Genomic DNA, 72,089 nt, shown 5'->3' with positions numbered 1-72,089 from the left:
GAGATAAAAAAAATAATAAATAATAATAATATAGAAAAAAGAAAAAAAAATAAAAGAAGAAGAAGAAGAGATAAGAAGAAAAGGTAAGAAGAAAAGATAAGAAGAAAAGAAAAAGAAGAAGAAGAAGAAGAAGAAGAAGAAGATAAGATTATGAGAAAAGATAAGAAGGAAAAGAAAAAAAAAAGATAAGCATTATCTTTTACATTAATGAAAGTCATGATGACACATGACTTAACTTGCTTATATATATATATATATATATATATATATATATATATATATATATATATATATATATATATATATATATATATATAGATGAAGGGGAAGTTACGGTGGTGAGAAAGTGAGAAAGTGAGAAAGTGAGAAAGAGAGAAAGAAAGAAAGAAGAGAGAGAAAGAAAGAAGAAAGGAGAGAGAGAAAGAGAAAGAGAAATAAGAGAGATAAAGAGAAAACAGGGAAAGAAAGTTTAGAGTAAAGATTCAAAGAGATAGTCTTCTACAACTATTATTAGTGTGTTCTTCAATCAATAAGGTAAGGGGGAGTGAGGTTAAGCTCTTATATATTAATCTTGATAAGCTCATGGGTTTTATATTAATCTTTTATTTATTTTGACTCATATATTATTCTTTTTACTTTCATTTAACTTATTTTCATTTATTATCCTCTTATACTTATTTTATTTAATCTCCAATTATATACTGATCCTGTTTATTTATTTATTTTATTTAATCTCCAAATATGTATTGATCCTGTTTATTTATTTTATTTAATCTTTAGTTACGCACTGATCCTATTTATTTATTTTATTTTATTTTTATCTCCAGTTACGCACTGGTCCTATTTATTTATTTTATTTTTTATTTATCTCCAGTTACGCATTGGTCCTGTTTATTTATTTTATTTTATTTTATTTATCTCCAGTTACGCACTGGTCCTATTTATTTATTTTATTTTATTTATCTCCAGTTACGCACTGGTCCTATTTATTTATTTTATTTTATTTACCTCCAGTTATGCACTGATCCTATTTATTTATTTTATTTAATTTATCTCCAGTTACGCACTGGTCCTATTTATTTATTTTATTTTATTTATCTCCAGTTACGCACTGGTCCTGTTTATTTATTTTATTTTATTTTATTTATCTCCAGTTACGCACTGGTCCTGTTTATTTAGTTTATTTTATTTATCTCCAGTTACGCACTGGTCCTATTTATTTATTTTATTTAATTTAATTTATCTCCAGTTATGCACTGGTCCTGTTTATTTATTTTATTTAATCTCCAATTACGTACTGCTCCTGTTTAATTTATATTTTTGTTTATTTATAACGTTCTTACCCTTATCTAATTATTTATTTAAAGTTCTTACTTTGATTCTTATTTTATCATTATTTTTACAATTAAAAATAAATAAATGTGAAGTGAAAGTATATATTATTTATTTAGTGAGCTTGGATATAAGAAAATTGTATGTACATTTTATCGTTATTTTATATTCTTTGTATAGTTTATACGATGACATGAATTGATAGTCATCACATTTAATGACCTTTGAAAATATCCAAGAGTATGTCGGTTAAGTAAGAGTTAAGTCTGGTTTCAATAAGTTGAGATTAAACCAGTGTCAAAGTGTTTGTATTTGGGAAGTCACAGTTTGGTACACTGCGGGATGAAAGGCAGGGACCATGGTAGGGTCTAAGGAAGTTTTACCAAGTAGGTGAATATCTGGATAGTTCAGAATAGCACCCTGGACTAGGATATTCATAGGCCAAACTTGGGACTATCCGATACCTGCTCGGCATCGCCAAGGTTAGGTAGTGAGTATATATCTCTTTTGTGAGCCGATGAATGGCTAATATTCTCGAGAAAGAAATAATTATGATTGTACCAATGTTTTATGAGAAATACTCAACTACCTAATCACTTCCCAAAGCAACTTTTGATGTTCAGATTGGATCATCAGAAGTGGAATATGGATCCATATGTCTGGTAAAACAAGATCAAGTTTTGTGGTTGTAGGTCCAAATCTAGGCCCCCGGTGTCTACATTGTTTGTTGAGTTTATTAAGATTGATATTTAAGGCTTATAAAGACCTCACTCCTTTCATATTTTTCTTTCATATGTACCTGTTGCATGAGCAGAAGAGGAACCTACTCAGTGAAAGTTGTTCGGGATGTTATTAGTGGATCTTCTAAAGATTGACTCATGGATAATTTCTATTAATATCTTTAGGAGATGTTAAAAATATAGAAAATCTTCTATTCTGATGTAGGACTCTTAATATTTAACAAATATATATTTTTGTAATATTTCATGAACAATTACATAGATGCAAACTACATATGTGAATATGAAGTTATGTTATTATTAATGTTCTCTCAAGGATAATCGTATGGAAAAAAAAATTGATTCCATATCTTTTTATCAAATAATAATTATTTAGTATAGTAGTCGGGGCGTCACATTGAGTGGTATCAGAGCAGTTCCTTCAGTCAAGACCTTGGGTATGGTGTCTTCCATGTTTTTAGTCTCTACTAGTAAGTAGAGGTGCAAGTTGTTTGTTTATACATTTTTCTTGTAAAAGAGAAATGCAAGATAAGTAGACTAATAAAAGTAAGTAATAACAACAATTAATACTTGTAGTAAGGATAAGTTTTAACAATAGTTAAAAAAAAAATCTAAAGAACACTAAGGAAATTGTTCATTCTTTCAGGAAAAGATGGATAACGGACCAAACATTACCAATGAGTTGTTGGAAAGAATGACAATTGTCCTGGAAAATATGAGCCAAAAACAAAATGTTGAACCCATGGAAAATCAAGGATTAGAAACTTTTTGCAGGAATAATCCACAAAAATTTAAAGGGGGATTTAATCCTGAAGGTGCTCAATCATGGATAGCAGAAATTGAGAAAATTTTCATCGCAATGACGTGTGCAGATGCAAATAGAGTCACATTTGCTACATTTATGCTCGTTGAAGAAGCTGAAAACTGGTGGAGATTTACAAAACAACAATTGGAGGATGAAGGAAGACAAATTACTTGGGAAGCCTTCAAAAAAAAGTTTCTGGAAAAATATTTTCCAGAGGATCTTCGGAGGAGGAAAGAAGTTGAATTCCTTAATCTTCGTCAAGGAATCATGTCTGTAGGAGAATATGCAACAAAGTTTGACGAGTTGTCAAAGTTTTGTCCTTACTTTCATGATAGAGTTGATGAACGTTCCCGTTGTTCCAAGTTTGAAAGTGGACTAAGACCTGATATTAAACAAGCAGTTGGTTATTTAGAGATTTCTTCTTTTCCCACTCTTGTAAATCGTTGTAGGATTTATGAGGATGATACTAAGGCAAGACAAATTCAGTGGAGACAATGAGGGCCTTTGAGGCACAAAAGAAATGATTTTAATAATAAGAAACCTTACCAACGTCCATCTCATGCTTCATGGAATTCTTCAGGACAAAGACATTCCTCTGCTGCCAATAATTCAGCCGCAACCCACCCTATCAAATGTTTCCACTGTGGAGGACCTCATCTGTCAAGAAACTGCGCCACAAGGACTATAACTTGCTTCAATTGTGGGAAATTGGGTCATTATCGTAATGAATGCAAAGAGTTAATTAAGGAGCAAGGAAGTGGGGGAAGCAGCAACAGAGGAAATAATCAACTTGGAAGACCAAAGAAAACCGGAAGAGTCTTCACAATGAATGGTACTGAAGCTGTTCAATCTGAAGATCTAATCCAAGGTAAATGCATCATAAATGGTCACCTCGTTAATGTACTATATGACTCAGGTGCTACTCATTCTTTCATATCACATGAATGTGTCAAACATTTAAAGTTACATGTCTCTTTATTGCCATATGACTTAACTGTATCTACTCCTACCAATGTTCCAGTCACCACTTCACTTACATGCACAAATTGTCATATTTTTATAGGGAATAGAAAATTTTCTGTAAATCTTATATGTCTACCCTTGTCTCATTTGGATATTGTTCTTGGAATGGACTGGTTATCTTCCAACCATGTTCTCCTAAACTGTCACGATAAGACTTTAATTTTTGAATCACACATAGGTGAAGTTTTTGACTCAAAAGAATTAAAAGAGAGTACTACCAACCACAATGAAATCCCAAAAGGATCTCAAGTATACATGATCTTAACTTCTTTAAAAGTCAAGGAAATTCCAGACATTAATAAGTTTCCTGTTGTTTGTGAGTATCTTGATGTTTTCCCTGAGGATGTTCCTGGGTTACCTCCACAAAGAGAAATAGAATTCACTATAGACTTGGTACCAGGATCAAGACCTGTGTCTATAGCCCCTTATAGGATGTCACCTCTAGAGTTAGCAGAGTTGAAAAAACAAATAGAAGAATTGTTGGATAAACAATTCATCAGACCTAGTGTTTCTCTCTGGGGTGCACCCGTATTGTTAGTCAAGAAAAAGGATGGAACAATGAGGTTGTGTGTGGATTATCGTCAGCTTAACAAAATCACCATTAAGAACAAATACCCCCTACCAAGGATTGATGATTTGATGGATCAATTGAGAGGAGCTGTGGTATATTCCAAAATTGACTTAAAATCTGGCTATCACCAGATTCGAGTCAAGGCGGAAGATATTCAAAAGACAGCTTTTAGGACAAGATACGGTCATTATGAGTACTTGGTAATGCCTTTTGGTGTGACCAATGCTCCTGCCATTTTTATGGATTATATGAACCGTATTTTTCATGAATTTTTGGATAAATTTGTGGTTGTTTTCATTGACAACATTTTAATTTATTCCAAAAATCATGAAGAACATGAGAGGCATTTGAGGATTGTGTTACAAATTCTAAGAGAGAGACAATTGTATGGAAAATGGTCAAAGTGTGAATTCTGGTTGAGAGAAGTTCAATTTTTGGGTCATGTGATATCACAAAATGGCATTGCAGTTGACCCCTCAAAGGTTCAAGCGGTATTGCTTTGGGAACAACCAAAGAATATCACAGAAATATGTAGTTTCTTAGGATTAGCAGGCTATTATAGAAAATTCATTGAAGGATTTTCTAAATTAGCATTGCCTTTGACTAAGTTAACACGTAAGGGACAACCTTTCGAATGGAATGAAGCATGTGAGTTTAGTTTTCAAGAGTTGAAGAAAAAATTAACATCTGCACCTGTTTTAATCCTTCCTGACCCTACAAAAAATTTTGAGGTATATTGTGATGCATGCGGACAAGGATTAGGATGTGTGCTGATGCAAGAAAGAAAAGTTGCAGCTTATGCTTCACGACAACTCAAGCAACATGAGCTTAATTATCCTATACATGATTTAGAATTAGCTGCAGTGGTGTTTGCGTTGAAAATATGGAGACATTACTTGTATGGAGCAAGGTTTGAAGTTTTTAGTGACCATAAAAGTTTGAAATACCTTTTTGATCAAAAAGAGTTAAACATGAGACAACATAGATGGATGGAATTTCTGAAGGATTACGACTTTGAGTTGCAATATCACCCTGGGAAAGCAAATGTTGTTGCGGATGCTTTGAGTCGAAAGTCTATACATGCATCTATGATGATGGTGAAAGAATTGGATTTGATAGAATCATTCAGAGACTTGAACTTAGTTGTAAAGCTTAAACCCAATAGCATATGCTTAGGAATGTTAAAAATATCAAGTGAATTCTTAGAAGAAATAAAAAGAGCTCAAGAAATAGATAAATTTTTACAAGAAAAGTTGATAGCAAAAGTTGAAGGAAAGGAATCAGAATTTCACAAGGATTCAAATGGAATCATCAAGTTTAGAGATAGAATTTGCATACCTACAAAAGAAGAGTTGAGAAAGTTGATAATGGAGGAAGCTCATAAGAGTAGCTTAAGTATTCATCCGGGTGCTACAAAGATGTATCAAGACTTGAAGAAAATGTTTTGGTGGTCTGGGATGAAGAAAGAAGTGGTGGAGTTTGTTGCACGTTGTCTAGTGTGTCAGAAAACAAAAGTTGAACATAGAAAGCCTTATGGGGAACTACAGTCCTTAGATGTCCCAGAATGGAAATGGGAAAGCATATCCATGGATTTTGTGACAGGTTTACCAAAGACTGTGTCTGGTCATGATGCAATTTGGGTCATTGTGGATAGGTTAACAAAATCTGCTCACTTTTTACCTATTAACATTAGATTTTCCTTAGAAAAGTTAGCTCATTTGTACATAAAAGAAATTATCAAGCTGCATGGAGTACCTTCTAGTATAATTTCTGATAGAGACCCTCGTTTCACATCTAGATTTTGGGATAGCTTACAAAAAGCCTTGGGAACAAAAGTTAGGCTTAGTTCAGCTTATCACCCTCAAACTGATGGACAATCAGAAAGGACTATCCAATCTTTAGAGGACTTGTTGAGAGCCTGTGTTTTAGAACAAACTGAAAGTTGGGAGAAATTTCTACCACTTATAGAGTTCACTTATAACAACAGTTTCCACTCGAGCATAGGAATGGCTCCATATGAGGCTCTATATGGGAGAAGATGTAGAACCCCGTTGTGTTGGCATGAGAATGGAAATTCCTTAGTTTTGGGTCCATAGGTAATTCAACAAGCAACTGATAAAATTAAAATGATCAGGGAAAAGATGAAAACTTCTCAAGATAGGCAGAAAAGTTACTATGACAAACGAAGGAAACCCATTGAGTTTGAAGAAGGAGATCATGTTTTCTTGAAAGTTACACCTGTAACTGGAGTTGGTAGAGCTCTCAAATCTAGAAAACTTACACCCAAATTCATAGGTCCTTATCAAATCCTTAAAAGAATTGGTTCTGTCGCATACCAAATTGCTTTACCTCCAAACCTTTCAAAACTTCATAATGTTTTTCATGTGTCTCAACTTCGTAAATATATTCATGACCATTTTCATGTGATAGAACCTGATGTAGTACAAATACGAGAAAACCTTACTTATGATGTGCTTCCTGTAAGGATTAGAGATCGAAGGATTAAACAACTTCGGGGAAAGGACATACCTTTGGTAAAGGTATTGTGGAATCAACAAGATGAAGGTGATGCAACTTGGGAATTAGAAAGTAATATGAGAGAGATGTATCCCCATCTTTTTACAACCACGTGAATTTCGAGGACGAAATTCCTAAAAGGAGGGGAGAAATGTAACATCTCTTTTTTTTAATAAACTGTATTATTTATTTTAAATAAAACAATTAAAAAATCTTATATTTTTACTAATGTTTCATATTTTATCTAAATGCAGTTTAAACATTAAAAATATATTTTATCATGATGTAAATTTTACTTATTGAAAATAACAATAAGAATAAAACAAAACAAATATAATATATATATATATATATATATATATATATATTAGGTAAAAATATTTTAATTAAATAGGTGTGTGTAAAAAAAAATATATGAAGAATTTTCTAAAAGAGATAAAAAAAAATAAATAATAATAATATAGAAAAAAGAAAAAAAAATAAAAGAAGAAGAAGAAGAGATAAGAAGAAAAGGTAAGAAGAAGAGATAAGAAGAAAAGGTAAGAAGAAAAGATAAGAAGAAAAGAAAAAAAAAAGAAGAAGAAGAAGAAGATAAGATTATGAGAAAAGATAAGAAGGAAAAGAAAAAAAAAAGATAAGCATTATCTTTTACATTAATGAAAGTCATGATGACACATGACTTAACTTGCTTATATATATACATATATATATATATATATATATATATATATATATATATATATATATATATATATATATATATATATATATATATATATAGATGAAGGGGAAGTTACGGTGGTGAGAAAGTGAGAAAGAGAGAAAGAGAGAAAGAAAGAAAGAAAGAAAGAAGAGAGAGAAAGAAAGAAGAAAGGAGAGAGAGAAAGAGAAAGAGAAATAAGAGAGATAAAGAGAAAACAGGGAAATAAAGTTTAGAGCAAAGATTCAAAGAGATCCTAGTTTTCTACAACTATTATTAGTGTGTTCTTCAATCAATAAGGTAAAGGGAGAGTGAGGTTAAACTCTTATATATTAATCTTGATAAGCTCATGGGTTTTATATTAATCTTTTACTTATTTTGACTCATATATTATTCTTTTTACTTTCATTTAACTTATTTTCATTTATTATCCTCTTATATTTATTTTATTTAATCTCCAATTATATACTGATACTGCTTATTTATTTATTTTATTTAATCTCCAAATATGTATTGATCCTGTTTATTTATTTTATTTAATCTTTAGTTACGCACTGATCCTATTTATTTATTTTATTTTATTTTTATCTCCAGTTACGCACTGGTCCTATTTATTTATTTTATTTTTTATTTATCTCCAGTTACGCACTGGTCCTGTTTATTTATTTTATTTTATTTATCTCCAGTTACGCACTGGTCCTATTTATTTATTTTATTTTATTTATCTCCAGTTACGCACTGGTCCTATTTATTTATTTTATTTTATTTACCTCCAGTTATGCACTGATCCTATTTATTTATTTTATTTAATTTATCTCCAGTTACGCACTGGTCCTATTTATTTATTTTATTTTATTTATCTCCAGTTACGCACTGGTCTTGTTTATTTATTTTATTTTATTTTATTTATCTCCAGTTACGCACTGGTCCTGTTTATTTAGTTTATTTTATTTATCTCTAGTTACGCACTGGTCCTATTTATTTATTTTATTTAATTTAATTTATCTCCAGTTATGCACTGGTTCTATTTATTTATTTTATTTAATCTCCAATTACGTACTGCTCCTGTTTAATTTATATTTTTGTTTATTTATAACGTTCTTACCCTTATCTAATTATTTATTTAAAGTTCTTGCTTTGATTCTTATTTTATCATTATTTTTACAATCAAAAACAAATAAATGTGAAGTGAAAGTATATATTATTTATTTAGTGAGCTTGGATATAAGAAAATTGTATGTACATTTTATCGTTATTTTATATTCTTTGTATAGTTTATACGATGACATGAATTGATAGTCATCACATTTAATGACCTTTGAAAATATCCAAGAGTATGTCGGTTAAGTAAGAGTTAAGTCTGGTTTCAATAAGTTGAGATTAAACCAGTGTCAAAGTGTTTGTATTTGGGAAGTCACAGTTTGGTACACTACGGGATGAAAGGCAGGGACCATGGTGGGGTCTAAGTAAGTTTTACCAAGTAGGTGAATATCTGGATAGTTCAGAATAGCGCCCTGGACTAGGATATTCATAGGCCAAACTTGGGACTATCCAATACCTGCTCGGCATCGCCAAGGTTAGGTAGTGAGTATATATTTCTTTTGTGAGCCGATGAATGGCTAATATTCTCGAGAAAGAAATAATTATGATTGTACCAATGTTTTATGAGAAATACTCAACTACCTAATCACTTCCCAAAGCAACTTTTGATGTTCAGATTGGATCATCAGAAGTGGAATATGGATCCATATGTCTGGTAAAACAAGATCAAGTTTTGTGGTTGTAGGTCCAAATCTAGGCCCCCGGTGTCTACATTGTTTGTTGAGTTTATTAAGATTGATATTTAAGGCTTATAAAGACCTCACTCCTTTCATATTTTTCTTTCATATGTACTTGTTGCATGAGCAGAAGAGGAACCTGCTCAGTGAGAGTTGTTCGGGATGTTATTGGTGGATCTTCTAAAGATTGACTCATGGATAATTTCTATTAATATCTTTAGGAGATGTTAAAAATATAGAAAATCTTCTATTCTGATGTAGGACTCTTAATATTTAACAAATATATATTTTTGTAATATTTCATGAACAATTACATAGATGCAAACTACATATATGAATATGAAGTTATGTTATTATTAATGTTCTCTCAAGGATAATCGTATGAAAAAAAATTGATTCCATATCTTTTTATCAAATAATAATTATTTAGTATAGTAGTCGGGGCGTCACAACTACTGCAGCCAACATTTTAATTTATTGAAAAACCATTCAACAGATTAGAAAACACAACAAAGACAAAATACATCAAATTAATTCTACACGGTCTACAATATGAATTACAAACATCAAATACACTTTCTTAATGATGTATCAATGTGGAGAGCACATGTTCCAGCCTTGATCAACATGAATACCATCAAATCTCCTTATCTTTATCAATGTAGGCTTCATTTCAATGGTAATGGCTTCTAAGTAATTCAAAAAGCTTCATCAAATGTTCATCAAATCTTCAAGAGACATACCACCTTAGCTTCATATGTCAACACCTTGGTCAAATTCAATGCCTCTGGTGACCACTTTTTCATGGCCGCGAAGGAGAAGGTTTCAATCCACCGAACTAAAGATGCTTGGAATGCTCAAAGCACGTTCTCTACACTGCTCATACTAGAGTTTGTGCTTCTTCAAATTCTTTCTTTATTTTCTCCAATTATCATTAAACATCAAGTTTGCTTCATTGTTTATTTTTATTTTCTCTGTTTCTTCTTTAGGTGCTCCTAAAAGAAGAAGAAATGTTCTTCCAGATAAGTCTTTTATTGAAATTTTTTCTGGAAATTTATACTAAAAATGTATGATACCACAAGAAAAGTTAGATCGACTAATTTCATTTTCTATCAAGTTACCTTATGATGATGCTACGAATAAATTAGTCATATCGGCACACATTGTGTACTCTAAGTTCATTGTCCCCCATCGTTTACAAAGATTTAAAATTACCCATTTTCGGTTGTTGTGTTATTTTGTGCTTAATATTGTTAGGAGGAGATTTGTTTGTTCCATAAAAAACTCCATCAACTGAAACAACTTCTCTACCTATTCTTCTGTTGTCAAGATAAAAAATTATTATTGAAAGAATCCTCTTAACTACACCACCAAATTCTTAACGTGTTGACATGTGTCAGAATAGGCATTCTATTTTTACTTTAATCACCATTCTGTGGTTTTAGAGGATTTTAGTATTTTATCAACCCATGAAGGCATAAACCAGCCTTTGCTTAAGGGTTTAGCACTCTGTACTAGGGGTGATTGAATAAGCAAATACAATGCATTACACTTTATTAGTTACTTTGGTATATGAAATGATGCAGCAGGTCTTGCAACTTCTGAACACTACTAAAAAAACTCATATTTCCTGCTAATTTTGTTTTGAAGTTTTTTTCGTAGGAAATACCTACAAATTTTGTTGTGAAAAAAAATGCAAGAAATTGCTACCAATTTTCTTGCAAAATATTTTGTATAAAACACTTTTCACAGCAAATTTTGTAGGAAATACTTGCAAATTTTATAATTTTTTAGAAAATGATTACCCACGAAGGAATTACCTGTCAATTAAAATTCTTAGAAAAAATGGTAGAAAAAAGTCTTTTCTTGCAAATTTTTTTAACAAATTTGTAAAAAAAAAAAATCTCATATAATATGAGAATTTTTAGTAGTGAAATTATCCTAAGTCATGAAGAGGTGTGTGCTGAAATCTAGGTCTATCATAATTGATGATCAATAGAGCCTATCATGATTCATTTGTTGATGGCCAGGTAATGCTTGAGAGAGAGATAAAGATGGAATTTTTTTTTACTAGAGCAGATGTTATTTTTTTATGAAGTGCCCCAAAGTATCTATTTTAAATTTTCAAATGTTTAAATGACGTAGAACCTAACTAAGAAATATGTTCATTTAAAAATTAAAGGTTCCATGATTTCTATGAATTGGAGGGGTATTGCACTATTATAATAAATTTGATTTCTCTCTCTTTGTACAAGTACTAAACCTTGACCATAATGATAATCAGAATGGTGACCAAATGGGAGGAAATAAAAAATAAGGAAAAGAAAGTCTTGTTTTCAGCATGCTAGTGAATGCATTAGATAAGTTATTTGGACCACAAAACATTTTCTCACAATATTTACTTGCACATAAATTGTTTATATTTTAATTTAATTTTTTAGAATATTGGAATTCTTATTATGTTTGGAGTCTTGTCATGTTTTTGGACTTGATTGGGTGGTCTTAGTAGTAGCATTACACTAGTACTTAACCCAATAATTACTATAATTTGGTGCTCCGTTTTTTTTTTTCTTGTTTCAATGCTTATTGTATGAATCTAATCTAGTTTCATACATTCAGAAGAATATTATTGGCAACCTCTCGTCTCTCTTTTCATCCTATTTCCATGTACAAGTTAATGCTTGCAAACAATCTGACAGCACTTGAAAGATCTCCATTGGCATAATTTAATCCAATTATTTTAATGTCACTTTTATAAAATTTCACAATACATAATTTTGATGTGCTTTTATGTCTTATACTGTCATGAAATGGTAAGTCGGTCAATAAAGTGCTTATTAATGTAGTTTAAAAATAAAAGAACTTATTAGCTTATGTATTTTTTTTATTGGTAGAGAACATGTGAATTAATTAAGTTCTTTTGTTTGTCATAAATTAGCATCCCAAAAGTGACACATTATATTGAATCCAAATAGTTTCTTTTAATACTTTCTATATTAAAAAATACCATTTTTCTTAAATTAGAGGTAAGTCACTGGTTCAACAACTTGTGTATTTATCTTTAATTGCAACAAGCTGGTGTTACTAGATTTGGTACGGGGGTTGCACTTGCTATTGCAAGCTCAATCTTGGTTCCAAATGTTGAGGCTATTGTAGCTTTTTATGGAGTTCCAAATTTTGTTGGTTTTTCGGATTGAATCGTGGAGAGCTAAAATTGAATCGTGGGCAACTAAGCTTTTTTTACTTAATTGTATGAAACCAAGTTTTTCACTTTGTATAACTGTTCTTGGTTTTCACGGTTGACCAATTTTGTAAATTACTATTTTAAATTTTTTAACTTTTTCTTTGGTCAATTTTTTTTTTCTTATTACTCAAGTATAATTTTATATTAATTTATTGTGATATTAATGACAAACAATTGTTTTAAACGGTAGTTGTTATTTGGTAGCAGGACATTATTTTCTTTTAAAACTATAAAATAGAGAGGCATTTATTATTTTACGGGTAATGATACTTTAATTTAGTAAAACTTAACTTTTTTTTTTACCAGTTTCCTGAGGGCACTAGTTAAGAAATCATTAATATGCATTGGTACTATAACTTTTACATTGAAAACTGAAATAATTAAATACATTAATTAAAATAGTATAAATGCATATTACATTTTTTTAAAGACAAAAATATCCTTTTAATTTTTAGACAATATGTTTTTGATACAATTAGGACTTTGGAATTTTTAAAGTCTCTACTCAAAATTGATACTTTAGTTGTTTTTTTTTTTAATAATTTTAGATGTTCAACACTATTTTTTTTCCTGATTTTTTTGTTAATTTCAACTTTTTTATGTTTAATTATATTTAAACATTAAAATACATTTATTTTATTATTTTTATTAATAAATATTAAATAAAATATTAAATACATATGTACATCACTTATGGGTATTTTTGTCCTTTAATTAAAATAAAATTGCATTAATAGTTGTTATGTCAGATTTTAATTAATATCACAGTTAACTATGTACTTTTCTAAAATTTCGTGTATATTAATTATCCTTAACTAGTGCCCTTAGGACACTAGTTAGCAAGACCCTTTTTTTTTACTCAGTGAGGTGGCGGCTGAAGGGTAATTTCTTTTTTTTTTCATTTGCAATTATATTTGAATGGCATGGTGGCAAATTAAATGCACAATGGATAAAAGGAAATGAAAGGGTGTGTGATATGTAGAGAAAACTAGGTTTCGCTTCTGCTGCTCACTCAAAGGAAACCAGTTCCCTAAACTCGATGAGTGCGCCATCAACGACCTCGTCCTGCACTCGTCTAGTGATCTCACCTTCACTGTTGCCCATGACAACTTCCTCGTTGTCGTCAACCTCGACAACGGTCGTTGCAAATGCCGGTTGTGCCTCGACAAGGAAGCTACTCTTGTCATGTTTAATGCCTCTAGTGACCACTTTTTCATGGCTGCAAAGGAGAAGGTTTCGATCCACCAGACGAGGATGTTGAGAATGCTCCAAGCCCGTTCGCTACACTACTCCTGCTAGGATTTGTGCTTCTTCAAATTGTTTCTCTATTTTCTCTAATTATCATCGAACATCAAGTTTGCTTCATTGTTTGTTTTTATTTTTTCTGTTTCTTCTTTAGGTGCTTCTAAAAGAAGAAGAAATGTTCTTCCGGATAAGGAATTCATAACCATTGATTTTAATGAAAAAGAAAAAAGAAAATATTGGTACATAGTAATCTATAATCAAATGCTTTTGTTTTATGTTTTAATAATGAATTAATTTTCTACGTATTTATAATATCGACAAACACCATTGTTAGGAAGTTCTCAATTTTAAATGATGTGCGAGTCCAAATGATTCGAGATGATTTTTTCAGCCTTGGTCATTGTACTATACCTAGGCGGTCATGGCTAACTACCCGGTCTAAACCGCCTACGACTAGCCCCATCATAAAAAGAATAGACAGATAGTTAACTGAATAAGACAACAATACACATAACGGCTAAGGCCACCTACTCCAAAGAATAGCGGATAAGTAAGAGCCGCCAACCCCAAACTTAGGAAATTACAACGGGGCTTCTAGTGTCAGATCACTAGCATAGGACTTGGGTCTGGCCTAGGCCCATTCAAAGCCTTAACATTAGCCTAATGCAATAAAAAGGGCCTAGCCCATAATAAGGGAAGGACATAATTAATGAATCTATAAATGCATGTGCACCCCAACGATTAAAGGTACGCTTTCATTAATTCACTAATCTATGATTTGACTTTTGAGAGCCTTTGTTGACTTGATCGTCGGATTCCTTTCCGCAGGTAACCTCTTAAGGGTCCAAACCGCCAACATTAGGAGAAGACACATCCAAACCGAGGAGTAACCAGTCTGAGAAGTCAGTGATTGGGATAAGATGTGATTTGTGTTCCCTGATATTCTGTTATTGTTTCTGCAGGAACAGTCACTATTGTCAGTCCAATGATCAACCATTGATAGGACATGTTGCGGGTCGTGAAACTTCTTCTTAACTAGAAGCTGAATCTCCAGCTCTAAAAAAGCCAATTAACTACACTTTGATATGGAGTGTTGATTCACCACACGATGTAGTTATTTTTGGTTGCCAAATCTTCCATTGGGATACAAAGCAATGGGCATAGTGGTTACCAAAAAACCAAATGAACCTGAAGTTGAAAAAGTTAGATGTGTGCCAAAAGATATGATAGAAACTTGTGAGATCTGTGATCTACTACTATCAATGAAGTCAAAGTTTTCAAAAATTTCATTCAAAGTTTGGAACACATGGCCATGTAAAAGTGGGATGTGGAGTAGAGGTGTATCAGTTGGGACATTCTTCTGCAGCACTTATTCTGACAATAAACAAGTGACAAATATTGGTTGCTTGAAGAATCTTGACCCCACTTTACATGCCATGCCAAACATAGACCAAGTTCATGCACTCATTAATCATAATGGTTTTTCAAAAATAGAGCATTTGTGTATTCAAGAGGCAGTGAGAAGGGTAAAACTATAAATAACGAGGAATCAAACTTACCAAGTGGTAGAACAAATGATGGTGATTTTTGGATAGATTTGCTTAGTGACAATGATGCTACAAGTAATGTAAAAAAGGGAGATATAGAGAGTGCAAAACTCTATGTTCATGTAAAACTAGCTTTGGGAGGAACATTTACTGATATGGCTATGTAGGTGTTTTCCCCCTTCAATGGACATGGCATACTTCAAGTAGGGTTGGTGAAGATTGAGATGAACAAGATTGGTGAACATGTTAATTAGTTTTTGTTCTTTTTTTTTTTGTCAAGTAAGAGATTTTTCAAGTGTTCCTAATATTTTAGTCGAACGAAGAAAATCATCTGCAATTAACAACCCTTAGTTTATTTTTCTATATTAATTTTTAGTGTTAGGTAGGTACAATGATATTTCTACTTTATTTAAAAGAAAAATTGTGTTTGAATTTTTATTATATATCTTGTCAATCACGAGTTTGGTTTTATATTTTTATTTTTAATTTTTAATAAACATTTTTAATATAACAATATTTAAAGTAAGTTGGTTTTGTTTGATCGCCTTGGTGTTACCATTTACTCTTATGCGAACTACTTAATTGAATAAGAACGAGCATATATACAAAATCTTACGGAAAAAAACACATTTAATTGTACACAAAAAAAACACTTACATCTCTCACTGATATTGTGGTATGGAGTAAGCCTTTAAAATGTACTTTTGTGGTAGTAGTGAATGATTGAGTTAGTGAAACAACTAATGAAAATTAATAGTGTATTGGAAGTAATCCATTAGTGTTATTGAATCTACTTCATTGAATAAGCACAACCATATGCACAAAATGTCACTAAAAAAAGACAATTACTCGTACACAGAAAGACACTTACGTTTGTCACTGCCTACTAATGTGGTACTTAGGTAGCAATTTCATGTGTTCTTTTGTGGTATCAGTGAAGGTTGAATTGGTGAATCTATTAATGAAAATGAATAAACACATCAGTATGTACACAATTTTACGAAGAAAAAGACATATAATTGTAAAAGAAAAACACATATGTCTTTCTATGCTAATGTGGTCCACTTAATTACAACCCAACTATAATTACCTTAAGCAAATAACTGCCTTGTTGTTTCACAGTTTTTGTACAATAAAAAATTCACATTAAGATACTTGTTTGGGAACACTAATAATGGTTTTCTACCAACATAGAATATTAGTGAGTTATTTAATTCAGTAAGCTGAATTTTGATAAACGTTAACCAAGCCCATAATTGTAAAAAAATTAACTAAATTTATCTTCAATAGTAACTATATTATTGTTTTAGACTTTTTGTACAAAATAAAGTCCAATTTGACATGCTTGGGGCACCACTGATGTTTTTCTGTAACCATGAAATGTCATTGAGTTTTTTATTTTACTACGTCCTAAATTTCACACATATTAAGCAACCCATAATAATAAAAACCTAGCTGAAATTACCTTTAGCAGTAATTGTCTTTATCTTTCAAACTGTTTGAACAATATAGAATCCAGAGTGAGATTCTTTTTTTACATTAACTTATATTCCCCTCATCATAACTCTTTCAAACTTTTTGTACTAATTGAAGTGGTAATTTTCATCCACATTAGCCATCTTTCAAACTTTTTGTATTGATTGAGGTGGTAATTTTCATGTTCATTAATTCAGGGACAATAATAATATGACTCTCGTTTTTTTACCTTCGTCCTTTACTTTCTAATATGGTTTAGTGTAAGTTATTGATTAATGTACCATTATTTTTTTAAAAAAAATAATGATTCACATTAAGCCACATCAAGAAATAAAAGATGGAAGTCAAAATATAATTTTCCATATATATATATATATATATATATATATATATATATATATATATATATATATATATATATATATATATAAAGTAATATTTGCTATAATAGAACCTAAAAAAATTAGTAGTTAGCGTTTTAGTTTTCTTCTTCCTCGTCTGTCTGTCGTATTCTTTACTTTTCTTTCTATATCCTTATAAACTTATACTAAAAAGTTAAAAAGAAACGTAACCAAGAAAGTAAAATTCAATTAACCATTTACAATTTTAATAATTGTGGATTTCTCCTCTATATAGTTTTTAAAATATATTTTATTCATTTTTTTCAATCAAATGTCATATATATCCTTTTGTTATTCTACTAAATGAATTTGTACAAGCACTCCACTTCTAGAACTTTTAACTTTGCCAGGAACACCTTGCATAGAAGAAACAATGTTGAAATTAAATATAAAACAATGTTAAGACATAAGTGGATAAAGAATAACTTCGTAATTTTAAAATATTTTAGAATGATTATAATAAAATTACATTTGAAATCTTTAGAAAGTTAATTGTTTATAATATTAAGCAAAAGAAATTATAACAAGAAGTATAATATTTATATTTCTCTTATAAAGTTGCACATTTTCTTTAACTGTCTTAACTTAAATGAACTAGATTGTATAAAAGACATAATAGTCGTGTCTCTCAAAAGGAAAAAAAAAAAAAAAAAAAAAAAGAGAGAGAGAGAGGATAATTTATTATAAAGTTTAATGTACCAAAATAAAGTATTACCAAGAAAAAAAATTAAAAATAAAAATGTTGACTAGGGTTAGTCTCCTTCAACTTGCAAGGTAAGTGGGTCAAACCATACCAGGCAAGAACATTTATACCACATAGCATCTGAACCAGATTGAATCATGCTAGCCCACCCTATGCTAGCGCCAAAATTCACAATACATAATAAAGAGAGAAAAGAAAATACACTTATATAAAATTCACGTATCGTCAAACCATTCATTATTATTAGATCATTTTATTCAAAACTTACCATTCGCTTCAAATTTCCTAAAATAAATCATGTTTAAAATTTTATGTTACCATTCATGTAAATTAAAAAAAAAATCATGTAAATTAAAAATATCATTTTTAAAATTTTGAAAAAAAAATCGAACAAATAATAAAAAATAATGCATAATTATAATCAATGGGTATATTGATAGATGAAATAAATAAAATTCTCAATTTATACTAAATTATTAATCATGTCATTGTTAAGGTAAAATTTTAATCTTTTCTCACACACATATTGGTTCACAGGTGAAAAGATGGAAAGTTAAACTTCTAAGTTCAGCTGTCATTATAATATTCCAGAAAACAATATTACATTACAGCTGACAAAAAGGATGTAATGAAGAAAAGTTAATGAAAACAAAACTTTCTCTCTAACCTGGAAACTGTAGATAGGAGCCTATATAATTTCAAATTTAAAGTCAAGGGAATGCAAAAGGAAAATAATATCCATCACTTCACCTTTGAGTCTTGCTTATCCAGTTAAGAATATGAGAACAATCTTCCCCCTTCACAAAATGCCTTCATAAGAAAACAACACTAAAATTAAATCCTTTTGTTGCAAGGAATATAATTAATATAAGTTAATATTATACTTTGCCCAAAACAAAAAAAAGGTACCTATTTCTGGTGCGGTAAGACTTTATTTGTGTTTCTTCTCGGCGATTAGAAATAGCTCTCGACATTCTTAAGTGTTCAGGCACACGAAGACTTCCATTCCAGTCATGGTATGCGCCATTAATGAAACTGAGAATGGTTTCCTGACATGAGTAGTTCATTTCAAGATATGAGAGAAATAAACAAAAGAATGGATTGCCCAACAGAAAAACAAACATTTTCCTTAAGGTTAAAAAAAAAATACAAATACAGAAGGAACTATTTAGGTTTAATGGAACTACTTCAATTAACAGCTGCTTCCAAGTTCCAACCCATTAAAACTTGAAAAAGTACTACTAGCTTTTGTGAGACATAACTTTAGTAGTTTTCTATGAATTCAAAATTTATTAGAACACAAGTTTGTTGGCTTTAGTGTAGTGTTAATGTGAAATAACAAGAGAAACATGTGTTCACGAGGTAACACCCAGTGGCGAAAAGATTCGATTGTTATACCAGAGGTTTAGAACCATCAAGCCACTGGTATATCTTTTCATTACGAAACCATGTCAACTGCCTTTTTGCAAAATTCCTGCAGAAAGAATAAGAAATATCTTGTTAAATAACTGAATCACGCTGCTGCTCTGTAGCAACAAAACATGACAAGCATCTAAAGATCAAATAAATATGAAATCCAGTGGAAAAAAAATACCAAACAACAACAGAGGATAACATTGTGATGCATTGGCGAGATAGAACTAAGGTACTATAGGTTTTTTTCCTGATGAAATAATTTCAATATACCAGCATGTGTTTTATGGGTGGGTATAAATGATGGTAATGATCTACTAGAACCACATCAGAGTAATAGGCTAAGATATATAAACACTTTCAACGTAAACAGGATGTAAAAGCACAAGCCACCATCCTTGACATATGATAGATAGAAGCCGACCAAGGAAAGCTTTTTCTAAACAGCCACGTGTACAGAATACTAATTAACAGCATACACCAGTTTTTCAAACAGGACAAGCAAGTAGAACATCAAAACAAGCAAACAAACAACTTGCTCAAAAATTCTTATCTGATTACGATACTACAAGAGATTGAAAATTCATGAATCATAATTGGGTTTTGTTACTGAACATATTTTAAGCTGAACCTTTTTTTAGTTAATATCATGGCACTATGGTATAACATCCACCGTGCATCTTGTTGAACTTGACATTTAATTATACAAACCCCTAGTGCTTGCTCACTTTGGAATTAAAACATAAAAGAGATCATCCCGGGATAAGGATATGTTCTATGCGATCAATTCAGCACCTTGTCACTACACTATACATGAAAACATTACCCTTGAATTCATTGGCAAGAGAAAACGTAAGTCAAGCTTACATATTTATATCTTGCCCTTTTGAACTGGAGAATAACTTATCATAGTAGCACTTTTCTTTTCTTCTTTATTTACAATCCCTGTTTTAGTATTTGAAGGCAGCCTAAAGTAACAGTGATACCGTTTAAGAAAACAACAACTAAAACACCAACATTAACAGAAAAGTCCAAACAAAGTTTTGGAGAATTTTACCGATAGAGATTTGGAATGAACTAGCTTGGAAAAATTCCTAGAAGAGGTTCAGAATTGAAGCAGTGCTTCCTCTTGCACATTTCACGTGTTGGTCCAAGTGAACTCAAATGGTTGTTAGACACGAGAAAGAGATAGAGTATCCTCTCATGGTCTTAAAAGTTCTCAAACACAATGAAAGAACATGTTCTGTAGTCTGTATTCTAAATTTCTCATTTAATTCAACTTTATAACAACAAAGCTGTAATATTTTAACAGTAGAAACATTCAGTGAACAAAGATTTACTGAAACCAAAATCATTTAAAGGAAAATAATTAGTTTTTAATATATACAGAATATTTTAACTAAAAAGGAAAACTGAAGTACTCTGCCACTTTTATCTCAAAAAACAAAATGCATTACCGTGACGCTTTTTGAAATTCAAACAAGAATTTGTAAAACTCTGCAGCAGAACTCTGACCCCCTTGCTCTCTGCATCTTTGTAAGTACTCCATGGCCTGAAATTGGTGAATCACATTCACGTAAAGAAAATACAAGTAAATTCATCACAACTATTTCTGTAGAAAATAAAATGATCAACATAATACACACGTTCTATGGGCCATCAACTACTTTACATCCCTAATGCTTAATATAGTACTGTAATTTTAAATTAAACGCGCCACTAAAAATAGGAAAGTTGGAGACATATTCTACTTCAATTTCAACCAACACTGTTTCTTATTGCATAAATAATTTCTTGAGGTACACAATATACAAATATATTTTATCGTTTGAAATTTTAAGATGGTAACATTAAAATGTGATATAGAAAATGTAAGATATACTTGTCTGTAACCAATTGCTTTAGTTGCAGAATTGGAGTTTGGATGAAGACCCGCATCAAGAAGCCACTGAGCCTCGGACAAAATCCCATCCCTTCCTGCAGTTGAAGAGAGCTAAGAGACTTGTTGCAATTAAATATTCATGTATTATTGACAGAGAGCTTGTCATGTATTGTTATAACAGCAAGGTATGCACTGTGCCCATGCATAAAGGTAGAGAAGAATGCTCTACAAAATGTATGGGATTCATATACTAATTGAGTGTTTTCCTGTTCGGGGTATACCTAAAAGCATATCTTCACACCGATAATCAATTGATTTATAGAGGTCAAGTCTATGACTAGAAAGGAAAAAGCACATAAACTCATAGTCTAACTCTGATGAGCTGGTTTCTTCCATTCCATCACCGTACGTGTTCATATCAGATGACTCAGAATCCTCAGTAACACTACATTCACCCTGTTCCCTGAAAGAATCATATGGTACCCGAAATGCAGAAGGAGGTGATCCACTAGACTGCCATTAGAAAGAAATATACATAAATGGTGAATTCATAAACATATTTCAGACAATTCAGTAAACCATGGAAATATTGAATTTGAAATATATATCCCCGGAAACATACAGACATGTAAGTAATCAGTCCACTACAATGAAGTTCATTTAAAAGAGAAAATCGCACAACAACCATTTTACTAAAAAAAAACATGGATATTTTCACTGTGGTTGGTATTCAATATCAGCACCAATGTGCAGCATATGAAAGAGAGTTTTCTTCAATCTTTCGATAAGGTTAGTAGCCAGGAGAGAATTTGGAGTCTCATGAAACTATCAGTAACTTGGGAAGCATACCTTAATAATCTCTAGGCTACGTCGTAATCGATACCAATCATTTGCTGCTAGAAATTGAGCCTTTGAATCACCTGCTTTTACCACCAACTGTACAGCTGTATCCCAGTCTTCATTCCTTTGTAGTTCAGCTAATTCTTGATTTACTTCAGATGTAATCACTGGAGAAGCTTTAGGTACATCTGGCTTTCCATATATGAACCTTATATTTAAAAATTCAAACATAACTCTCATAGGTATAGTGTCCCGCATTAGCACATCAACAGCTACATAAAGAAAATCAACTCAATAACAATGAGATATAACATTGACAATCCATACAGTAAATGCTCATACCGCTTCCTCCATTTGACAGAAATTTATAATATCCAACAAAGCCAAAAAAATAGACTTGTACTGGATTATGCTAGTGTAAAAATAGACTACTTGAAAATTACCATAACGTACTAGTATATTTCAAATTCTTGAAGAAATGAGGAAACAGTGAAACACTCAGAAAACCAAGTCGGCATCACTTGTTTCCTGATATTTCATTATTTTCATCATCTTAATGCTCAACATGAACTTCCACACCCCTATTTCTTTTGTTTGTTATGATATAAATAGCTGAAATTACTAAAGAAATGAATGACTTCCTAAGCAGGTTGTGGAAACAAAAAAAGACAAATGGATTTCATTTCCTATTTATGTTTTCTTGTTAACTTATTACAGATATATAATACAACCACTACGCAACAATTAGGGAGTTCATAAGGAGTAAAAAGTAGATTACATCGTCAAAATAGGTAATTGAAAAAGACATACCATCTTAAATACAATCCAGTGCCTCCAACAACTATGGGAACACGGCCATTGTCAAGAATACATCTTGTAGCTTGCCTTGCATCCTCAAAAAACTGCCCAACAGAATAGTCTGATAAATAATAATTAGATTTAATTAGTGAAAATAGAAGTTCTTCAAAGTTTCAATAACAGAAAAATCAACACGAGCTATGCAGCACAAACACCTCCCGCATATGAAGTGTCACAGTGTTGAACACATTTTCAGACAAATCTCAATAGCTGTTCAATTAAAAGTATATTTTGTCTTCTCAAACACTTGAGCCAACACCTCAGTATGAATGGAGACAAAAGTGTTTAAAAAAAAATCATTTTTTAACTTTTAGAAAAGTCAACTTAAAATATAATAAATTATTAAAAAAATTCTCAACTTTTTTTGGTTAGACTCATTATCAAAGAAAAATTGTAAAACTTAACATGCTGGTTTGAAAAGTTGAATATACCTTTGTGGAAAGGTGTAATTCATCTCACTTTGGGACTTTTTTGTAAAGAGATTTAGTGCTTTCAGTGCAAAATAAACAATGTATCCCAATAATCTCTTCTGAGGCTCATCATCACGGACGAAAGGTGAACATACTAGAATAAATAAATATTGTTTATTAATTTAGATATTTTGTTATGCTCTAATGTTTCCCATATTTCATTTCATTTGTTATGTAGCATCTCAGCGTGCTATATTTTAGACATTAGCAGGAGTATTTGGTGTCCAGATCAAAGAACATGCTTCATAGAAGACACAGGAAAAATTATACTCAGTCCAACATAAAAACACACCTTCAGATGGGTGCAGTATGTCAACCAGATGATGTGGTACCTCCTAACAAGAGAAGCAAACAAAACAAAAGTAAATGAACTAAAATCAAAGGTTCCAAAAATTATTGTTCAAGCAAATAAGAAATTCAAAAAGCTTATAACAGTCCCAGTAAATCATGCTTTATGTAACAATCGCACACCTTTCTTTCATCTGGGGAAGGCTTTGCAGATCCAACATCAAGCCCCCGATACACCTGTGGTACAATACAAGCCAATGAAGCCACATGAATGAAGAAAGAGCTTTATTTCATACATCATAAAACCAATTACATATCTCCTTTGGCATAACTGTTAAAGTAATTATTCCAGAAATCAACATTCTTTAAAGGGAAAGACAATATAAAGTTTACAGATAATTTATCCGAACTAAACTCAACAAAACTTGTCCAATTGTTCAAAATACACATACATATTTCCTAATTCATAAATAAACATCGTTCCACATCCATAGCATCTTCATGAAAAATCAATTTGTCCCACAATCATATCTTCTCATTTTACAAAATAATGTGCTGCAACAATTTAAATCAATAACATTTTATTTCATGAAATAATAATGATAATAATGATGATGATAGTAGTAGTAATACTAATTCAGCTGCTAAACAAACTTATCATCCATGATTTTGCTGAATGGCAATTTCCATGGACATTGCTAATTTTTGTGCTGAATGGCAATTTCCATGGAGATTGCTAACTTTTGAACTTAAAATCCCCAAAACCCTACGAGCATCACTACTACCACCTCATACGCAGTTCAAAGACACGATTGAGGAAAATGGTTGTTTGTGTTCAAATATAATATTACCTGGACGGAGTCTGCACTGACAATTTCGCCGTTGAGGCGCTTAGCGAGTTCCAATGCGAGGCGGCTCTTGCCCGAACCGGTGGGTCCAGAAATGACAATAACCTTTTCTTTGTTCTTCCTTTGGGATGCAGTCACCAGAAACCGCCGCCGGAAAGTGAACGAGCGCTGCAATGATGGGAATAACGACCTCTCTGGAAAACGGAAGCAGGTGCGGAGAGTGCAGACTCCATTGTTAATCATGGTCGAAGTTGCAGTGTGAGTGAGGCGTGCCAAGTTCAAACCAAGGTATATATACACTGGATAACAGATTTTGTAAATATCTGATTGTTACTTTTAATTTAACCAAGTTTAGAGTTACAAATTATAATTTAAAAGATAAGAAAGTGTTGATATTTTCTTTTCGGATAAAGATAATTTAATCTATTTTTCTAACTCACTTTTAATTCATCACTTTAATTATTATTAGATTATTTATTTTAATTTTTTTAAATGATGTGATATGATGATCTGATGATAATTAAAATAGTAGATTAAAAATGAATAAAAAAAAATTGAGTTAAATAATGTGTCCTTTCTTTTCATATACTTGAAAATTTAGAAATTGTCCTTTCTTTTCATATACTTGGAAACAAAGAAGAAAATCACATAAAGGTAGTATGTGTTTTTTTTTTCTAATAAAGATGATAATTGAGAAATTAATAAGGAGTGCATAAAATATGGGAATTGAATTTTATTTATAACTTTTATGAAGGAAATATTCCATTTTTTTTTTCATTAGTCAGACTTTGGTTAATAATTATAAATCCATTTAGAGTTTAAACCATTCACTTACAATACATTCTTATTTCTTGTTTTTTAATTTTTTTTTTCACATTTTACTTCGAAAATATTTGTTAAGGTTTAATCTTTTTTATGTTTTGAAATTTTTTGTGCACAAAACAGAAAAAAAAAGGTTTTCATTTGGAAAACAAAATTATAATTAATATTAAAAACTATAAAATATATACATGTAATTGAATTTTTGTTCATTCATTTCAACTTTACTATGTTAAAAACGTCTTTTTTTTCTTTAATAGATAATCTGACTCCAGTAAAGATTTAATCGTATCATCAATTATTTATATAACGTCTGAGAGTTATTATATAGTTTTTCATTTGACAGAAAAATTATATACTAAATGAAAGGTAATTTCACCTATATGTTTTTTAAAAATTCTTTTTCTTTAAATATCTAATATTTTTGTAAAAAAAATTACAAATCGAATAGATAGAATCACATTAAAAAAAGTAAAAACTAGATGAATATAAATGTAAAGTTATGTGTGAAATTTCAAGTTGCAACCTACATCAAATTATTAAAGTTATAAAACTTTTAAGTTTAAAAAAATAACATCAAAGTTATAGCATAATTTAGTGGTTATCTAGTTTTTTATATGAATCTATTAATTAATAAAAAAGTACAAGACATTTTGGGGTAAATTTATAAGTACATATTAAATTTTAAATTTATTACCATCTATGTTATATTTTTTTAGTGTTTTATTTTAAAAATGAATATTATACATAACTAGGGACGAATGTTCTTAGAAGTTAGGGTGACATGACCCTAAGTTTTAAAATTGTTAGCATGTATAATGAGATAGATGGAAATTAATTTTTTTATAAAACATGTCATTTAATATTAACAAATAGTAAAATAGTAAAATTAAATCTAATAAATAATAAAAATAATCATTAAGATTTGTTTTAGTTATTCATTAATTGTATTTATCTACCACTCTTACATTTTTTATTTAATCTTTTTGTTTTTGAAAAAAAAATGAAGTTAAATGCACTTTATTATTGGTTTAATTACTCTTTTGGTTCATATTTTCATTTAAAAATATGAAGTTGATCCTTCAATTTCTTTTTAGTCTCATTTTGATCTTAATAATTTTTTAAAGTATATGTAATTTGATCATTTTTGTTAAATTTCTTGAAACGAATTACGAATTGTTTTCAAAATTTAAATTATTAATAAGGATGATTGTTTTGTTGGTGTAATTAACATAATCCTAGTATCAATTTTGATGAAAATATTTTATCTGCTTCAAGAAATTTAAATAAAAGAATCAAATTACATCAATATTTCAAAAATTGGAACCAAATGGAGACTAAAAAAAACCAAAGGACCAACTTGATATTTTTGGACGAAAACAGGGACAAAAGATTAATTAAACCTTTATTATTTTTGCTCTTGTATCTCATTTTTTTTGTTCTATTCTTGAAGAGAAAAATGTAACTCTCTCTTTTTTATAGTCATAATTAGTTTTTAATTGTGACTTTATTATCATACATCTTTCTTTTAGTAATTATGTCTCTCAAAATTTAATTATATTTTAAGGGAATTTGAAGAACCCTAGTAGTCGTCAACTTCTATTCGATGGTGGCTTATAGAGGTGAAGGCTTTGCATATGGAGCACTGGTCGTGCATCACTTAAAGTCCTCGTTCATCATTGTATGATAAAGGTGGTTGGGTATGCTGCTTGGTGAGGCATAGAAAATTTTCTTCTTTGGGGTTTCATATTCTTTGGAGTTGCTTAGAAGATCAAGATCACAAAAAATCACCTTTCTCTAAATCTTTTCGAATGAGTAGGCACAATAATGTACATTTACCAAGTCCTTAATAATGTGTGTGATAGTCCTTAATAATGCGTGTGATATTCCTTTGAAATTCAACTTTTATAGCATTAAATATGTGAAAGGGTCGGAGACAAGAAAAATAGCATTTACTGAATGTGTTGTTCAAGTGAGGGGCATTGATACTAAAGTGGGCTTAAGGTTAGATGTTCCTACTAGATGGAATTCCACTTTTCTTATGCTTGAGAGTGGTTTTAAGTATCGTCGAGCTTTTGGAAGTTTCACTATACGTGATAGAAACTTTAAACATTGTCCAACAAATGAAGAGGGGAAAAGAGCTGAAAGGATGTGTGAATTTTTAAGGCCATTTTATAAGATAACCAATTTGATTTCAGGCACATCTTATCCAACCTCTAATGAATATTTTATGCAAGTATGGAAAATTGAGTGGTTGCTAAGGGATACTCTAAGGAGTGATGATCCTTTAATGAAAGACATGGCAAAAAGGATGATGGATAAATTTGATAAGTATTGGAGTGAATATAGTACCATTCTTTCAATTGCCATGATTCTTGACCCACAAATGAAACTTGAAGCACTCCGATTCTATTATTCAAAACTTGATCCTTCCACTTGTGATGAAAAGCTTAATAATATAAAAGGAAAGATGTACAAACTCTTTGAAGAATATGTGAGTGTGAGGTCAAATTCGTCCAATGCATCAAGTTCTCAATTCACTTGTTCAACAGAAGAACATTTGAACATGGAAGAAGACCAAGAGATTGATCCATATAATGTAAGTTAGTTAATCATTATTCGTAACTAATTTTGTTATTTATTATTATCTTATATTTATTTTAACCAATTTTTATGTTTGCTTTATATTGTTATAGGAATATATCAATTATGTAAGCCAAAATGTGAATGTAACTGGCAAGTCTGAATTGGATCTGTATCTAACGGAAACACCACTTGAGCCAAAGTATTTTCCAAAGTTAGATGTTTTGAGCTATTGGAAGGATCGACAAGAACGCTATCCAAATCTATGTAGACTAGCTTGTGAGGTGCTAAGTATTCCAATAACAACTGTAGCTAGTGAGTCTGCATTTAGCATTGGTGGTAAAGTGCTTAGCAAGTATTGATCTAATCTTCTTCCTGACAATGTTCAAGCTCTCATTTTAACTCAAAATTGGTTACATGGCTTTGAAAATATTGGTAATTTAATTTATATAACTTTTCAATCTTTTTTTAACATCATACTTCTTATTCTACATTATATCATTTGTTAATAATTTATTCTTAATTTTGAAGATGAAGATAATGAAGATGCTCAAAAAGAAGAGGAAATTGTTCTAGACTTTTCAATCCATGACTCTCATGTACCTCTTGAACAGTAATTGTAGGTAAGGAAGCTATTTTTCTGTTTGTCCAACTTATACGTGTATTGTAACAAAATTGGAATTTGCTTGCGCCACTTGTTCCTTGTTGTTGTGATATATGAAGCTTAATTTAACCTTAGAATTATACGTGCAGTAAATCTTTAGTGCAGTAAATCACATTATATTTTCAGATTTTTTGTTTTTATTATCATCATTATGCATGTGTTTTTGATTACTTGGGCCACAATCTCTATTATTTGGTTTCTTTTATAAGCAGGGGCATAGTCAATTTGGAAAGCTTCATGTTATGGAATATGGAACTTGAAGAAATATAGTGAAGGAGTTAGTTTTTTTGTAACAGGATGATCATGGCTTCTCCAATCAGATTGTATAAGATTGTAGATGATTAGGTCCACAGGAAGCACATGAAATTTCAAACATTATGTTTGTTATTAACTCATTTTGCCATGGGACTTACTATTTTGTATATTTTTGTTTGTTTGTGGTGCATAACATCCATCTCATAAATCACCAATTTTTTTTATAGGCATTATTCAGCAATAGATAAAAAAAGAGAAGAAAAAAATTACAAATATGATTTTTTTTTTTAAAAATCTTTTTTTTTTAATTTTTATACGGGTTAGTGAGCCAACCCACTTAACCCACCAACCTGTGGTGGGTTGAGCCAGGTTGGAAAATTTCTAGCTCACCAGAAAGTGAGCCGGGTTGAGCTCAGCAATTTTTAACCCGACCCGTGGTGAGCCAACCCGTGTGAGCCGGGTTGGCTCACTTTGACATGTCTATTTATAGTACATGTTGTGTGTTCCTCTAGTAAACGTCATGACAAGTTGTTGAATTAGATGAAATAACTCAATTGTTAGAAATTGGTGAACTGGAAACTAGTAAAGGAAAAACCCAAATACTTGTTGGAACTCACATTTTTATTCCATTTGTAATATGATTAAGCTATATAATGAATTTTTTTTGGTTCTTCAAAACAATTATTGTTTATGGATCAATTTTTCTCAAAAGGATGATGATGATAGTGCATTTAATATTTTGTCTTTATTTAAGTTCATATTGATTCTACACATAATGTAAACTATAAAAGTGACTGACTTTCTTTGTCGAGCTCTACACAATCAATCTCAAGATATATTGAATTCTATACAATTGGTTTGTTCTACTAAATTTTGATTTAAAAGTTGAGAAAGGACAGTTGGAAAAATTTGTTAAAATGTGTTATATTATTTTTGTGAACAACATGACATTGATATTCCTGGTTTTAATTTTACTTATGTTGTGCCTCATACGTCATGGTCATTCTCGACATAAAAAAGATCATGTCTTTGTAAAACATTATTTCTTGGTAAATATATTTTTTGTTTTGGTGAATAAGCAACTACAAGAATTAAATGACAGGTTTACTCAACAAAAAATATAATTTTAACTCTAAGCAATGTTTTAGTTCCTAAAGATGTTTATAAAGCTTTTAACATTGAGGATATATGCATTCTTATAAAACAATTTTATCCTTTAAATTCTAGTGAACAAGAGAATATTAGCTTAGAATTTCAACTTTAACATTTTTTGTTGATGCTCCTAACCATCTAATTTGAAGAATTTATCAATTTTGCTTAAATTATGTCAATCTTTGGTTAGAACAAGAAAGTCAATAACATTTTAGTTAATTGACCGCTTAATTTGTTTTATTTTAACTCTACTTGCTTCTATGACTATAACAGAAAGATCATTTCTACAAAAAAGATTATCAAGGAATTGTGAAATAAAATAAAGAACGATTTTTGTTAGGTGAAAAACAGCACGTAAGAAGTAATAAATATCGTTCTCTCTACAGGGACTTGTGCAACACATGACAACTCTCACAACTCCCAACTCAAATAGATAACAAAGCTCACAAAAACACAAAGAAAATATTTTTGGTATTTTGCCAAACAGTTAGTGTGCAAAAGAAATTTAACATAGATTATATACAATTGTCAAGACTAGATTTCATTCACTTTATTCACATGCATTCACAAACATCTCAATTTCAATTTCATGCCAAAATCAACTCACAAAAATACTCAAATCCTATTCCTAGAAACTTTGAGTCTATGATAACTCATCAAGTTCAAATTCCTTGAATCCTCAACAAGTCAAATCATGCATTAAGTTCAAGAGTCTTAAGATTACTAATGAATTATGTTCTATCCCTAGATACAAGCTCCATTAGGCATTCAATTTCAATTCTAGGTTCAAAAGACATTTTCCAACACCTCAAGAACCACAAATCATGCATGGGTGGCCAAACCAAAGCAAGCATTAAGCATGGAAATCAAATGCTAACATAGAATTTAGTTCATTACATCTAATCTCAACAAATAGGTTTAGCTCTCCATGGTGGAGAACCTAGGTTTTACAAATTAGAGAGATTGGGAAAAGATTAAAACCAAAGAGAAGATGCAAGCCTTCTCCCAAGGTTCTTACCAACTGCTTCATGCTCCAATTGCGCTTCCCCTTCGCATCAACACCTCTAATTCGTAACACATCTTCCTCTCCAACCCCAAAGGGAGAAAACCACCATGAATGGAGGAGAAGACCCAAGGAGGAGTGGGAGAGCTTCCCAACACCCCTAGCAACCTCCAAAAGGCTCTCTAAGCACCCAAAAGCGTTTCTCTATTGTGCAAACTGAGGAATGATCCAAACCCTCACGAGAAACAAGATTAAAAACCCATATTTTGACATGTCAGGGAGCCACCGCTCAGCCTTATGGCGCTCAGCCCTAGTTCGTCATCGGTCGGCCTTGGGCAATTTGACAGCATTATGTATTTGAAGCACTAGGCATGATTTCAGTGGCGCCTGATGTGTGTATTTGCTTCAAAATCAATCTTTTCTTGTCCAGTCATGCTCCCTTGAGTTCTGGTTTGTTTTCTTCCACCACAAATGCTTTCTATTAACTTATTTAACAGACTTAAAAGAGATATTAGAGGTAAAACAAGCATAAAACAACTAAAACACAAAACAATACAAAACACACTAAACTTAAGGATATAACAAGATAAAAGCTAGGAAAGAGTTGTTTTATTCATGACAATAAACACACAAAAAGAGGTAAAAATGGACATTATTGACTCTCTCACACTTAAAACCTTGCTTGTCCTCAAGCAAAAGGTAATTTGGCTTAGAAAGATATATATTCAACAAAGGTCAAACAATTAAGAAGCAAGTTCGTAGAATCAAATTAGATAACATTCATAAATGGTCTCCTTACAAAACCAATATAAAGAGAATATGTGTAATCTTGTAAATCCTCAACTATGATGCTCACTATGCAAAGATGACAAGAATGTATGTATATGCTTTATAAGAGACTAACAACTATGGCAAAGATGTTTTCATTGATCAACCAAAGGAACCAATCCTCACTAGAAAAAGGTGTTTCACTCAAGCACACTAGTGTACGAGGGTGGGTGTTCTTCTCTCTTCTACCACTAATTGCACACAATTTGACTTTGCTTTCATTTCAAGTGCTAAGAGTTATCAAAACATGCAAACACCAATAAGGACCTTTTTTTTTTTTAATTCTGACAAGGCTAAGAAGGGGAATGGTGTTTCTAGGTAGCATGAATGAGTAAAGAGAGCAATCACCTCAACTTGACAAATTTTTTGTATTCACCCCTCTTCTATTTGAACTAGAACACAACCAACCACCACATTCCAACCACATTATTCACTTTCTTTTTTCTTTTTCACTTTTTCTCTTGGTCTCTTTTTCTTTTTCTTTTTTCTTTTAAAGATGAAATATTTACAAGACTGCACCACACCAACCACAACCATTTCTAATATGTTTCTCATGCTTCCCTTCTTTTAATGACTTCCCCTATACTTGAACCACACTAATGACCATGATATATTTGCTCTCTCCACTTCAGGTAAGGTGGTCAAATATTTTCAACAAAGCTCAAGGGTTTAAAGATGAAGGAAATGTGTTTTTAATGCTCAAGAGTTGCATAAAGGTTTTAGGCAAGAAAAACAAGTTGGCCTTTTGGATCAGAACATGATGCAAGGAAGGAATGTGAAAATGCCTTGTTATATGTAAACATGCAAATGAAAAACAACTAGCTATAAAACTCAAGCAAAGTTAATTGTAAGCCAAAAGAGATAACTCTCAATATATAAAAACTCTGAGGCTCAAAATCTCACTCGGTTTAGTCCTAAGGTTGTCATACAATTTGTCACAATCATTAATCGCAGTAAAAATAATGACACATTCCCATAATACAATCACGAGAACAACCACAAGCACCAAATTTCACAAGATCACAATATACTCTCAATGTAATTCAAAGTCAATTAATGAGCAAACACAAATGATTCTCCTCAAGGTCATGCAAAACTCGTTCAAAGTCATAAAACCAATGCATTCATATTTGTTAGACCAACCAAGTTACACTTTTGATTATTGAAAGCAGGAAAGGAAGCAAACTCCTTTGGGCAGGTACACCTTTTGCTCAAATCTCTCTGCTCCTTGTGTCTTCTTCTTCATCATCATCATCAATACCTAGCACTCTCAAGGCACAAAAGATACTCGAACAAATAGGTTAACCTAAAAATTTTAGAAGCCAATATTTGAAAATTGAAAATCACAAAACATAAAAACAATGGAGCATAATTGAAAGGAGAAAAAATAAAAATACTAAGAAGAAAAGAAAAATGCAGAACATAAACACAAGTACACCAACCAAACAACAATTCCAATATGCAGAATGATTAAAACAGATTTTCCAAGTAACCCCACTCAGATCCCTCTTGTTGCAAGATCACTCAATACTCTCATAAGGTGATGAATACTACTATCCTTGTTCTCTAAGCTAAAAACACTTAGATTCCTCTTGTTGTGCTTATCTAAGCCCAACACACATTAACCAATCCCTTGAATTAAGAATGCATCAAGACTTGCCTTAAGTACCAAAACAGTGGGGCCAAACACACAATCCCATCCCTGGTGACTTGTATTATCTGGGTTGATTTGGTTAGTTCAACTGTTGAAATCTCATTCCTAGGACCTTCCAACAACTACATCATGCTCTAAGGCGTAACCCGAGACAAGCATTAAACACAAACCAAACTAATGGAAAGCATAAACATCTATAGACAAACTACATAAAGGAAAGCACAAGAAAGAAAGAAACAACAAAGTCTAAAAGAGTCACAAATGCTAAAATTTCATTGTGTTGGAACACAAGTCCCCGACAATGGCGCCAAAAACTTGTTAGGTGAAAAATGGCAAGTGCATCGCACGTAGCAAGTAATAAATATCGTTCTCTCCATAGGAACTTATGCAACACATGACAACTCTCACAATTCACAACTTAAATAGATAACAAAGCTCACAAAAACACAAAGAAAATATTTTTGGTATTTTATCAAACAGTTGGTATGCAATAGAAATTTAACATAGATTATATACAATTGTCAAGACTAGATTTCATTCACTTTATTCTCATGCATTCACAAACATCTCAATTTCAATTTCATGCCAAAATCAACTTACAGAAATACACAAATGCTATTCCTAGCAACTTTGAGTCTATGATAACTCATCAAGTTCCAATTTCTTGAATCCTCAACAAGTCAAATCATGCATTAAGTTCAAGAGTACATTTTCCAGCACCTCAAGAACCACAAATCATGCATGGGTGGTACCAAAGCAAGCATTAAGCATGGAAATCAAATGCTAACATAGAAATGAAAAAGCATATGGATTAACATCACCAAATACACAAGAATTTAGTTCATTACATCTAATCTCAACAAATAGATTTAGCTCTCCATGGTGGAGAACCTAGATTTTACAAATTAGAGAGATAGGGAAGAGATTAAAACCAAAGAGAATATGCAAGCCCTCTTCCAAGGTTCTTAGCAACTGCTTCATGCTCTAATTGCACCTCCCCTTCGCATCAACACCTCCAATTTGTAACCCATCTTCCTCTCCAACCCCAAAGGGGAAAAACCACCATGAATGGAGGAGAAGACCTAAGGAGAAGTGAGAGAGCTTCCCAACATCCCTAGCAACCTCCAAGAGGCTTTCCAAGCACCCAAAAGTGTTTCTCTATTGTGCAAAATGAGGAATGATCCAAACCCTCACGAGAAACAAGATTAAAAACCCATATTTTGACATGTCAGGGAGCCACCGCTCAGCCTTATGGCACTTAGCCCCACTTTCCACTGCTCAGCCTTATGGCGCTTAGCCCTAGTTCGCCACGCTCAGCCTTGAGCAGTTTGACAGGATTATGTATTTGAAGCACTGAGCGTGATTTCAATGGCGCCCGATGTGGGTATTTGCTTCAAAATCAATCTTTTCTTGTTCAATTATGCTCGTTTGTTTTCTTCCACCAAAAATGCTTTCTATTAACTTATTTAACACACTTAAAAGACATATTAGAGGTAAAACAAACATAAAACAACTAAAACACAAAACAATACAAAACACAGTAAACTTGAGGATACAACAAGATAAAATTTAGGAAAGAGTTGTTTTATTCATGATAATAAACACACAAAAAGAGATAAAAATGGACATTATCAATTTTCTTGCAGAAAATCTAGTATTTACATTAAAAAAGAAATAATTAAAAATGCTAATCTTGATTCAAATATTGATGAGTTCAAAAATTTTAAAGAATATATGACGATCCTTTAAATGTAGTTATACTAAATTATGCGCTCATTATAATATTAATATCACTGATATATAAATTTTTAATGCATTATTTTGGATCCTACAAAATTATTAATTAAGATTAATCATAGGCACAACTTAAATAACAAGATAATTTTATTAAAATAAATCTTACAAAAACTATTAAACTTAAATAAGGAGTTGTAGCGACACGTGTGTTTGGATAGAATATTTTAATGAAGTAATTCGTTTTTTTGAAGAATTTAGATTTCTTTATAATAAAATGCTTTGTTTGGATAGAAAAATTAAAAAATATTTAAAATACAAGCATTTTTTTGAAGTATTTCAATTAACTAAATTAGTAGAAATTCAAATACTCTCAAAATAGGTGAAACTTGAAATTCTTCTCACTCAACCTCACACTCTGGACTCAACCCCAAACAGACCCAACAAGCTCGATAATCATGATAGGCTAGATCGGCTACACGATCCAGATGGATCAAGCCGGCCTCACGACACAAACAGGTTGGACAGGCCTCACGACCTAGACGAGTCGGGTAGACCCCAAACAGGTTGGTCAAGCCCGACACGGACAGGGCGGGCCTGATGACAAACATGTGTCAGACTGGCCTGACGACCCAAACAGACCGAGCTGGCCCAACGACCTAATCAGATAGGGCGGACCCGACAACCAAGATGACTCGAGTGGGCTCGAAGACAAAGACAGACCGAACCGACTTGACACGAAGATGGGTCAGGCGGACCAAATGGCCCAAATAGGATAGGCGGGATAGGCGGGCCTGACAACCCACATGGGCTCGATAGGCCAAACAACCTAGAGGTGTCAAATGGGCTTAACGATCCAAACATGTCGGGCAGGTCCAATGAACCATATAGGCCCAATCTACAATCCAAACAGGCCTGACCGGTCAAGCTTGTCACCGGCCCACTAACCCGACAAGTTTGACCAGCCTAACAACCTAGATTGGCTTACCAACTTGACAACCTAGACGGACCCAACGATCCGGGTGGAATCGACAAACGCAACGACCTAGTCGGGTCAGGCTGACCTAATGACACAGACTCGACAAGTCTGACTAGCCTAACGACCTTGATGGACCTGACAACTCAAGCGATATCAACTAGCCTGACAACCTAACTTGGTCGGACCAACCTAATGACTCAGAATGGTCGGGTATACCCAATGACACAAACGGATCCGACAATCCAAATAGGCCGAACAAGCCTGAGGATCTAGTGGGACCAAGCCAAATTTTATCCTTTAATTTAGCCCCTTTTGCTAATACAAAATAAAAATAGAACTCATCTAGACAATCTAAAATTTAAATTTTATATTTTAGATTATACATTTTAGAGTGTGACCAAGCCAAATTTTATCCTTTAATTTAGCCCCTTTTGCTAATACAAAATAAAAATAGAACTCATCTAGACAATCTAAAATTTAAATTTTATATTTTAGATTATACATTTTAGAGTGAAAAATAAAAATATATCATAATTATATAATTCAAAATATATTTTTTAATATAATTAGTAGCAATATAGATGATTGAAATTGTATGGGAGTCTCTAGACATGGAGAGAGAACATGGGAGAGAGATATAGACCGCAAGAGGAAGAAAGGAATGAAAAAAAGTAAACAATAAATAAATTCCTTCAAAAATTTGGAATATATTTTTAAATTTTGCATCCCAAAATGCATAATCTAAAATATAAATACGAATTTATACAAAATAAAAAAATGCATATTTATTTTATATTTTATAATTCAAAATATATTTTTTCAATAAAGAAAATATGAGGGTAAAAGAAATCACCTACGGGGAGAGGGTGAAGGAGATAGGACGTAGGAAAAGCGGATGGAGGAGGAAAAAGGAGATTAAAAAGATAAAAAATAAGTTTTCAAATATGTTTTTACGAGAGTATGAAAATGCAAGAAGAAATGTAAATCGATGATAATGCATAGTGGATTCCGAGGCTCGTGCATTCTCCTAAAAGACAAAAAGAAAATAATCGTTTTTATATATTATTTTACCGTTATTATTCTTATAAATACGAGGAATTTTAGACATGCAAGAAACTACTATAATAAATGATAACTACATTAAAAAATTACAAAATGTGTAGTAATAATATAAGAATAAAAACTAACCAAAGAAATTGTATGTAAATACATTTTGCTAATTGTTTTAATAATGAACTTTCAAATTTATATTTTTTTATTATTATAAAAAAGTTGGCATATGCCTATATGTATCTTTGTTACACTAGAATAACACAATCTTAAAAAATAAGTAATCTTATAAGAATATATAAACGATCAATTTTAAATAAAGTATATAATTACTTCTGATAGAGATTATGTTGGAGGTTATTTAATTTTGTTAAAAAACAAGTTCCTAACTAAAAATTTACTAAAACTAACTATTAAAAATAAATTATATTCCTTTACATAAAGTCAGACTATTCCTCCTAATACTTGGGCCTGCTTCTCCGGGAGTGCCTTGACATGCCTACTTTGAGGCTTCTTATTTGGGTATTGTTGAACAACCTCTTTGCAAGCAATCTTCATTTCGTCTAAGTTTTACTCAACTTAAATATTATTAACTAATAGTGCTTCTAACAAGGGTCAAGCTTCTCAAGAACTAAGACTCTAAAGATATATTATTCGCAACAATTACATAGGTTTGTAAAGCAACATCAATCATATAATAAGTTAGACGGTCATAAGCCAATAGATCAAATCTAGCCATCAAAAAATTGTGAACTTCAGACACACAACATGCAGGTTCATCAGGAAATAGAAGTAATAATTAAGAAGAATGATTTTAATTCGTTGAGAAAACATGGCATAAACTCTATGTTGTCTTGGCACAATTCTTCATTATCTACATAGGCTAGAAAAATCAGCAGTGATCTCACGCTGTGTATGGGTTTCCACCAGGTGCTCCTCCCATATCCCTGCTTGGCACGTCTCTACTGGGAGCATTGTTTGACCATCCTGCATTTGGTTGAAAACCTCCTGCGTTCTGGTTGGGGGGTACCCCTCCCATGTTACCAGTGTAGTTACCCTGAGGCGCACCACCTCCAGGACCATATCCACCACCCATGTTAGGAGGAGAAGGAGGAGGATAACCACCTCCAGCATTGGGAGGAGCATATCCACCTGCATTTGGTGGGGCGTATCCACCAGCATTGTTAGGGGGATATCCACCGGCATTGTTAGGAGCATATCCACCTTGGTTGCTGGGAGGAGCATATCCTCCATGGTTGCTGGGAGGTGCATAAGCCCCCTGGTTGCTGGGAGGTGCATATGCCCCCGGGTTGCTGGGAGGAGGTGCATATCCACCTGCATTGCTTGGAGGACCACCAGGATTTGACATAGGAGGCCTACCCTGCATGTCTCTGTTCACAACATTCTCCCTCCTCCTATCAAAGTTCCTTGACCTATCAGCATTGCGGGGCCTGTCATTGCGCCTGTTTCTCTCGTTTGCCCTGGCATTGTTTCTAACCCACTCTTCATGATACTTGGGATCATAAGGAACTGCTTGCCCGTTAATAAAGGGCTCACCTGATCAGGGAAAGAAAAAAGTTCAGAGCACATGGTTATGGCATTTGTCTCTCCAAGGCAGAATTCACCTTCTAACCCACTATGAAACATACTAAGAATCATAACATCCTAACCCACTTGAAACATTCTAACAATCATATCATGCCACACTATGCTCATGTAATCCAAAAACATTTATGTAACTAAAGGCACTGTCACAACAACCACACTTCAACCATCAAATGTACACAAAAAGGCAGACAACAGAACAACAGAGTTTACCTCCATAATCCTTTTCCTTAACATTCAAATACGAATCAGGAAGCACCCACCGAACTCCAGGCAATTCTGCAATACCAAAACAAAACCATGCATAAGAAACCCTCGTCAGCATAAAATCCAAACAAAACCCTGAAGGTTCAAAAGCACAGATACCTTTAAGCTTGTAAGAAAGCTCTTCCGACACAAGTGCCCCAAAAGCAAAGTAATGCCGAGTGGAAACTGAATATATCTTCATCCTAGCTTCCTCTTCACTATAAAAACGAAAATCATACACTCGAAAGTCCAAAAACACGAAACCACTTAAGAAATGCACAAAAACACGAAACCACTTAAGAAATGCACATCTTCGACCACGACAACTCCTACATACCTCATTCATGTTCATCTTATCATTTCTTATAAAAAATATATTCATCTTACCATAAAAACAAAACTCATTCTGTTAGTTATGAAAAAATAAATAAAAACTTAATCAAGCTATTTATTTTACCATACCCACAAATCAAAAAGGTGCTGTTTCTGTCCCTATTCTATTTGGACAATCCAATATAATACAAAAAAATTGCACCAAGTAATAAAACACGAATAAAATTAAGAGCATGAGCGATTAGTGCTGTTGTAGCTGTTACCTTCCAACAACTTTGGCCAAGGTTTTGATGTAGCTATCAATGATTTCGTCGCGAGTGGGGTCACCTTCAGGCTTCTCCACGACGACGAGCCAGTGTTCAAAGTCGCAGCCATCCAGCAATATAGTTTCTTTCGGGGGACGATTGGACCAGTTAGGGTTGGGGTCGTTAAGGGAGGAGGTGGTGGCGCGGGTGGAGAGGGCGCGGAAGGAGGAGGTGGTGGGGAGGAGGAGGCGGCAGAGAGAGGGATTGGCGGCGACAGAGATGCGACGGAGGAAGGAGAGGGCGGAGAGAGAAGAGGGCGGTGGGGAGGTGAAGGAACGAGATAGAAAGGGAGCTAGGGTTAGGGTTTTGGGGAAGACGCGAGAGAGGATCTGAGTAGCCATGGTTGAAAAGATTGATGGGTTTGAGAAGAAGATAGTGAAATGAAAGGGTTTAGGGTTTTCAATGTTTGTTTCAGACTTATAGAGGGATGGTTCTAGAATGTGTTGCACAACCAAACACTGTAAAATATCTTATCTCTATAATTTTTTTTTTCTCTGTTTTTATTAGCTAATCTCTTACAGTTCACCTATGATATGGCCATTCCATGAAGTTAATGATTATGAAATTTGCTACTTTATTTGATTTATACCTCATAGTAAATACACACTTATTATCTATGTAATTTATAATTGTGTGGAAAAAAAAAGTAGGATATTGAAAAAAAAAACTCATCATTGTATTTTTTACTTTAAAAATTAGTTAATATGTTAATTGAAGTAGTCAAACACATAATTTAATTTTTATTCTAAAATTTTATTAATTTTATATAACATAAAATAAATTTTACATTATTTATATAATTATATTGTATAAAATTATAAATTTCTAGAATTGAAACTATAAAATTATTTAAAATATACTATTTTTTAATTTATGTAATTTAAATAATAAAATTATTTATTGAATTATAAACTTAGAAAATAAAATTTTAAATTATGAAATATTATATAATAATGTAAAAGGTTATATTAAAAATCATTTACAATATATTATTTATTATTTAATAAGTAAGATAAAAAATTATAAATTATATATATACATATATATTGTAAAGTTATATAAAATTATATGTGGACTTTCAAATCAAATTATATGTAAAATTGTTAGCTCGTAATTTAATCGATATGTAGTATTTTTATAAAAAAAAGGTGGGTTGTGTATGCATTAATATTTTTAATTTTGTTATAAAAGTAAAACATCTTAATTCATATTGATAATGCATATGAACAAAATTAGAACATTACAGAAGGATCAGATTAAGAATATATGGCATATGCATAAATCAAACTAAAAGTGTCTGAAGTAATTCATTTATAACTCCATATATCAATTTCATAATATTTATCTATAAAAATAATTTGATAAAAAAAAATACTTAAAGAGGTTAAGTTGATAATTTAAGAAGTTAAATCATGAACTTAACTATTGATTTAATCTCTAATTTGTTAATTTTAATTTATTTTGGTCTCATTATTATTTTTAGGTTTAATTTAATCCTCCAATATTTTAAAAAAATTAATTTGGTTTTTTATTTAATTTAGTTCTGTTTTTCTTAAACAATTCAATTTTGTCATTTTTTATTTGAGACCAAATTAGTAATGAAATCTAATTATAATTTATATATATATATATATATATATATATATATTAAAATAATTTTTTAGAATTTATACATCAAATTACTTCTACTTCTATCTAAATGTAAGAAATAAAATAATTTCAACATTTAAATAAAATGATTTGATATATAAATTATAAAAAATTATTTTAATATATATATTATAATTAAATTTAATTATAAATTTAATATCAAATAAAAAAATAAAATTGAATCATTTTAAAATACACGAGGACTAAATCAAATAAAAAATAATAAAGAATTAAAATGAATTAAAATAACAAATTTAAGTCTAAGATGTTACACATATAAATTGTGATATGTTATTCCCTTTTATTTATATGTCTTGCGTAGTTTTCTTTTGTTAAGTAGACACCAACTTTCAACTACATATCGTGAATAGTGGTTTACTTCTTTTTTATTTCTCTAATTTATCATTTTATTTTCAAAAATTTTACTATTTAATATTTTTTAAGAAAATAAAAAGATTTCATGGTCTTATAAAGAATGCTTTTAGGTCAAAATAAAGGAAACTTAAAGTAAAGACTTGAAAGATGAAAAAAGAAATAACAGAGGAAGAATTTCATTTTACGTAAATATTTTTAGTTCAGTTAATGATATAAGATATAGAATGATATATTAAGAGATGATTGATGAACAAACTCCATTTAAAATTTAGGGTTAGGGTAAAATAAAGTCGTTTCTTACATTACGTGCACGATAGATAGACATTTAATTAAGTTTATCTATAATCAGGTGCTGAAGGTGTCAAAAGGAGTACATTTTTCCGAGGCAGATGAATTAACATGCAAAAGGATAAATTTTAAGTATTAATTGAGATAAAAATAAAGTTCAGAACTGAAAAGATTAAATTTTTATTGTTTTCTTAAAAAGTGAAGTTTCCCCATTCTTGACATGGCAGAATCATCTACACTTAAACAGAAAATGGTGAATCATGTGAAGAGAATTGCAGTTAACTTGTAAAACTGAACTTGATAATTTTGATCTTCCACCAACTAAACTCTGAGTTGCTTGCTTCAGCATATGGGGAAGATGGTGGGGGCAACCAAACACACACAGAGAATAGTCAATGTTCAGTTCACCAGAAAAAAAAAAACTTTCTATGTTTACTTTCTATCTTTCTTTGGCTTTCTTGAAGCACTGTAACTCAACCAAACTATTTCCAAATACCACACACCAATTGAAGTACAAGAGAACACCAAGTCAAGCCCCTTGTTGCAAAGAGTCAAACCCCATTTGCATTACAAAACCTATAAGTGGCACACAGTTTGGTGTGTTAGTTCATCTCCCTATCTTGCTCTCTGTCTCCTCTTCTTCACATAACATAGCCAATACATGCATTTCTTCAATCACTTTGCGTGCATACAAACGCACAATGGGGTCACCATTCAGGCCAATCTCATGCACCAGAAAAACTCCATACAGAATAGAAACCAGGAACTTGTCATACAGGTTGTGCAGCCAAGTTGATGAGTATAGAAGTCTTTGTTTTGGTTCCAGTCCAGGGAGAGGTGCCAAGTTCATTTTGAAGGATGTGAATTGCGAGGCAAGGCCAGGGGAGCTGACTGCCATTGCTGGTCCTAGTGGAGCTGGAAAAACCACACTACTTGAGATTCTTGCAGGAAGAATACCCCCATGTAATAAAGTTTCTGGTCATGTGCTTGTCAATCATAAGCCTATGGATGTGAACTGGTTTAGAAGAGCATCAGGGTATGTGACACAAGATGATGCTTTATTCCCTTCTCTGACAGTTAGAGAGACACTGATGTATAGTGCCATGTTGAGGCTTCCTGGGGGAAGAAAAGTTGCTGCTGTCAGAGTTGAAGAGTTGATGAAGGAGCTTGGGTTGGAGCATATTGCAGATTCAAGGATTGGAGGTGGAACAGACCATGGTATATCTGGAGGAGAAAGGCGTAGAGTTTCCATTGGTGTGGACTTGGTTCATGACCCTGCTGTTATTTTGATTGATGAACCAACTTCAGGGTTGGATTCAGCATCAGCTCTTAATGTAGTCTCATTGCTTAGACTTGTGGCGTTTAATCAAGGTAAGACAATTATCTTAACTATCCACCAACCTGGTTTCCGAATCTTAGAGCTGTTTGATGGTCTTATTTTGCTGTCCGATGGATTTGTGATGCATAATGGATCATTGAGTCTTCTTGAGGCTAGACTCAAGTTAGCTGGGCACCACATTCCTGACCATGTCAATGTGCTTGAGTTTGCTCTTGATGTGATGGAAAGCTTGGTTATACATACTTCAGAATCTGGGAACAACCAGTTTCTGGTGAGAGAGAACCAAGATCATAAAATGAGAATGCAGCACTCTAAGGTTGTCAAAGTAAAGGCAATTGCATATTCAAATTCTCCTACGGAGGAGATTGCAATCCTGGGACAAAGATTTTGCTGCAACATATTCAGAACCAAGCAATTGTTTGTGAGCAGAATCATACAGGCCATAGTAGCTGGTTTTATTCTGGGGAGCATATTTTTGAATGTTGGCAATGAAAAAAGTCATGTAGCATTGCAAACAAGAAGTGGATTCTTTGCTTTCAGCCTTACCTTTTTGTTATCATCTACAACAGAAGGCTTGCCTATTTTCTTGGATGAGAGAAGAAGTTTTATGAGAGAGACCTCTGGAGGAGCTTATAGAGTTTGTTCCTATGTTTTAGCTAATGCCCTTGTGTTCCTTCCCTTCCTTCTATTGGTTGGTCTTCTGTACTCTACTCCAGTTTATTGGCTTGTAGGATTAAGGAAAGATATCGATGGTTTCCTTTACTTCTCCTTGGTGGTTTGGTTGGTTCTACTCATGTCCAATTCTCTTGTGGCTTGTTTTAGCGCTCTGGTGCCAAATTTCATCCTGGGAACCTCAGTGATTGCAGGTCTAATGGGGTCTTTCTTTCTATTTTCAGGATATTTCATATCTCAAGAAAAAATACCAAGTTATTGGATTTTTATGCACTATTTGAGCCTATTCAAGTATCCATTTGAGTGCCTTATGATAAATGAGTATGGGGGAGAGAGAGGGAAGACGAGGTGCTTAGAAATTAGCAATGGAAAATGCATACTACATGGAGTTGAATTCTTAAGACAACAGGGTCTAAAAGATTCACAAAAATGGAGCAATTTGCCTGTAATGTTGAGTTTCATAGTGGGATACAGAGTGCTTAACTTTTTCATTCTTTGGTTCAGATGCTACAGGACAAGAAAATAGATCAGATTTACAACAGTATTAGGTACTTGTTACAGTCTTTCCATGGATTTTTATTGTTTTTTAACCGATGATAACAAAACTCTATCACTATTTGTACCAATAAAAAAAAAAGCTAGTATTTTTTGTCTGATTCTTCTGAATGTTCCGTACTGCTAGCTCCTTCATGACTTCCTCGTATGTAATGCAACTATTTGCACGCAATACTTACAATGCTTTCTATTCGAAGCCAAATAGTGTATACGTACTCTTTGTCCCGATCCGGTAACTACACGGTGGTAAATGAGAAAGTCAAACTCACAACTCTTTTTACTTTTCTCGTGCCCTTTCCTAAGGGCTACATACTTCACTCCATTACCTTCTCGGACACTTCTCTCATTGTTAAATTGATATTTAAGTCCCTAACTTTGGCAAAGACTACTTGCTCGCTTTAAAAGCAACTCCAAAGAGAATGATAGAAACTAAAAATGATATTCAATTTTTTTTTTCTTCACTGCATAAACGAGTTCAGTTACCAACAACCGAAAAGTAAGAATGCATTACCAAATTCGAAACGAAAATGATATTTGAACAAAATTTTTTGACAAGATTTTGACAAATCATACGTAGCAACAAACTTTTAAAATTTTTATTACAAAAAGCTTTAATAAGTGAACGCTTACACGTGCGGCATTAGTTTCTTTGAAAACTGAAAGGGAGAAGTGAATTAGAGAGAAAGGGAAAACGGGCGAAAGAAAGAAGTGAAAGAGAGAGAGAAAACGAAGTTCTGCCACACTCTCGCCAGAGTAGCAGGAGACACAGAGGGAGCGAAAGACAGTAATCCCTTGGAGCATTGCGGGCAGAAAGTGAAAGAGAGAGAGACACCGAAATACAGAGAGTTTGGAGCAGTGGTGGAGACAGAGACTGAGAGAGAACGAGTGCTGCAAAGAAAGAAGAGAGGAACAACCATTGAAGACAACGAGAGAGTGAGAGAAGTGAGGCACTGCAGACTAGTGGTGGAAAGTTCGACGCATTGCAGCCGTTTGGGTGGGTTACCGGAGACAGCGGGTAGCGGAAGTCGTCGACGACAACCATTTCATCGTGTCTACCGTAGCATTGAACCCTTCTGTGAGCCCATTTCATTTATTTAACCCAAAGGTAACATATTTCGTTGGTATAATGGATTTGAATGGGTAGAGAATGATTTAATTTAGTTTTGAAATTTTGATTGAATTGGGGGAGTTTGATTTCATTGGCGTGTGTGTGTAAAGTTTATTGATCTGTGGTTAATGTATTGTTGGCTCTCTCCATGTGGTTGTTGGTGATGTGTGTTGTTTGTATGATATGCTTGGTCAATGAAAATTTTATCTTTGTGTTTGCTTAAATGTTGGTAGTTGATTTGGTTGTCTGATGTGTGTAAAGGTTATTGATGTGGGATTAATTTATTATTGCCTTTACATGTGATATTGTGTGATGCGGGTGGTTTGTTTGATATGTATGGTGGTGTAGGAGTACAAAATGGACAGCAAACGTGGTGGATATGTTGATTGCACTGAGGAGAAGAAGGTGTGTTAATTTGGAGTGATGTATTAATCTTTCTTCAATTATAATGAATGTCGTTTACCTGTTTGTTATGTTTTTCATATGTTATTTTGTCATTGCTGCAAAACGAAGTTTATCAGTGCTTTAAACAATAGATTAAGTGTGCAACAGAAGGAGTATATTGCAGCCACACCTTTTTGGTGGTTCACCATGTTAAATGATTCGGTCAAGATAAGTAGGAATCTTCTAAGTCATTTATGTTATAAATTGGTTGAAAGAAGGGGCGGTTTTGATGTTGGTGGCCAAGTCATAGAATTTAATCTATTAGATGTTTGTTTAGGGTTATGTTTGAGGGTTTTGGGTGAAAGAATTGATTTAAATGAGACAGTTGTGGATAGTGATAATTGGAATATTTTTTGGGGTGAAACAGTTAATGTTAAGTTGATATATGATTATCTTTTGAAATTTGATGATGATGTTGGTGGTGTAGAAGTATTTTGCAAGATCTACATTTTGTTAGGGATATCAGAATTTTTGTTGCCCAATAAGAAGGGTAGTGTTTTCCCAATAATTTTTAAGATATTTGATGATATGGACAATATCGGCAAATATAATTGGGGTACATTAGTGTATGAGTACTTGGTTAGTACTTGTGCATTGCTTCATTGGCTTTGAAGAATGAATCAAGTTCAAGGCATTTCCATGTTGTAGGATGTGTTTATCTGCTCTAGGTAAAGACATTATTGTTTGTTATTGTGTTTAAGTAATGATGTTGATTTTGCTTAAGATGACGTTGTAATTTATTTGGTTTTTTTGCAATTATGGTCATTTGATCATTTACTTGTTTGCAACTCAAAGTTCACATGCAAGATGAACAAGTTCCCTCGACTATTGCATTGGATGAATGTGAGAGTTGGTGACAAAGTCATAAGGAGTGCATTTCATAAGAATATAGTGAGGTCATGCTTAAAAATATCTTTTTTGTTTTTGTTTGAAGTTACATAGTGCAATTTCGTTTATAATTATTTGTTGTTTTGTACAGTGTGTTGTTGGTATGGCAGTGTCAGATGAAGAACTTCGTCATGATGTTGTAAAAGAAGCATTTGAAGAACTTAGTGTTAAAATGGCATCAAAACAAAGAACTTAGTGTTAAAAAATAGTAAACATTGTTATAAACCATAAATTTTATGGACTTTTACTTGGCTCTCTTGGAATAGCTTCTCAATGCGTCTTTACTTGAAGTGAACATCCGGCCAGGCCAATATTCTCAGAAACATTAACTGCAATTCTGGTCCACACAAAGAAAGTCTTTCTACAGCCCAAATCTACACCAAACAACATGTTAGATTACAAGATTTTAAACATAGTACAAATAAAAATACTAATTAAATGAAGTACTGTGTACCTGCAAAACTGTTGCTGACCCACTTAGGCAAAGCTCTGTCTACCCGAGTGCCAAAAACGAACGACTTAAACTTTTAACCAAATAACTATGAACTGTTTTACCCCAATTGTAATTTGACAACTTGTCTATATCATCTAAAACACTACAAGAAATATTACTAATAGTTTTTGAATTCCTAGAAAAGTAAAGCACAACAAAACAAACAAATATGTACAAACAACATACGTTATCAACTTCATCAGAATCACTCTCAACCAAACTCTTAATGATTTCAATAACAGTTTCAACAATTATTATTTTGTCTTTCAAAAAGTCCACCCACTACCCCACAAACATTTTTATCAAAATCTACATCTAACCCAACAACCCTCAATCTTAAACACATGCAAATGTCAGCACAAGTAAACGGGGTAGACCGTTGCATCACACGAAACAATTCCTGAGCAGGTAACCAACGCTTCAACATCTCAAGCAAAAGTGGATTACATGTCTGTAATGGTTTTCGCATGTGCAAACACCATTTGAATGGTGTATCTTCAATCCATTCATTTCGGCAATGCACTTTGTGTAACAAAATGTACGCAATCAAGCCTAACAATCAACAAAATTGTAAAAATTAATACTTCATTTTAATTTTGACAACAAAAGAATGACAACAGAATATAGAAATAACACCATGTCAATACCTTGTCATTAAATCCAAATTGACCAGCCATAACGTTTTCATATCCTACTATTGCAAAATAATTGCAATCAATGTCATTATTCCAAATAGCAATACAAACTAAAGGACATTTCTTACACAACACGGAATACAAATCATAGGACATTGTTGAACCACCACATATCAAAAACCACCTTTTGCCGAAACCGCACAAATTACATAACAATCAAATAACTCACTACAAAATTAAAATCCAAACAACAACACACCAAGACCCAAATATGGAAATACAAAACACGTGCTCTCTTCAAAATTTGCAAAGAGCCACAACACTAGAACACACAACAGCGAACTACAAAAATGACCACTAAAAATCCATAAAACACTCACGACAACACCACCAAATCAGTTTTCCAAACTTCCATGAAAAACGAAAATCTTCAAAAGCAACTTTTTGGCACAAAAGCTCAAAACTTTATGAAAACGAAATTACATTCATCATCATCGAACACAGTAGTGAAATGTCTAATGGAAGCAAAGCAAACTTACAATGCAATGCTATGGATGACGATATCCTTGTCGTTGACGACTCGTAGTCTCGGCAAACCCACACCGAACTCTGAATACAACGATCTGGATGAATGATAGTGTATGGGAATAGTGTAAGTGACCTCCGGTGTGGATGACGAAATGCTTGCCAGTGAGAACTTCAGGTCGGTGGCTCTCTTAATCTGGTTACTCCGGCGATAAGCACTTGGTTTTCTCTCTCTCTTTCACTTCTCTGTTTCGCCCTTTCTCCCTTTCTCTCTCTAATTCAATTCTCTCTTTCAATTTCCAAACTACGCAACCCCCGCACGTGTAACCGTTCACTTATTAAAGCATTTTGTAAGAAAAATTTTAAAAGTCATTTCCCATGTCAGATTTGCCAAAATCTTGTAAAAAAATTTTGTTTAAATATCATTTCCGAATACAAAAATGTAGTTGCAGACCATTATAAACAGAGCATAACAAGGGGATATGCATTGAATATTTAATAACATTGTATCAAAATATCATGGACGGATTGAATATTCAATGTCAGTTCAAATTATGGATGGGTGGAAATCCGGTGACACAAATACAAGTCACAAACTCACCTTTTCTACCTCAAAACTCCGGTGTCACCGAAAGGATAACTATTCTTTTCAAGATTCTTGGAGGTGAACATCCATGAACAGATTAGGCAAATTTTTTTCCCTCGGGTGTTATTTCTGAAGTCTCGTTAACACTAAGATTTTTGTTTCATGCTTTTATAATTGCCCACTTCTTTCAAATTGCTTCTTGATTTCAAATATTTGTTCAAAAAAAAAGTTGAAAATATTTTGTTCTCAAACTCTAGTACAAATCTTTAGAATCACTGTTAGAAGAAGGATAGCTATACTGATTCGGTATACTCAAAAGACACCGTTGGTACAAAATGGACGATCTAACAAGGATTCTATTTCAGTAAATTTCGCCTTACTGATCTCGTCTTTTATGGACTCGATCCCCCCCTTTTGACTGTATAAGAATATGTGGAGTTCAAGATGTCTGGAAGCACAGGAGAACGTTCTTTTGCTGATATTATTACCAGTATCCGATACTGGATTATTCATAGCATTACTATACCCTCCCTATTCATTGCAGGTTGGTTATTTGTCAGTACAGGTCTAGCTTACGATGTATTTGGAAGTCCCCGCCCAAACGAGTATTTTACAGAGATATTTTTGGAATTGCAAAGTAAATAGGAAAAAAAAATAAAAAAGTAAATTCAATATAACTCTTGGAGCCTAGCCCTAAGTTGCATATTTTAATTTATAAGGTAAAATGTAGATTCAACAAAAAACCATAAAGAAAATCAACATTTCCTTGTCTAAAGCAACATTATAACCACGACATAGATCCAATGGAACTCTTCCCTTCCATTTAAGCAAGAATAGTGATATATTACCTATCCTTTCTTGACAAGTCTAATGTTACGTATACATTAATATTATTATAATTTTATTACAAGGGTTAGGAGTGAAAATATATTTTTCTTTTAAGTAATTTAGATTCCACAACATATGGAAAGCAACTACCAAAGAGAAATCAAGGTTACCAACAAACCACATTCTTCCCGTTACTCAATTATTCATACACAAATATATAATAATGCCTCAGTACAAAAAGCTTCGCATTAAAAAATCCTATGGGGCGAGCGAACACTTGTTCCTTTGCAATATCTAGAACTAACTAGCATCCAAACAGCTTCTCCACAATAGCTAGAACACTAATGCCTTTGCAATATCTAGAGCTAACTGGCGTCCAAACAACTTCTCCACAATAGCTAATGCAAACTCAATGCCCGTTCCTGGGCTTTTACTGGTAATGAGATTCCCATCAACTACCACTCTGTTTTCTGCTGCACTCTGATCAAGTAACATGTTGCACTTTAAAGGATAGGCAGTGGCCTTTTTACCCTATATTGAAGAAAATAAAGAACCGTGTCTCGAATTAACACCATGGTACAATCGGAGAAGCATACATTTGAGATAAAGTTTAAGGAAATATTTAAGGCAAGCAAACATTTTATAACCACAAAATAATTAGAATGAAGACTCCACAAGGGAATTAGCAACAGAGAGTGTCTAAATGAACTTGAACACCATGTGCATGTTTCTAAACCTTGTTGGTTGTTGCAGGACAAGTGACCAAATTGATTACAGAAAACCAAACCAAATGTACTTATATCAATTTACATGCAACTAAGAGAATTGTACATATATTATTATCATTTTACTAAATCATGCTTAGGATCACGGATTGACCGAGAAAACAAATACCTTGAGCAAACCATGCCGCTCAAAGATTGTGGTGACCGATGCACAAATTGCTCCATAATATTTGTTTGAATCTCTTTGTTTTTCCAGCAATTTCACCAAGTAATATTCGTTTGTAAGTGATGCGGCACCATTATCTCCACCCTGTAGAAAATTGAATATATACGCAAACTAAATGTTATGTACTAATTCAATACTTGGACATAAATAAGAAGACATCTTACAGGTAAGACAACAAGGTCGTATGAAAGTTGGACTGCTTCTTTAATGAGCGTGTCTGCTACCAGATTAACACCGTGTAATCCCGTAACCTCTTCACGAATAGCAGCAGTAACCACAACATTTGCCTTTGCCCTTCGCAAAATATCAATGATGATCACAGTTTCCATTTCCTCACTACCATAAGTAATTGGTACAAGAATCTGAAAAGAAGATCAGTGCAAATACCAATGATAAAATTTATATTTGAAGGGTGCATACACACTCCTTCCAAAGAAATTCAAAATAATGATAGACCAACTTCCATTCAGAGATATTCTTGTCAATACACAGAAATTGTACGAAAAAAATGTCAACACCTCACCTTGGGTGGATTGTCACATGTCCACTGCACTAGGTTAAACTCCTTGAAAGTATGTTCGTCATCATGATTGTAACGCATGACCTAAACATTCAATTACACACAAACTTGATGAGAGAAAGGACAATAATTTACATCATAGAAAGAATATGATATAATAAAGCATTAAAAAATAGCACTTCTATTGTATCTCAAACATTCAATAGTAGAAGACCCAATGCACCCATGTGCAACAATTTGCTTATCCATTACCAATAAGCTTATCTTATATGTGATAGAATTTATTTTTCTCTTCATTTGGTTCCACCCCAGGGAAGGAAGGACGAGGAGCAAAGAGGGTGACCTCTCCCACAAAGTCTTTACTGTCAAACTTCAACAATGTAGCACAAACATGTGTTGCATTTTAAGGGACTGTCAAACACTTAGTTCCCCCTCCCTCTTTATGTGGATATATGATAATGTTAATTTTTACCATTATTTTAATTATCTTTTATTAACAAAATCAACTCTTTTCTAACTTTTAACCTGTTTAAAACCTTTATTTTTTACCTTGCTTTTGTAAATAATTACATTTTGGATTATATTAATCTAACGATTGAGCAAGAATTTTTTGTTTCAAACCAAAGAAGTTGTCAATCCAGCGAACACAAGAAGAAAAACCAAAATGTGAAGTTTTAAAAGATCTGTTAAAAGATCTGCTACATTATGCACCACAAAAGCCACGCCAGCGCCACAAAGTCAGACACACACACACACGTGTGTGTGTGTGTATATATATTTATATGCTTTTCCATCGAATGTTCGTATTTTTTTTTTGTGCTTAATGCTTGTTTTAGTTCGATCGCACATAGCTTGATACTTGGTTCATTAGGTGTTGGAAAACAAGATACCTAATGAAGCTTGCATCTAAGAGTGGAGTTTGACTCATTAGTTGTCTTAAACCCTATTTACTAAAACAGGTTTGTTTATTAGGGGTTCAAGAAATTGATTCTTAATAAGAAAATCTGTGCTCATTCTACTAAGGGATTAGAGTTTGAGTAAACTTGTGGTTTGACTTTGGCATTATAATGGAAATGAGTTGAGTGATTAAATGCATGAGAGTGAGGTGGTGAAATCTAACCCCAACAGTACCAATCCATATCATTTCTAATCTTTTCTCTCTTCTGAGCGTTCATAATTTCCAAAGTGTTTACTTGTTCATGCATACATTTACTTTCTTGCACATACTACCAAATTTATGGAAATATTTTTCAATCTAGATAAGTTATTAATTGTATACTTGGACAACTTGGTACACTTGCCAAGGAGTTAACAATATACATGTCTGCATGTTGACAATGGTAGAGCATAACAAAGTACATCTAGCTTCATCCAATTATGAACACTCGATGTTTCAATTCCATGGCTGTCTATCTTTTGTAATTAATCATAACAGCTAGGAAATTTACAATATTAGACCTTGTTTGGATAAACTCAAGCACTTAACTTTTGAAGAAGCACTCTTTTTAATTTTTCCAAAGTTGAAGTGCATGAGGTGGTTTTAGCTTTTGGGAAAACCTCAATTCATTTCACCATCTAGTTGTTTACTTCTATTAATATTTATGGAGGAGCTTATCGAAATAAGACCTTAATCATAAACCACAACAGCTTTTTGTTTTGAGTAAATTTTTCTCTGCCTGGTTTCAGGAACAAATTCATCTTTGACATGTAGACAAAGACTCAAATATGTTCATATATGGAACTTTTTTCCTCGAATTATTGTCTTCAAATACCAAACACATCTATTTTTTATTTCCAGATATCACAAAACATGTCAGAGAGGATTTTCCAACCATATTAATTCCCAGATTATTCCCCCGGATACCGACAGATAAAGCATATTATCAGTTATAAGTAGACACCAACCTTGTAGATATAAAAAGGGTATCAAGCTATCCGGTGATAGCATGACAGGAGAGATGAACTAATCAGGACCATTTAATTTTACATCGGTGATGATCAATATCATTTCAACCTAATCTGATAACCCACATATAATTATATAGTTTAGATTAATTCCACCCACCAGTCACCTGAAATGCAACAGGTTCGTGTATACTACATTTTTCTGCATTTAAAAAACAACAAGAATTGTCAAGGCACGAATGAAACCCTCACCAGCGGGCCAGCAACATGTTCTGCTTTCACTTTTCCCAATAACTGCTCAATCAGCGCAACAGCAAACTCCATGGTAGTTCCCGGCGCTCGACTGGTCACTAATTTCCCATCCACCTGCACCCTAGACTCGACAGTAGTGGCTCCGTAAGAGGCCAATTTCTCCATCAATGAAGGAAAACAAGTCGCCTGTCCAACAACCACACACAGTCACCAAAACCATCACCAGCAGCAACACAACATAACAAAGTGGACTGCATAGCAAACTTTACCTTTAATCCATTCACCAAACCCCAAGGCCCAAGCACTACCGCAGGAGCAGCACACACCGCGGCATAAAGCCGTCCTTCCTCCACATGCTTCTTCACCAACCCTTCCAAAACCTTACAGTCCCTCAGATTTTCAACACCCGGTATCCCTCCCTACACGCACAAATCACAACAATAATAATTAGTAAACAGCATATTAGTCCCTAAGATTTTAAACGTCAGTGTTTACCTCTTACCTTCTAAAAACTGTTTAATAGTGATGCTTTATCAGTGTAAATTTTTTTACACAGTCAATTAATGAGAAATCATAATCATACTTGGTGATTGAACGACACACACATGCATGGCACTCCTCATGAACTCAATGATAGACTAATCTGAATTAAGTCATTCTATCCATGACGTTAAATAACAATTAAATTCACAACTAATAGCTAATCAATTAATGGAAAACGTCTTAAATTCGATTATCGACGTTAAATACAATCTCTCGAAAAACACGTCGAAGGAGAGGTACAGGGATTGCGATGAGGTCAAACGATGTGTCGACGATGTCGGAGACGAAGACGTCTGCGACGATCTTGACATCGAAGCGAGCTAGGACGGTAAGGCTGGCGGAGGCGGAGGCGATGGTGACGATGGCGCCGGCGCGGCGGAGGACGTCGGCGATGATGACAGCCTCCATGGGCTCGGTGCCATCTGCGATTGGAACCAAGACCTTGCGAGAAGTGGCCATCAGAGCAGTGGAAGAGAGTGTGGGAGTGAAGAAGGAGAAACGGTTTTAGTTATTGTTGTTGAGTTTGGGTTTCGGTTATATCAACTCCGTTTAATTAAACAAATTTAATAAATGTTTCCATTCTTATAAAATTTTATTTATTATTTTAATTTAAAATGTAAATAATTATAATTTATTTTAAAGTATTTATTATTAAAAAAATAATTATTTTTTAATATTGAATATTTGATAATATTATTTTTTTTTATTGTAAGTTTTTATTATTTTATAAAAAATAATTTAAATTAATATTGAAGTAGTAAAGAAATTGGATATGGATATGAGTACGATATTATACCCGTTATCCGGTGGGCAGTGGCGGAACTTGGACAAAAAATTTGGGGTGCCAAATTAGATTTTTATATATAAACTTTTTTAGTTAAAATAAAACTTCATTTCCTCTGCTTAAAACAAGCACACATAATAGTAGAATTCAAAAAAACGTGATTATCATTCGCTATTATATCATGATACCAAACCACAAATACAATTTTAGATAAGTCCTTCGTACCTCATCAATTTGATTTGGTGGGTATTGTCAGATGTGAGGATGTTTTTCCCGGATCACGTTCTAATGAATTTTTAAATTCATTATATGTAACTCTAGGAATTTTAGATATTTGTTTTTCATTTGTCTTGAATTCTTGGTTTTCTCATTAAATTCTCAATTTTAGTTAACATAGATGCATTATTTCTCATCTTTATCACAAACTTTTCTCTTTAGTAAAAGAATCAATTCTTTTACTCTTTATCGTAATCTTTCTAATATAAATTTAACACCTATCACCTATTTAGAAAAAGATAAAATCTGTATTCACAAATCACAATTATCACATTTACATTGCAAAACATAACAAAACCCTTACCAACTTTTCTTAAATAAGCAACACTGTATAAAATCAAAAATTTTAAAAATTTATCATCGGTAGGAGAAAACACAAAATCCCTAAATTTCATAATTAAGGGTTATAATAATTCGGGAAAAATTATAATTAGAGTTCATACCAATTTTGTAAGGCCCATTTATTTTCTGGCCTTATTCTGTAAGAGCTGCCCCAAATCAGTTGGGCCTAGGACTGTCCCAAAGGGGGGCAAGTGTAACATCCCTAGGAATATTACTTAAATAAATAATTATAATAGACAATTAAATCTCAAAAGTCGCAGTATTATTATTCCCAAACGCGGGAAAACTAAAATATAGAAACACGCGCAAAAATTTATAAAATAGTAGTATTAAAGCTTTACAATTTCCAAAATTTCAAAACCATGAATGAAAGCATCATAAATATATAGTGAAAACTCCTAGCTCTAATCCCAGCTAGCCCTCACTCCGTCGCCTGTGCATCCTCAGCATCACCTGTATCAATATCTGCTCCCGTGTAACGAATCACACGATCATCGTCATACACAAACAGAAAGGGTGAGCTGAGAAATTTAAAACAACATATATATATATATATATATATATATATATTAACACCAGATAAATCATACACCCGTCTAATCAACCTACTTAGTTCTTGGCCAAGACCTTAACCCCAAGGCTGTATAGCCTTCAGTTCACACAAAAGGTTAGCCTTGGACTCGAGAATGTGATGCTCACACGAACCTGCCCGCTTGTGGTCCTGCCTCTACGAACCTCCCCGCTCGTAGTCCTACTCTACGAACCTCTCCGCTCGTAGTCCTGCTCTACGGACCTACCCGCCCGTAGTCCAACACATGTGATGCACCAGCCCCGTACCTCCCCGCACGTGGCATCTCTCAAACGTGAGCACGGAACATACGAACCTACCTCGCTCGTATCCCTATGTGAGAGTTCCCCGCTCATATCATCACATGTTAACCACCATCCATGAACCTACCCGCTCATGGCACAGCATCTCTCGATCCAAGTGTAGTATCATTGCTCAAAACAACACACAAACAAATCAGGAACAACAACATCTTCGCCTGGCCCAGTCAACATGCCGCCAGGCGAAATCAGTCCAGACCGCCTGGCGCTACCAGCTCACCGCCAGGCACCAGCGCCCTTCCAGCACCACTGTTTTTCTGTCACCGCCTAGCGGAGCACACCCTGCCGCTAGGCACCGCACAGTACATGGACCTCTACAGTTGTCTCTATCGCTTGGTGGTTAACAGCAGACCGCCAGGCGCTATACCAGAGACACTCTTCTGCTAGTTTGGCACTCGATGCAGTTGGTTCTACAAACCAGATTGCTCTATAGTACCTATCACATATGTTTTCAAGACCGGCTAGTTATGTAATCATCCCACTATCACTTTAGTTACCTATACCTCAATCATATACTCTTTTATCCTCACCATTTGATTCACCAAAATCCTCCTTCACTCATAGTTGTTCAACCAAACTTAAGAAGATTACCTAATCCATTCCATTGTACTTACTCAATTATGAGAAATCCAATTCCTGCACCACTTTAGGCTACACAACTCATATAAACTTATTTTGTTAACTCCGCCAGGCTACTTACTCAATTATGAGAAATCCAATTCCTACACCACTTTATGCAAATTATTATCCATTCCTAGAGTCCATGAATTTCTAGACTTCATCACCCTAAGTACATCCTTGTGACTACTATATTGTCTCTATTTCACTACACTCCATCTTCCTTCGCTAATATCCTTTTTTTTCCTGCCAATTTCATTCCTCACTCATCCGCCCGTCAGTTTTCCTTTTTCCCCAAGGCAGATTAACCAAACCCACCATGTCAGACCCGCAACGCCGCTCTTGCCTGGCGGCCAATGAGATGCCGCCAGGCGGCATACCAGAATATGGGTAAAGACCCCAAATTTCCTACACTCGTGAACCCTTTCCCACACTTGTAGATCCAATCATCTCCGACACTATGGTTTTGCACTAATGCATTTCCAGATTTCCCATAGTTTTTTGCCAACTAATATCAAGCGTCCCCTATCCCAATTCACGTCCCTTATGAACCCAACAATTAAATGAAATTACCCATTCTATTAGGGATTCCCCAAGTTCAAATCACCATTTATGATCACAAGCACATAATACCAAGCATATCATCACTTACTACAACCAATAGACATATCGTCCTGAAGGAAATAGCAACACACCACAAAAATCACAAAAACACGTCAAAACAACGTCATACAACTTGCACCGCCTGGCGGATTTAACTCGCCGCCAAGCAACTCAAACACAAACACCCAGAACTGGCCAACGCTGATGTGCCGCCTAGCGGCACATGCATGCCCGCCAGGCGGTTTCTGGGTAGATTCCCAAAAACTCGCAAAAATGGCACAATGCAACATGGAAACTCATGTAATCCAATTCATATCAACACGGTACATTATGCATAAATCAAAAACATCAAAACAACTCCCCTTACCTCTAATCCTCGCTCCAAATTCGAATTGAACGTGCCTCTAACCCAAAATCACCATTGTCCTTTGGTTGCACTCTAACAATGGTTTGCACTCCAACTTCTTGTTCCATACAGTGCGAATTGCTTTTGGAAAAACTTCTGCCAAACCCTCACACGCAAATCCCAACCTCTTTTCTCTAATTCCTTTTCTCTCTCACAATTACTCTCTCCTAATTACCCCTTAATGCCTTAAAACGAATTTTTAATAAAAAAGTAGATTAAGGCTAATCAATGATTAATTATCCAAGTGTTTTCTAGCCCTTAGGTTACCTCTCCTTTGGTTGTTAGGGTTTCTAACCCTTTCATATTCATGCCAAAGGAAAATTTGGCAAAAAGAGAATTAATTAGTTCTAAACAAGGTTTGAACTCACAATCCTTCAATCACAAAGTAAGTGCACAACCAATTCAACCAATTCAACCAATTTACAATTGTGATAGTTCCTTCAATTCTAAGGTTATGTGATCATGTCACTCATTCAAATATATAACATAAAAATTCATAAATTAAATAACATACAAATGGCATACATAGGACTCAAACCCAAGTTCTCTCACACAATCAAAGTACTCTCAACCACATGAGCTAGCACTTTTCCACATCATGACAATCCACATTAAATACTTTAAATGCTTCTATTACCCGCATTTATTAAATAATTATTTAATTAACTATTTAATTTTCTCGGGTCTTACACCAAGGACCCTAAATTGCCCTAACCTCACTTATTCTTCTCACTTTCAGAAAACAACTATCTTGTTCCTCTTCGTCTCTCCCAAATTGTGCTCTACTAGAGTTTAGCTCCTAGTCCTTTTAAGCAAGCTCAAACTTTTTCCGCTCCATATAAGTTGCTTCTTAGCTCATATTAGTTCTCCCCTAGCTTTATTTTCGTGTTTCCTTTAAGGCTCATCTCAATGACCTTGTTCTGTTCCGTTCTGTTATTTTTCCAGCTCACTAAGTTGTTCCCGGAGCTATGGTGCTCACTGTTTGCGTATACGAGTTATTTGGCTAGCTCTTTCCAGGTAAGGGAAGCTAGGGCTTGCTTATTTATTTCGGTTCTTGCTTATTTTGCTACTGCTTTCACGATTGTATGGTTGATGTACTACTGTAAATGTTTGGATGGCCTTGTATTGTTGTTTGGGTATGAATGTATGGCTGTTGCAGGAAGAACAATGGCGAGACCCGACGTTTTCGCCCAAGCGAGTCTGTCTCGCCTAGGCGAGACTTGCAGGAATAGTCCTAAGTTCGTACTCGAGCTCTCGCTCAGGTAGAGAGCTCTCATTTTGAGCGAGGTACTATCTCGCTCAGGCGAGAGGGGCTCGCCTAAGCGAGAACGCGTGGGAGCTTGAGGCACGTCGTTGTAGTTGTAGCCCAGGCGAGGAACCTCACCTTTGGGCGAGGGGTGGCCTCGCTCAGGCGAGAAGGGCTCACTTATGCGAGAAATCATGAGTCTTGCAGGGCTCTCTGTTGGCAGTCTCGCCTAAGAGAAGACCTATAGCTTAAGCGAAAGACCTCTTTCGCCTGAGCGAGGGTCCTTGGCTTGAGCGAGACTAGTGCAGGAATTTGATCCATGGCTGTTCTTTCCATGTTTTTGGTTGTTAATTGTAAGTTTGGGTTGGAATTACCCTATTTTAAGTATGAAGCATATGAATATGCATGTGAGATCTGATTGTATGGACTAGAATGATGAGTTAACATAATTTTGGCATTGATTGAGTATGTAATGGTTGGTTACAAAAGTGACATGGAATTGGTATGAGCATGAATGTTAAATTGATGAATGGAACATGTTGTTGGTATGTTTAGGGCGTAATTCCACGATAGTTTCGTGGTGGTGCCTCATTGGATAGGGCGTAATTCAATGAATCTCTAGGTGAGATCTCATGGTGATGCCCTAGTTGGCCAGGATGTAATTACAAGACCCCTGTTAGTGGGAGTTCATGGTGATGCCTCATTTATATAATTTAGTAAGGATTCAAGGTAAGGATTGCATCCGGACACTCTAAGGAGTCAATTAGTCTCACATAGAACGTACTGACTCTAGTGGTGAGAGTAGTAGGAGGCCTGAAACACTTTAAGGGCTAACCTTGTGTGTGGGGAATGAAACACATGTAACAATTAGCTCAGTAGAACAGCTCGGTAGAGCAGTAAAGGCCACCACAAGTGCAAGCATCCGTTGAATCTGACTAATTATATGTATCCGGATGAGTTGTGTCTCGAGTCTTAGTGTATTGTGTGCAGGTCATAACATGATTGGTTGACATATGCATTTTGGATTATGAAAGTGTATGCAATTGTATGATAAACTATTTTCTACTCTAGCTTACCCTTTTGTTTGTTGTATGTTCTGTTTGTGTGGTTTTCTCTTTTTGCGATGTTCATCAATTTATTAATGTGGGCATATGCGAGAAATCCTCGTGGTCAATACTGAAATGGTGATTCCGCTGCATAGCTTGTCTGGGTTGGATTCCGTTTATCTGGGCTTTCTCTTAGAGCTATGGCCCATGTATTGACTTGTCTTTTAATCTTAATTTGATTATTGTTGAACTTTGTACCCTATCTTGTATTGACATCGTGGTGTGCCTCAGGATTCCATTCTAAGTACCTTGGGTATCTTTAAGGAGTGATTTTATACTCCGCATCTTGGCTCCCTATATTATTCTGTGTAATATTCCATTTACTATATGTTATTATTTAAATGGGGTGTTACAAATTTCATAAAGAATCCCTAAAATCATAATTAGGATTTATACTAATTTGGGATAAACTTAATTTGGGAGAAACATCCTAAGAAGAATCATAAATCTAACATACATAAATCATAATAAGATACTAACCTTTATATGTGAGAGATCATGTGAGAATGTATATTTCAATCTCAATCCATGTGTTCTCAAATCTCTGTTTCCCAATCTATTTCTTTGTATTTCTTTTTTCTCACATACTTTCACTTACATGGTGGAATGATCTTATAACAAAAAAAAAAAAAACTCTAATCTCTTTTATAAATCAATGTATCTATTAAATTTTTTATTTTATCTTTGTTTTATTTTTTTTATTTTCCATAATATAAACTTAATATAAATAATATTAAAATATAATTTAAAAATATATATAAAAAATAAATTCTAAAAATTTTGGGGGAGCTGTGGGTCCCCCTGTCACTTACATGTTCCGCCCCTGCTAGTGGGTGGGGATGGAGATGGGACAAAAGTGTGATACCCATTGGATTTGGGTATGAGGATGAATTTTTTCTATGGGGATGGGTATGGGATGGCTAAACCCGTCCCCGTCTGCCCCGTTTCCATCTAAGGATGGCAATGGGGTGGGGCAGGGACGTGTTTCGCTATCCCATACCCATTTCTGTAGAAAAAAATTCATCCTCATTCCCATACCCAAATCCAACGGGTATCAAACTTTTTTCTCGTCCCCATCTCCACCTGATAACAGGTATAATCTCATACCCATACCCGTACCCGTTTTCTTATACTTCAATATTAATTTTAATTAATTTTTATAAAATAATAAAAAATTACGTAAAGGAAACATAATTTTATCAAATATTAAATATTATGAGGATGATTGTTTCTTCGATATCAAATACTTTAAAATAAATTATAATTGTTTACATTTTAGATAAGAATACCAAATAAAATTTTATGAGAACCAAAACATTTATTAAATTTGCAAATATTAATGAACCCTAATTGATAAAATTTAAAAGTATTTTTTTAAAAATATAAAAGGAAAACAAATATTCAAATTAAAATATATTTTAAATGTTTGTTTACTTCAATTTTTTAAATTCTATTAAATCTCTTTTTTATACACTAATAAAAGTTATAATACATCACTTGATCAAAATGATGCAAAGAATAAATAATAAACATAATAATAAAATATATGTTGGATGGTGATAAAAAAATATTCATGACAATTACATTAAATTTTTATATTGTAGAAAATAAAAGTTATTTATACAATTATAGTGAAAAAATAAATTACAGTATGATTGAAAATGAGTTAGAAAATATAAAAAATAATAAGATAAAATATATTGAAATAGTACTTTACATGATGAAAATAAACAACAAATAAAAATATAAAAAAATTAACAAATGTATGTCTTAGAAACAATTTGAGAGACTATTGAAAGAAATCACACAGAAAAACAAATGTATAATTAAGGGTATGATAAGATGAAAAATACCTTAGAGATCTAAGAAAAATTTTCAAATATCAGCATATCATATATACTCAATGGTTGATAAATAACGAAAATTATTTTAGCGAAACAAAAGAGTTCTTCAAATGAAACAAATATGAATAATAATAAGTAAATAATATTTGTTTTCAATATTACTAGTAAATGAAAGGTTTATGCTATTAAACACTTAAATTGAGAGTATTCAACATTCTCATGTTAAAGAAAAATATATAATAAATAAAAATATTAAAAAATAATATAAATATTCAAATGTGAGACATAAATTTTTTTTAATTGACATACATCATTTTAACATAATTACATAAAGATTATGATAAGATGAAAAATATATTAGAGATACGAATAAATTTCATGACAAACCAAATAATTAGAAGAAATAAAAAAATAGAAAGTATATATATATATATATATGGTTATTGAATTAACTGTGAATATTTTAATAATTTAAATAGGGAGGGAGATGTGATGGAGACGAGTATTATGGCGGGGATATGTATAGGGGTGTCAAAACGGGCCAGCCCAGCCCGTTTTGGCCCGGCCCGTTTTAAATGGGTCGGGCCGGGCTGGCCCGACAAGGCGAAACTGGTTGTTTTTTTGGGCCTGGCCCGTGGGCTGGCGGGCCGGCGGGCTGGCCCGCCATCCTTTTCTTGATATGTTCATTTTGTGGCCCAAAATCAGATTTTAAATCTTTTCATTTCAAATTTAGTTGACTACATTAACCTGTATATAAATGTACTAGTACTACATATGCATTAATACAACAATAACCTGCGCAGTGACTATAATAATAGTTAGGGTGGTCTGCATTATGTAACACAACCAAAGATACAACAGTGAAAAGTCAACACAGAAGGAAACATTTGGAAAACATTCAAATATGCTTACATTAACAGACTGCATATGCATTAATACAACAATAGTCCATGATCACAAAGTCCAAACAAATTGAAATGATTAAAAACAAAATGTAAATGACGTCTGGCTCTTTCATAGTCATCATGAAGGTCACGGTTGCAGTTCCAGCATCAATAAGATGTCTAAATGAGAGTACTTTAGGCATGGAACATAACCAAAGTGCAAGCTACATAAAAAAAACAGAAGCATTAATTATCATAGTGAATATACAAATACAATGTGTTGTATAAGCATATAAACCCTCCAAATCAGTTTGATCACAAATAAAATAAAAGGAAGGCACGAACATGTAGAGGATAGTATCATAGTACACACATCAATTTGATCACAGACTCACAGTGGCAGTAGTTATTTGATCACAGTGGCAGTAGTTATTTCATCATAGTGGCAAGAAAATAACTAAGTTATATTAACTAAGTATCTGTAATTTATATTAACTAAGTTACTCACCTTTAATTTTCATCAGTATCCAATTCAGTGCCAGGGTTATTAGATGCAGCCTTAGAAGTACTACCCTCAACTATTCCATTGTCATCATCATCATCATCTTAAAAAAATACATGGAATTATTATTGAAAATATTATTGAAAATATTTAAGTCAGAATTGAAAATTCAGAAGTTACCATATTCACGAAACCCATGCATCCAGCTGCTAGTACAAATAATTGCTTCAACATGTTTTGACAATAGACGACTTCTATACTTATTCAAGATCCTTGAACCAATGCTGAAAGCAGATTCAGATGCAACAGTAGTGATTCGGATGCTCAGCAAGTCCCTAGCCATGATTGACAAATCTAAGAAACGTTGACTATTACTCTTCCATCATTCAAGAACATCCATACTTTCAGTAATATCAGCATCCAATGTTGGCTCATCCAAGTATATGTCAAGTTGGTTCTTCCCCGTATTAACAGAAGCTTGAATCTTGCGTTGTTTTAATTCCTAACATAAAAACCATAATCATAGTTTAATCAATAAGTTTATGCATAGTAATTTATGTACTAGAAAGTAATATGACTTACATGAAATGCATTGGACTTGATAGAATCAATTGAGGATGATGTTGTTGACATATGCATATCACTATGCTTACGCTTTAGGGGATTGGAAGTGTCATTCTTGGAGCAATATTCAGAGAACAACTTGTACAATTTTTCTTTAATCTTCTCTAACTTTGCTTCCCAAGTTAGAGGATCTATCTTCTCAAAGCAATAGCCCAATGTTTCCAACTTCATCCTTGGGTCTAAAATTGCCCCAAATGCAAGGACAATGCTATATTCATCCCAGTATTTATCAAACTTTACCAACATCCTTTCAGCCATATCTCTGATAACTTCGTCTTCATCTTTTAAGCTTTCCAGTAAATGGGTTTGGATGGTCCACACTTGTAAAAAGTACAAGTTTGATGTAGGGTAGCATGTGGCAGAAATCATATTTGTGATCTCATAAAAGGGCACTAAGAAAACACAAATTTTTTTCACTCTTTTCCATTTCTCATCACACAAACAATACTATAATTCTCATCAACCAAGTGGAAACTTCCAAACACTCGTTTATATTTGAGGGCACTTTCAAGCATCAAAAAAGTAGAGTTCCACCTTGTAGGAACATCTATACACAAAGCAGTTTTTGCATCAATATCCCCTAATTTTTCAATGCATTGTTTAAACTTCATCATCCTACTTTCAGAACCCTTTATATACTTTATGCTCTCCCTAATATGATCTAATGAATCACCAAGAGCTTTTAGTCCTTCTTGCACAATCAAGTTAAGAATGTGTGCACAACAACGAATATGCATAAACTCACCATCACATACCAAACAATTTTGCAAAAGAAGCTCACTTTTTAAAGTTCTAATCAGAACATCATTAGTAGGTGCATTATCCAAAGTCAAAGAAAATATTCTTTTCTCAATTCCCCAATCATGGAAAAATCCATTTATTTTCTTTGACAGCTCAAAGCCAGTGTGAGGTGGAGGGAAGTGGCAAAAGTTCAAAATTTTAGAGCACAATTTCCAATTTGTGTTAACATAATGTGCTGTCAGAACAATATATCCCTCACCAATTATAGAAGTCCACAAATCGGATGTCAAACAAATCCTATTTTTGATTTTCCTGAACTCCTCCTTTAGCATGTTTTTTTCTTTCATATGTATTTTCATGACATCACTCTTTATTGTATTTCTAGAAACTAAACATGCATCAGGATTGATATAGCTTATCCAAATTCTAAGAGCTTCATACTCAACAAAGTTGAAAGGTAAACCGTGTTGGATAATTAAATTGGCACACAACTCACGACAAACCATTGGATCTATTCTTCTAGCTTTTAACTTTCCTTGCCCATCCACTATCATTTGCCTAACATCTTCAAATTTAAGTTTAGTACATTTCTCCATGTGACGCTTCAGATGAGATGTGCCATTTTGACTACCAATAACATATTTTTTGTTGCACCCATTACACTTTGCCCTATGTTTTCCATCATCACTAGCGCCAATCCTTGTAAAATATTTCCATACATCAGAAGTTCTTGACTTCTCAGTTTTCTTACTACTAGAGGATTCTCTAAGTTTTACACTATTATCCATATCCTTTTCAACCGCATCAACATTCGTAGACTCATTACACACATTTTCAGTTTCATGATCTTTACTTGGAGGAGGACTACTACTAGACTCATGCTCATCCATGATATTAAATCTGGTTCACTAAATCCTAACAACAAGATGGTAAAACAAAAATGAGTATACTGACTCTTCTACAAAGTTACATCAAACTTACAACAAAAGGTTAATATTGTTCAAAGTTAGGATTTCAACTGAACCAGATTGCATACATAAAATCATGAGAATTGTGTGAAGATTGAAAAAATCAAATTCTGCATTTGTGTTTTAAAATATAACAATTAGAAAATTGAGTTCAAAATCCATGAAAATATGAGTAAAACCTTATGCTGAAAGCACTAAAACGATTACCAAATACAAGTTCATACATTTGTGAAATACTTTACAACACCCGAAGTCTGTAAACTGTAGAGTTTCTACATATCCACGATTCTGAATGTCCTCGAAAAGGTCCAGAACCATTTTCTCCAGAGAAAATTATTGAAAGGGATAAAACAACCAAACATTTTTCAATCCAATAGCATTATACAGCAATCCAACAACATTTTACTACACAAACATCAACAAACAATCCAGACCAATCATTCATCTCAATTAAAAGCAATGGATCGATATGATTACCTCCAATCCAAATGACCAATTAATGGCAGCAGCTACGAAATTGAAATTTGGGGAAAATTGAAGGATGAACAACGATTAATGGCAGCAGCTACAACCATTAGGATTCACAGAATGGGTTGTCCTGGTCGAAAATCACAAAATCAGAAATCTAGGGTTACGAAATCAAGAATTTAGGTTACAAATCGGGAGAAAGGGAACCAGAACGGAAATTACGAACAAACCTGTGCTGGCGGTGGTCGTGACGGTCGGAATCGTCCGCCAATCGCAGTGTCTGACGGTGGCTCTGCGTTCTCCATGCACGGCGCTGTTTTCTCGCTTCTGGCAGCCACGTGGTGGATGTCATGGTGGAGGAGAAGAAGGTATGGCCAGCGTCTTTCGTGGTGGCCAGCGACGAATGGGTGGAGGAGAAGCGAGTCTGTGTGTGTGGCGCAGAGATGAGAATCAGGAAGGAAGAATCGCCCAGAGTTGTGGTTTGGTGATAGGGGGCGCGCGCAGTGAGGGAGGGATAAAAAAATTAGGCACGTGTTGTTATGTGTTTTAGTAAGTGGTACGGGCCGCGGGCTGGCCCGACGGGCCAGCGGGCTTGACGGGTCGGGCTGTCATGGGCTGGCGGGCTGAAATTCTTGGCCTAGCCCATGCTTTTTCAGTCGGGCTGGCGGGCCGGCCCATCGGGCCAGGCCCATTTTGCCATCCCTAGATATGTACATCCCCATTCCCAATTGAAAAAGTCAGGGATTTCCCATACCCAGTCAATGCAGGAATTCTCCGTCAAAACGGGAATGAGTTTGGGCAATACCCACAAGGATGAATTTATTTGCCATCCCTAATTGTGTATCATTTGTCTATATTGTCATCTTAATCGTGACCAGTGGCGGAGCTTTTATGAAGCTGGGAGGGGCCTTGGCCCCCCAAATATTTTTTTTTTTAAATTATATATATGTTTTTGAAATTTTGAAAAACTTTGAAATTTTTTTAAATTATAGATAGTGTATTTTAGAAATTGAAGAAAATTTAATTATATTTTTTTATTTCTTTTATGAAATAAAATATTTAATACTAATAAATAATAAAACATAAAATCAAATATAACAAAGAATACAAATATTTATGTTTAATTACTTTTTTATCTATATTTTCATCTAAAAATATCGAATTGTGATTAAACAATTGAGATCAAATTGAGACTAAAAAAAATGGGAAGACTTTGATACTTTTGTAAATAGTAACCAAAAGAGTAATTAAACAAAATATTTAATAAGATATTTTTTATTTTTTTTCTCATTGCCTTTTTAGTTTTTCACTCTCGTATATATTTTTTTTTTGAAATAAAGAAGAAGTTATATATATATATATATATATTCATTATTTTTGCTCTAATTTCTTATTTGTTTCTTTTCTTTCTCGAATAACAAGATGTAACTCTCTTGTCTTACTTGATAATGAAATATTAGTTTAATAGTTATTAAAATTATTTTTTTATCTCATGAGTATCTTGTATATTCATTTTTTATTATTATAGAAGTAAAAAATAATGTATTGTGTGTTTTTTCTTAACCTTGACTACCATATATTTCTCTTTTAATAATTATGTCTCTCAATTTTTTATTAGATTATAACAAATTATTTTTTAATATATTTAAAAAAAGTATATTGATGAAGAATAAAATAATAAATATTTTTTTAAAAGTGATAAAAGAAAAACTACGTGAAGATAAAAAAACAACATAGATTCTACTTCTTCACATATTTTGAAACATTATACTAATGATTCAATTGTTCAGTTACATAAGTTATTTTTTTAACACATTATACTAATGATTTAATCAAAATCAAATAATCATATTACTTTAGCTCCTCCAACACTCTTGATCAAGATCCGCCACTGATCGTGACGATATCACAGACTAAAAGAAGGAAATTAGGTTTAAATAGAGATCTGAAGTTGTTACTATAATTTATTTTAAAAGATTATAGAAAACCATAAAGATAAAGCATAATCCGTGAAAATCAAAATTTTTGATTTTAGAGTCAGTTACACTTAGAAGGTATTAGCACCTTACATCGTCCATCCAAAAGCTATACCTTTAATTAAATTTATCAAAAAAGATGTGTTTATTTTAAATATTCATTTTTTTATAAATAAGAAAATATTGAATAAATAAATGTTTTGAGTGTAAATGACACAATAAGAATTGATTTGGCCCTACGTATTCTATTAAAAATGAGAAATCAGGACTCGACAATATATTTTTTTAGTAAATAAAAAACTATTGAATAAATGTATTTTTGAGTGGAAAGGAACAAGAAATTTTAATTTGATTTTGTTAATTTTGGAAAGTTTTCTTTTATATTTTTACATTCTAAAAAATGAGTGTCATGCGAGTTGTGCAACTGAGTGAACACTAAAATTTTTTTTTTTACATTTTTTGTTGTATTTTGGAAATGATTGTCGTGTGACGCGACCTGTTGAGGTCGGATAAAAATCAAAAGTAAATTATAAATTAATTGTAAAAATGAAAGTAAATTATAAATTATTTGAAAAAAATTGTATCATACAACGACGAGTAAACACCAAAAATACTTTTTACATTTTAAGATTTTTTTTATATATTGAAGGTGAGTGTTATGCCACGTTAGGGGATAGACAAACACGAAAAAGTAAATGAGAAAGTAAAATCTTTAACATTTTTTATTATTTTTTAAAAGAAAAAGTTGCATAGGGTTTAAGATGTAAGTGGAGGGGTGCACGTGTGTACCTCAATTCTAAAAACTATTTCTTAATTTTTAACTTTTAATAAACAATTTTTGATTAATAATAATTTGTATATATTTTAATATTTTAATTCATATTTTTAGATGTAAAAATACAACCACGTAATAGTAACTAGCGTCTCTCTTTTAATTATATAATAGAATATAAATGAAAGGGAAGGTGAGAAGAGAGATGGTAAGAATAAAAAAAGAGAGAAGTAGAGTCTATGTGAGTGTGAGAAATGAAATAAGAGAAAAATAAAATACAAAGATTATCTTCAAACTTTTCAAGCATATCTTTCATACCTAAGATAAAGGGATTAAACATTTATCATTTTATCTTTTTATTTTGTTTATCTCTTTATAATTATTTTTATTTTTATATTTACCTTAAGTGAGTTGTCCTTAACCTCATTCTAATTTATATTTAGTTTTTGTTTTTATTTGTTTATTTATATTCATCTCCAATTGTGCATTGGCCCTATTTATTTTCATTTATTCATTTATATTATCTCTAGTCACATACTAGTCCTTTTTGTTTATTATATATTTATTTTTAGTTATGCATTGAACCTATTTAGTTATTTATATAATTACATTATTTAATATCAAAATAAAACTTATGATAAATAAATATTTAATTATTGTAGTTTGAGGTATAAACTTGGTGATTTAAATGAGTAGTTAGTACTCAAGATGAGATATTCTTGGGTTACTTTGTTGGCAATGGTGAGACTCATTTATCATGACTAGTCACTATAAAATTAATCAAAATATTTATAAAGTATAATAAAAATCCAAGTTTTATAGAATTGAAAGAGTTTTCATTTTATTTTATTAAGACATGTTATATTTTTATGTGATATTATTTGTCTCACTTTTCTATTTTATGATTGTGTATGTAAAAACAAAAAACAAAACCTCATAATCTCATCGTAGATGGCTGCCCCTAACATGTCTAACTCATTCTTTGTCGATATCGTAGCAGTCTTTCCAGGAAAGGCATGACAAACAAATGCGGTAAATCATTCAGTAACATTTAAAGGAACGAGAAATTCTACCACCACCTTCCTAAATGATCCAAATGCACACCGGTTATCCCTGAAGGACAAATTGGAGTCACTTTTTATTTATCCCAATAGTCCAAGTGAATCCTATCCATAACATTTTTCCTTCACATGTTTGAAGATTAGTATACATGGGGGAAACTATAAATAAATAATACTCTTTCCTCTTCTAGTATAGAAAATATAATATGTATTAAATGGTGTAAATATAAGATGCTATAGTACTGTAAAACATATATGTAAATATTTTAAGTATATTATTGCAAAATTTGGTGTCAAAATTCTATAAGTATATTATAGAAAATAATAATAATAAGAGTAAGCATTAACTATGACATAATAATAACAATAAATAAATAGTAAAAAAAAATATTATTAGGTCGTCACATTAGAAAAATATTTCCCAAATGATGTGAGGAGAGAAAAAGAAATAGAGTTTATGCAATTGAAACAAGGAAGTATGATCGTAAGGGAGTATGCTTCCAAGTTTGAAGAATTAGGGAAATACTTTACTATCTTTTATCACCTAGAGGAAAGAATGAAGTGTATAAGATTTGAAAATGGACTTAAGCCTGAATTAAGGAAAGTAGTAGGAATACTGGAAATTTATGATTTCCATACGCTTATTCACAAGTTTAGATTTTTGTAAGATTTTGAGAACAACCAAAACAACAAACCAAAATATTTTGGACCTTAGACAAATAAAAATAAACGCAATGACGGAAAACCTTATAATCGCCCCCTAATGGAGGTCCTAATACAGCCAATCTGCATCAGGGAATTCTAGTGGACCTGTTATAATCATATTAGATGCTTTAAATGCGGACAAAGTCATCCTGCTAAATATTGACATCTTAAGGGACCAGTTTGTTTTAAGTGTGGGAAACCTTGTCACTTATTCTCTGAGTGTGGACAACAGAATCCACATTTCAATCTAGCTACACCAAAGGCAAGACCTACCACAACAAGAAGAGTTTACACCATGACTAGAGCTAAAGCCATTAAAAACCATGATTTGATTCAAGATATATATTTTATTAAAGGTAAAACTTTAAATGTATAGTATGACTCAGGTGCAACTCATTCATTCATTTCCAATTATTGTGTTCAACACCTTAATCTATTGATCTCTTTTCTAAAAACTAGTTTGATTGTTTCAACTCCCACAAATGACTCAGTAATTACCAATATAGTTTGTTTAGATTTTCCACTATTCATTGAGAATAAAAATTTCCTTGTAAATCTAGTATGTCTACCGTTATCTCAATTAGATGTAATCTTAGGTATGGACTGGTTATCTTCCAATCAAGTCCTTTTGAATTGTATTGAGAAATTAGTAATATTTCTAAACTCTGAGAATCTTTTGAAATCACCTACCAACTCAAAAAGTGAACCTTTAATGAATGAAATTTTAGGGTACTTATTATTATTTTCTATAGAAATAAAAGAGGAAGTTGAGTTGAAAAATATAGCAGTTGTTCAAAATTTTTCAAAAGTCTTTCCTAATGATATTC

The 72,089-nt window shown here is 32.9% G+C and overlaps 4 protein-coding genes across 7 annotated transcripts; 1 reads left to right on the top strand and 3 right to left on the bottom strand.

Annotated features, from left to right (window-relative positions):
* Positions 1–18,635: 18,635 nt before the first annotated feature.
* Positions 18,636–24,968, bottom strand: IPT9 (isopentenyltransferase 9). 3 transcript variants are annotated; one of them, XR_003604274.2, is made up of 11 exons: positions 24,685–24,968; positions 24,017–24,070; positions 23,838–23,880; positions 23,028–23,136; positions 22,227–22,425; positions 21,659–21,890; positions 21,378–21,468; positions 20,953–21,047; positions 19,481–19,556; positions 18,992–19,131; positions 18,636–18,892 (listed from the first exon to the last, which is right to left on the bottom strand). XR_003604274.2 is itself a non-coding variant. In XM_028069749.2 (11 exons), the coding sequence occupies exons 1-11, from the start codon at positions 24,922–24,924 to the stop codon at positions 18,829–18,831; spliced, it is 1,347 nt and encodes a 448-aa protein (XP_027925550.1). In that variant the 5' UTR covers positions 24,925–24,967; the 3' UTR covers positions 18,636–18,828. The 3 variants fall into 3 exon arrangements, 2 of the variants coding, with proteins under 2 accessions (XP_027925550.1, XP_027925551.1); XM_028069749.2 differs by having other exon boundaries at positions 21,378–21,472; positions 24,685–24,967; XM_028069750.2 differs by having other exon boundaries at positions 21,787–21,890; positions 24,685–24,967.
* Positions 24,969–38,177: 13,209 nt separating this feature from the next.
* On the bottom strand, positions 38,178–40,301 carry LOC114185524 (multiple organellar RNA editing factor 8, chloroplastic/mitochondrial-like). 2 transcript variants are annotated; one of them, XM_028073285.2, is made up of 4 exons: positions 39,850–40,300; positions 39,374–39,471; positions 39,221–39,286; positions 38,178–38,959 (listed from the first exon to the last, which is right to left on the bottom strand). In XM_028073285.2, the coding sequence occupies exons 1-4, from the start codon at positions 40,230–40,232 to the stop codon at positions 38,307–38,309; spliced, it is 1,200 nt and encodes a 399-aa protein (XP_027929086.1). In that variant the 5' UTR covers positions 40,233–40,300; the 3' UTR covers positions 38,178–38,306. The 2 variants fall into 2 exon arrangements, with proteins under 2 accessions (XP_027929086.1, XP_085530218.1); XM_085674092.1 differs by having other exon boundaries at positions 39,221–39,471; positions 39,850–40,301.
* Positions 40,302–42,500: 2,199 nt separating this feature from the next.
* On the top strand, positions 42,501–44,748 carry ABCG10 (ABC-2 type transporter family protein). Its single transcript, XM_028071452.2, has one exon. It carries the CDS (start codon positions 42,600–42,602, stop codon positions 44,739–44,741), a length of 2,142 nt encoding a protein of 713 aa, XP_027927253.2. The 5' UTR covers positions 42,501–42,599; the 3' UTR covers positions 44,742–44,748.
* Positions 44,749–50,443: 5,695 nt separating this feature from the next.
* Positions 50,444–54,974, bottom strand: LOC114184087 (protein DJ-1 homolog B-like). Its single transcript, XM_028071326.2, has 7 exons — positions 54,689–54,974; positions 54,175–54,324; positions 53,906–54,091; positions 51,752–51,832; positions 51,393–51,590; positions 51,172–51,312; positions 50,444–50,808 (listed from the first exon to the last, which is right to left on the bottom strand). Exons 1-7 carry the CDS (start codon positions 54,905–54,907, stop codon positions 50,611–50,613), a joined length of 1,173 nt encoding a protein of 390 aa, XP_027927127.1. The 5' UTR covers positions 54,908–54,974; the 3' UTR covers positions 50,444–50,610.
* Positions 54,975–72,089: the final 17,115 nt, after the last annotated feature.

The sequence above is a fragment of the Vigna unguiculata genome, chromosome 5, assembly GCF_037176805.1.
Source record: "Vigna unguiculata cultivar grain cowpea cultivar isolate G323 ecotype 2 chromosome 5, ASM3717680v1, whole genome shotgun sequence".
Lineage (NCBI taxonomy): Eukaryota > Viridiplantae > Streptophyta > Magnoliopsida > Fabales > Fabaceae > Vigna > Vigna unguiculata.
Note: the sequence above shows the minus strand (reverse complement) of the source record. Positions and strands in the feature narration are given on the sequence as shown.

What these genes read in the sequence shown, in the direction of transcription:
- IPT9 (XM_028069749.2), bottom strand. Translation starts at nt 24,924, where the DNA reads ATGATTAACAATGGAGTCTGCACTCTCCGCACCTGCTTCCGTTTTCCA. An exon ending in CTTCCCCAGATGAAAGAAAG is followed by an intron (nt 23,881 to 24,016) that starts GTGTGCGATTGT and finishes TTCTCTTGTTAG; the next exon opens with GAGGTACCACATCATCTGGT. An exon ending in ACTGGATTGTATTTAAGATG is followed by an intron (nt 22,426 to 23,027) that starts GTATGTCTTTTT and finishes TTTAAATATAAG; the next exon opens with GTTCATATATGGAAAGCCAG.
- LOC114185524 (XM_085674092.1), bottom strand. Translation starts at nt 40,232, where the DNA reads ATGGCTACTCAGATCCTCTCTCGCGTCTTCCCCAAAACCCTAACCCTA. An exon ending in TTGGCCAAAGTTGTTGGAAG is followed by an intron (nt 39,472 to 39,849) that starts GTAACAGCTACA and finishes TCGTTTTTATAG; the next exon opens with TGAAGAGGAAGCTAGGATGA. An exon ending in TAAGGAAAAGGATTATGGAG is followed by an intron (nt 38,960 to 39,220) that starts GTAAACTCTGTT and finishes TTCCCTGATCAG; the next exon opens with GTGAGCCCTTTATTAACGGG.
- LOC114184087 (XM_028071326.2), bottom strand. Translation starts at nt 54,907, where the DNA reads ATGGCCACTTCTCGCAAGGTCTTGGTTCCAATCGCAGATGGCACCGAG. An exon ending in TTGACCTCATCGCAATCCCT is followed by an intron (nt 54,325 to 54,688) that starts GTACCTCTCCTT and finishes TTGTGCGTGTAG; the next exon opens with GGAGGGATACCGGGTGTTGA. An exon ending in AGCGGCATGGTTTGCTCAAG is followed by an intron (nt 50,809 to 51,171) that starts GTATTTGTTTTC and finishes TCTTCAATATAG; the next exon opens with GGTAAAAAGGCCACTGCCTA.
- ABCG10 (XM_028071452.2), top strand. Translation starts at nt 42,600, where the DNA reads ATGTTCAGTTCACCAGAAAAAAAAAAACTTTCTATGTTTACTTTCTAT.